Source organism: Humulus lupulus, chromosome 5 (genome assembly GCF_963169125.1).
Source record: "Humulus lupulus chromosome 5, drHumLupu1.1, whole genome shotgun sequence".
NCBI classification, from domain to species: Eukaryota; Viridiplantae; Streptophyta; class Magnoliopsida; order Rosales; family Cannabaceae; genus Humulus; species Humulus lupulus.
In genome coordinates this window covers 169,933,534-170,005,622 of record NC_084797.1, presented here as the reverse complement: position 1 = coordinate 170,005,622, position 72,089 = coordinate 169,933,534, and the positions used below count along the sequence as shown (strand labels likewise).

The 72,089-nt window shown below is 40.1% G+C and overlaps 1 protein-coding gene and 1 long non-coding RNA gene across 4 annotated transcripts; both read left to right on the top strand.

Annotated features, from left to right (window-relative positions):
- The first annotated feature begins 32,522 nt into the window (after positions 1-32,522).
- On the top strand, positions 32,523-43,393 carry LOC133777846 (uncharacterized). 3 transcript variants are annotated; one of them, XR_009868866.1, is made up of 17 exons: positions 32,523-34,754; positions 34,881-35,110; positions 35,359-35,435; positions 35,553-35,632; positions 36,142-36,470; positions 37,034-37,156; positions 37,264-37,341; positions 37,464-37,622; positions 37,725-37,883; positions 38,005-38,102; positions 38,658-38,733; positions 38,880-38,954; positions 39,182-39,258; positions 39,354-39,418; positions 42,347-42,466; positions 42,785-42,850; positions 43,176-43,393. It is a non-coding gene; the product is annotated as an uncharacterized LOC133777846 (long non-coding RNA). The 3 variants fall into 3 exon arrangements; XR_009868865.1 differs by having other exon boundaries at positions 39,182-39,277; positions 42,334-42,466; XR_009868864.1 differs by having other exon boundaries at positions 32,524-34,754; positions 39,182-39,277.
- A 4,640-nt stretch (positions 43,394-48,033) lies between these two features.
- Positions 48,034-49,320, top strand: LOC133779675 (uncharacterized). Its single transcript, XM_062219606.1, has one exon. The coding sequence runs from the start codon at positions 48,034-48,036 to the stop codon at positions 49,318-49,320; it is 1,287 nt and encodes a 428-aa protein (XP_062075590.1).
- The last annotated feature ends 22,769 nt before the right edge of the window (positions 49,321-72,089 follow it).

The window sequence follows — 72,089 nt, the reverse complement described above, 5'->3', positions numbered from 1 at the left end:
TCCACTTTCTCAAAACCAGAGTTGGAACCTTCACCTAGTCTCCACACGACATACCCGGAATAGACTCCTCCGTCATGAGTCATAGCCTCAATATATCAAATAGCTTCCCACCCGTCAAGCAGAGGCAGAGGAGGTTCACTCCTGAAATCAACCAGGTCATCCAGGAAGAGCTACAACGACTTTTGAGCACAAGAGCAATCGAAGAATGCATGTATCCTAGTTAGCTAGCCAACCCTGTAGTGGTCCCAAAGAAAAACGGGAGAAATAGAGTGTGCATAGACTACACCAACTTAAATAAATCATGTCCTAAGGATAGCTACCCTCTACCAAAGATTGATCAAATGATAGATGCCACGGCATGTTTTGAAAGAATGAGCTTCCTCGATGCCTAATCAGGATACAATCAGATCCCAATGAAATCAGAAGATCAGATCCATACAACTTTCATAATAGGAGGTGGCATGTACTGTTACAAAGTTATGCCCTTCGAGCTAAAGAATGCAGGGGCAACGTACTAGAGGCTGATGCACAAGCTGTTTTCCTCATTGCTTGGGAGAAACGTGGAGGTATATATTGATGACATGGTCGTCAAATCTCAACAAATTTCTTCACATGTGGACGATTTAACCGAATGCTTTGACATCCTTGACACATATAAGATGAAACTGAACCCAACTAAGTGTGCCTTCGGAGTGTCCTCTGGATAGTTCTTAGGATATGTGGTTAGCCAGAGAGGCATCGAGGCCAACCCAACCCAGATTGCATCACTATCAGAGGTCAAAGAACCCAGAGCCATCGAGGACATCCAGGCTCTGACAGGCAAAATTGTAGCATTAAGCCGGTTCATATCACGCATGTTCGATCGTTGCCAGTCTTTCCTGTAATGCATAAAGAAGTCTACCAACACCACCTGGGGAACAGAAAAAAACAAAGCACTAGAAGAGTTGAAAGCTTATCTGAGCTCTCCTCCTATACTGAGTTCTCCCGTTGCCAACGAAGATCTGTTCTTGTACCTATCTGTCTCACACTTTGCCGTGAGTTCTGTGCTTTTTCGAGAAGAAGCTAGTCGACAGAGGCCAGTGTTCTACTGCAGTAAGATGCTACTAGAAGCTAAAACACGCTACAACATGATGGAAAAATTGGCACTCGCACTCATCACAGCGAAGAAGAAGCTATGGCAATATTTTGAAAGCCACACCATCATTGTATATACGGATTATCCACTGAAGTAAGTGTTGAATAAACCCGATCTTTCTTGTAGATTATCCAAGTGGGCAATTGAACTCGGGACATATGATATACAGTTCTTGCCACGAAAAGCAAAAAAGGTCAAGTACTTGCTGACATCCTGGTCGAAATACAATCCTTTACCATAGATACCTTGCCTAAACTGCTGGAATCAGAAGCTGAATGGCTATGGACAATGCATACGGACGGGGCATCCAATTCCCAAGGAGTCGTTATCGGCGTCATATTAGAAGCTCCCTCCAGGCTAAAAATAGAGGAAGCCATTCGTTTAGAACATTTTGCAACAAATAACAAAGCTGAGTATGAGGCTTTGATTTATGGCTTAGAGCTAGCACGAGACATAGGCATTAGACGATTGACCATCAGAGGGGATTCAAAGCTCATGATAGAAAAAGTGGCCGGGAATTTTGACACCAAGGCACCCCATCTGGCTAGCCTATTACAAAAAGTAACTGACTTATAGTCATTTTTCCACCAGTTTGAACTCGTACAAGTACCGTGGGAACAAAATTAGAAGGCTGATGCCCTCGCCAAATTAGCCTTTGCAGGGGAATGCTCTCGACGATCCACCATATACACAAGCCAATCACCCAAAGTTCTGGAAGTTTTCTCAACCTCATCAGAGCCTGAGTGCTGAATGGATCCAATCATTCAATATTTGTCTAACTCTGAACTGCCATCTCATCTGAAACACGTTAAATTTATGCTCCTTCGAGCACAACGCTATTCCATAATCCGTGGAACGTTATACCATAAATCCTTCGATGGCCCCTATCTTCGGTGTATGCATCCATCAGAAGCCAATTTTTTTTTGGAAGAGATACACGAGGGAGCATGTGGAAACCACACTGGGGGTCGAAGTTTGGCACACAAAGCACTTACAGCAGGGTACTATTGGCCATACATGATGACAGAAGCACGTGACTATGCCAAAAAATGTGACAAATGCCAGCGATTCGCACCCAACCATCCGTCAACTCGCTCAAACTTTACACTCAACCATTGCACCTTGGCCTTTTGCAAAGCGGGGCATGGACGAGGTAGGTGAATTGCCTAAAGCTGCTGGAGGAAACGATATGCTCTGGTAGCCACCGATTACTTCACTAAGTGGGTTGTGGCGGAAGTATATTTCACGGTCAGCAAAACAGACACCACGAACTTCGTGTGGAAGCAAATCATCTGTCAATTTGGGATACCATGGGAGATAGTCGTTGACAACGGAACCCCGTTCCAAAATGCCAAAGTATAGGAGTTGTGTGGCACATACAAGATAAAACTGAGTTTTTGCCTCTGTCACCTACCCGCAAGGCAATGGCCAAGCAGAAGCTTCCAACAAAGTCATTTTTGCCAACATCAAGAAAAACTTGGAAGATAAAAAATGAGCATGGGCAGAAGAGCTACCAAAGGTATTGTGGGCCTATAGGACAACAAAAAGGTCATCTACGAGCGAATCTCCCTAAGCCATGGTATATGGAACAGAAGCTATCATCCCGATATAGGTGGGTCTACCTATACTTCGAACAGAGATCGCTTCTGATCAGACCATAAACAACATTCAGTTGACACACAACCTTGACCTCCTGGAAGAGTTGCGAACAATAGCACAATTAAGACGAGAAAATTATCAAAAGGCTGCAGAATGCTACTACAACAAAAGAGTCCACTCACGTACTTTTTAGAAGGGCGACTGGGTTCTACGCAAGGTCACTGGCAACACAAAGAAGCTAGAACCAAACTGGGATGGGCCTTTTGAAATCATGGAAGTATTAGGCAGAGGGTCTTATACTCTTAAAAATGTACGTAGTGGGAAAATTGTTCCTCGTACTTGGAATTCCATGTCTTTGAAACAATATTATCGTTAATAGTTGTACTGTGTAATTCAAAAGTAATACAACAACTTTCCTTTTTCACAATATTTTGATTATATTTTACACACTCAATTTTTGCTGACACGATTTTTCATAAGGATTCCTTACTATAACAACATAACAATGACAATCATGTGAAAATTGTCAGTTTACTCACTCCACACCGAAAGATACTAGCAAACATATATTTTAATATATCCTTACCTACCCATATGAGAAGCAACATTATTCACGTGCACTTAAAACCACCTACCACTCTTACTATAAATAAGTGACTATCTGAACACTTGTGGTTATCAATTTACCATTCGTTTAAACATCCTACCACAATACAACATGAACCTTTAATTCCAATACAGCCATTCTCCACACCTAAAGGTTTCCTTAGAACAAAGAGAATGCTTACCAGCATACGAAAAATAGGGAAAGGTAAAATACAACATCTCGCTTCACACACAAACCCGACCGGCACAGGGCTGAACCTCAGTGGATCGCGACAGCAAGGCCACTACACACAATCTGCATACACAGTCCTGTTGCCTCTGCCATTACACTCGATATTATGCCCGAAAGCATTCTAATCTGACTTGACTAAGCTTACGGGGAGCTAAGACCAGCCATTTCGCAGTCTAATCTACCTGACTATGCGGATTTGGCTGTCCACCCAGGGTACACTACATCAACTACCCTGTCCTCTTACCATGATAAGAGGGGCTCCCCCTGCAGTTTAATCTGCCCTGACTACTAGAGAAGAACCATCAGCTGCCACACCTTGGGTTCGACTCTAGTATACACTGACTGGTTTAGCAATCCAAGGCTGGGAGGAACTTTTCTCGCAGTCGCACCCACATCCTGTGCAACGGTTGTCTTTTTCAGAGTAAGAGCCTACCCAAGCAAGCCTTCACACATACTCCTCGGTATGGGTGCACTGGAAAGAAGGCTGCTTCTTGGTTCTACCTTTCTCAGCTCTGCCTCGACGCCCAGCCTTGCATGCTATCTTCTGTGTCCGAGCTAAACCTCATCGTCCCCTCTGGCATATGGTAGAGCATCAACCATGCTTTTTCATACACCCAAGGGGCCGATTCCGTTCCAATGAGATACCGACACGTCTAGCTAAATGCAAGTAAGTTTAACGCAAAACAATAAGGTGGGCTTTACAAAGTACAAAACTCTCAGTGCTACGATTCAGTTCGACAGATCTTAAGCACGGGCCTACCTATGCACTTGACTCTCTTAATGATAAACGCACGAAAACGATGTAAACTTTGTAGATCATGCAATCAAAAGCCTGCAGATAATCAAAAATGGCAATTAATTAGAAGCTATTATTTATAAATTATGCTACATTAATAACATATCAGTTATATATAACATATTGCTTTATCTACTATATACAAGTGTTCTCTTGGGAATATCTAATCCCATTCAATACAACGCGTATACTCTGCCATCACACTCTCTAGCTTCGGATGGCCTAATCCATAGCGCTCACACGATATGTAATACGGAATACCACTTCTTATTAATTCCTCCAACGCCCAAGTTGAGTATAACCACTGTGGGTTATCAAAAATCTGCCTAAAGAAAGGCACCTTTATCCACTCATGATGTTCACCTGCAACAACAATATCATCAGCACCAACCAATCACCACAACACTAAGCTAAATCGCTCACACAACACTTAACTGGGCATTCTCTCCCACCATCTGTACAAGCTTTTACTGTATCTCACACGCAATGGCCTAAAGGGTCTATGAAGCCTCTTATCCGAATACACCATCTGATTCTCACCTGCTACAATATCTTAAATTAAATACAGTATAGAGAAGAACACATCCACTAACAAACCAACGTGAAGAAAACACAAGTTGTATTGATAATTTGCACAATTACATTTATAATCGTCCAAACATTAACGACCAAAAAAGACCAAAGAATGCACATACAAGTATCAACAAAAAAAAGAGTGTGTCGTTCATTCTATGGCACCTCTTTCGCCAGTTGGTCTGACCTCTGCAACTGGAGCAGGCTCTGTCACCGTCTGTTCAGAAGTCTCAGCCACATCACCTTCTTCCACTGTTTTACCACTGGATTTGTAAATCGATCCCAAAGAGTCACCTTTTAGCTTCAGTTTTTCAAGATGATGTGCAGGGTAGATGATCTGTAGATCCCCAAGTTCATTCAGATGCTTATCAACGTTATACTCTCCCACTTTCATGTCGATGCTTTTACTGTACGTCTAGAGTTTAGCCCATTTCTCCTCTGGGGTCTGCTTCTTACTATGCAGTGCCAGATCCAAGTATTTCGCAGTGTCCACCTCAGCCATCCTCACAAACTTCCGTTCGGTGATCACACGATCTCAGATACGCTGCCTTTTGGCTTCCACTGCCGCCTCTTCTGCCTTCTACAAAGTAAATCCATCATTTCATCAACACTTGCAACACATTAATCCACCATAATGCCAATACACCAATGAATACAGAAAGAACACATACCTCAGCCATTTCCTTTAATTGTCTCTCGGTTTTTATGACAACTTCCTCTTTTTCCTTCAACCTCTTCTCTAACTGGAGTTCCACCTCTAGCTTCTGCTTCTGCGTGTCTGCAACGCCCATTTCCAGCATCTACAACTTCCGTTGCAGCTCTTTCTTTTCTTTCTCCAAAATCTCTTTTTCTGTCTCCAATGACACTACATCCTCCTGCAAGTCATTTATTGGTCATCGCCAACAGGTCAGCTTTCAGTTTGTCCCATTCCACCTCGAGTCCAACAGAACTTACTAGCTTCTCCTTTGTGGCGACAACCTTCTATTTCGCCTCTGCCAACTGCATTTGTAACTTCTTGATGGCCTCCACAAGCACATTTTGGTTTGCTTCAGCCATCTTTCTCCCTGCTCACTCCTTTTCCAGGTTGACCGCCTGCTCCGCCAGCTTCGAGCTATTCTGCACAGCCGCTGCATATTCCCGTCTCGCAATAGAAGCACATACGTTGCTCTGCAAAACATTAAATATACTTATCACCAATCACACAAGATACGTATCACACGATACTCACTCTATTCCATAACTAAAAACCATGCTAGTTTTCAACCAACTTACCATCCATATATGGTCCGACACTTGTTGCAGCAAGTCCCCTAGCCCACTCAGTGACCTGGTAGCTTCTGCAGGAAGATGAGGTCTACTTATGCGCAACATCTCCTCCATCACCTCTGTAGACGCAGAAGGTACATATTTGGGTACATCTCTCGCTTTGTCATTTGGTTCTCTCCATGCTAACATAGCAACAGAAGCAATGGGGGCAACCGGCTCCCCACTTTCTGCTAGCGTTGACACCATAACAATATCATATGTTAACGCGATTGTTCCCACTCCAGAGAGATATGGCATGGTAGGGCGTACAAGTAACCCATCTCCAACATCTTCGCCCAAGTCACTCAGTAGATACACTAGGGTCTACACTGCAGAGGACGTTAGTTGCTCCAGAAAAACACTAGGAGACTCAAAATTACTTGTACCCTTCGGAGATACGATGATGACCTCTCCTGGGTGAGAATCAGAAGCTGCAGTTGATGTTGCATGAACGTCAACACTTAAAGTATGAGCACCTGCGACTTCGGTAGTCCCCGATTTTTGACATATGGAGAGAGTCTCAGAAGTGACGGTCAGGCCTGCGTCAACTAGCTGAGAAGGACTGTACATGGATTCAAAACCACCTCCGAAAGCATCCTCCAAAAGACGGTTCTTACGGGAGGCAGAAGTAGGCCGAATCCTCTCTGATACATGCCTATGGCCAACGTCAGAGCCCCCAGCCAAAGCAGAGGCAGAGGGTAATGACTCTGACGACTTTACACAGGCGCTAGGAGATCTCGCCTCAACTGGTGGATCACCTTGCACACCATCTACAGTCGCCGTTGGCCAATGTAAGAGATATAGCCGCAACATGCGTAGCTACTTGTGGCCCTGCTTCCAAGGAGGATCCAAGTGCAGGCGAAGAAGAAGATGATGTAGGTAAAGAGCCAACGGGGGCAGACCCTCGAGGCTTCTTGGACAATGACAGAGCTTGCCCGGTTAGTAACTTCCCTGGAGTAAGCCTGGGGATCGCTAGAGGAGAACCTCTAGCAGCAGAAGCAGGCCCCCTTGAGATCTAAAGCTTGGATGAAATGCATTTACCATCGTCTGAGTCTTCATCAGAGGACTCGTCTTGCGCCTTTCTCTTCCCTAAGGCATCCTTTGGCAGAGGCACCTGTTGGAGAGGTTGGATCTACAGAGCATCAGAAGGTGTAGAGAATCGCCCATGTATACGAGAAGACCTGCGTGCCAAAGCAGACTAATCAGGAGATAATTCTGCAGTAGGAGTTGAACCAAAGCCTTATCTCTTTTTATTTTCAGGGATCCCTTGGCACTTGGCACACGTGGCAAAGGTATAAGAGCATGCCCTTTCGTACTCAGTCTTCGATAGCGACAGAGTCAAAGAAGCAGGGGGAGATTTCTTCAAATATGCTCCCAGCTACCTTGCGCATGTAGCTGTAATTTTACCTAAGGACATGTCGCCCTTCTGTGACCTGACCCGCATGGTGCCAAGATCGGTTCGATCCATGAAGCATAGCCGGGTCATGATTTGCATACAGTAGGGGTTCATCACACCTCTAATGCTAATGGCATTATCCTTGGACTCGTGCAGAAGCCCCTTCTCTATCAGCAGGCTCTGTTGCTCGGGACTCATGCTGACCTGAGGCCATGAGAAATCTGATACGGAGAAATAAAACAATGACACGCAAAGTCAGATTGATGGACAATCATCTAGACATGATTTACTCACGCGAAAAGCAAAAAAAGAACAAAATAAAAACATGACTCACCTTTTATGAACACCCTGGCCAAAGGAAAATTTTCCTGAAGAAATTCACGATACCACGCTCCTCCAATTGTGAAGAAGTATTTATCCCAATTTCTGTGGGAGCTGTCAAAATCAGTAAAGATCGTTCGGTCCTTTTTGGGGGAAAAATAGAAAGTCTTCTAGGGTTTACCCTCTATTGCCTTGTTAGTCGACTTAGTAAATCATGCGTAGATGTCATCTAATTCAATGTCGACATTCCTAAGAGTTCCTATCATCTGAGCACCAACTATTGATTGGATAGTGTTCGGAAGAAATTGAGAAATGTGAGCTCTAGAGTTTGAAATTATTTGCACCAACAGAGCAGGGAGAGGGAAACGAAGCCACTCAATGTGTCTCAGACTCATAACAATATCACTAGGCTTGACCACATCCTTGAATCGCCATTCCCGTAGTTCAACGTCCGATAGCATCCGGATCGTGACGTTATTTGGAATGTCAAACGACTTGCGTATGCGTTCGTACGCAATCTTGTATCCATCGCGATCCATAGGTTCGAGAGATGAACATGGAGACATGATTGAGAAGATTGAGATGTTTGCTGTGAGAATATAAGGGTGATTAACCTTAGGGTTTCTTCCCTCTGAGTTCTTCTCTGAAAAGCTAGAGTAAAGTTTGAGAAGTTTGAAATATGAATTATTTGAATTTAACCAATTAAATGGGAAATGAAATTCCTTAATCAGTGCTTCACTCGATAATCGTATTTGCATTAAATTCTAAGTGGGGAGTGTCAGGGGATTATGCGATCGTGTACGTGCGGACCGCCTCGATCTACGGGGAATGACGGCTTTAGGCGAAATCCTTGGCATTGAAGAGTCGACCCAAGGTTCGAGTGAATAAGCATGCCTCATCCGTTTGAAGATTGGGTCGGGGGGCATCTGTTGGGCCCAAGATATTCGGCCCAAAGTCCTTTCCTCATTTGCGATATGATCAAAACAGATCGTTTTGATCTACCGAAGCCCCGAAGACAGAAAGTACGGGTCAGAGGCGGTCTGCGCCTCTAACCTCCGTGTATTTAATTTAAAATATTCACATCTTGGGGGGAAATTCAGTAATTTTTCCCCGCCAATCAAGGGTTCAGTTGAACCAACTAACCACTTCACATTTCTGTTATATAAATATTAGATTCTAATTCAAACAGGGGGATGGGAAAAAATTCTAACTTAGGCATCGGAGTGTCTTTCTTGCAGGTACTCCCGACGGATCAATAACTGTAAACACGTTCATCATCATCATCGGAACAGGATCAAAAAACCAGTTATTGTCGGCTAATACCTCAAATTATAGAAATGCAGATTTGTTGCATCAACAATTAATATATAATCAGTAAAATTTACTTAATCAATTTGACACTAAACAACAATTTCTGATAAGTTTCCCTTTGAGAGCTAATTTCTAACCTCCCTGGCAAGAAGGTAAAAGTGAACCAAAACTCTCTCAAAGACATGCACTCTTATAATCTCCTACGGCTGTCTAACATTTTCATTCACATCATCTGGGTTGTGTTATCTAACAAAGATGCAGTTTTTGAACCATTACAATACACGTTACACGACAATTTATTGATGATATATACGTTGTATGAACTTTATTGAACCAATACACTACACGTTACACGAAGAAGAGAATACGATAGTACATTAATATCATTTTTTTAAATGTACACCTTTTTTTCGGGATTAAAACTGGAAAAAAATGATTAAAAAAATGGGAAAAGGGAAAAAATAGAATGAAAAAAATTAGGAAGCCACCTCATCTCCACTAAGCCTAGCTTTATAAATATATCGGATGGGATGAGATGAGAATAAAACTGAAAAAATGAATAAAAAATTTGAAAAAAGGGAAAAAAAAATATAAAATGGAGAATAATAAAAAAATTAGGATGCCACCTCATCTCCACTTTGCCCAACTTTTTTTATATATATAGATATAGATATATGGGTGCACTCTTAATGGTTACTACCCATTTATAGTTACTTTAACATTAATCATTGGATTAAGATTAATGGTCCATATTTATATTTATTAATTAATATTTCTAAAAATAAATTTTGATTTTTTCAAATTTTTAGAAAGGTTACCTAATGAAAAAAATGTATTTATTATGAAAATATAATATTGTAAATTTTTCAAATGCATGTCAATTTCTAAATATAACTAGTGTCTCCCATTGGTTCAAAACAACAATAATTATGGCAAAAAAAAACTAAATTTGAAATTTATGTAGAAAAAAAATATTTACCTGTTGGTGACTTATTATACCAAGTCACTATGTTGGCACATCATCATAATTGTTAGTACTCATCTATAGGTAGTAACCATTGGCAAGTCTTCCATTTATATATGTATATAATATTTTATAACATTTTGATTTATATTAATATAATTATTAAATATCTAGTCTTGTATTATATATTATTATAATAATGATATTTTATAACATTTGAATTTATATTAATATAATTAATAAATATTTATTTTTTAATTAGTAATAAAATAAATTGTTAAAACCAAGAATTTATGTTATCTACACACTGTTTATATAGAAGAGATAATGGCAGAGTACAATCAAATAGTTGTAATTTAATTTTGGGCTATTTGCAGCATAAATACCTAAAATTTTCAAGTTTATACACTTACATACCCAATTGTTTACCCAGTTTTTCGGAAACTAGAATTATAAAAGATACGAGAGCTTAAGAAGAAAGGATTAGAGATAATTACACAAGGGATTTTACGTGGTTGGGGTGTTAAAGAGTCTTAGTCCACGAGTCAATTGTATTTGAACTTAAGGAGCTTTGGTAATGGAGTTTTTCTCTGAATTTGAGCAGAGTGTATGCTTACAAGAGAAAAATTGGATCCTTTCCACAGTGCACAACTATTCATATTTATAGGCAATTGAGTGCTCTGGGTGTGGACCGGACTAATCCGAGCTCAATAAGGGTATAACTATTATTTTCTCACTAATGGATGTTTTATACAAAGGATTTTAATAAATAAAATGCACTAATCAGGGCCCATTGGGCTGACCTGAGTGTAACCACGCTATAAGACTGACAGCGGGACGCAGCTTCAGTGTGATTCGTGTGGGCTTCTAAGGAGATTCAGGGGAAAGGATCTGTCAGAGTGGTGGCAGTAAAGTTCTAAAATAACGGCGTACATTCCGTATGTAACCTCTTCTACAGGTTAGTTATGGGGACAAAACTCCGTGTTTCTTCGGGTGATGTCAGCATCGGGGACAACTTATCATGCCCAACCTGGTCGCCCGGTTCAAGTTCATTTACTAACATCCCTCTTCATTTACCAAGGCCCTGGTTTGTTTAGCAGAGCCTGGGTTCATCTGCTACCGTCCCGGTCCATTTTTAGATTTGGAGGAAACAATATACTTATCGCACCCCGGACAACACCATACGAGGGGTTCGGGAAGATGAATCATGCCAACTTCATGGTCCCGACTTTCATTTCGGGATAACGTTTGGGCTTTACTGATATTTGGGTCGTCGGGACTCACTCCTTCCTCGTCTATTGGGCCTGATTTGGACCTTAAGTCCCTTCAGGGTGGCCCATAGACTCAATGTGCGGAGCTACGAATGGAGGAAGGAAATGGGGATAACATTTACCCTAAGCCTTTATCTGTTCTTGTGCAGTGAAGGCTTACTTCCTTTCCCAAATCAATTCTCCATATCCCGGTTCGTTTCCCAGGAGACGAGTTTGTTTTTGTGCGGGATTGATTGCTTGAAACTTGTATACAAATCCTTTGTGTCAGCATCACTGATCAAATCCCAAAGGCCCGGTCCATTTACCAGGACCCTGGTTCATTTACCAGAGCCCAGATTCATTTACTAACAGTCTGGTCCATTTACCTCGACCTTTCAACTTCATCATGGCATATGCACGTGTTTCCCCATAATTTGTGCGTCAATGGTACTCGCGTCTAACAGGTTTGGAGACATTCTCTTGGTTATCGTGTCGGCAACCAAATGTCAGCGTAAATTCTGAAGCGTCCCATCTGTGTGGATGGATCCTATAATATTTTTGCATTACTGGGGACCATTGGATGGGATAAATTTTGAAAAATCTTTCCTCTAGACTGTTAGATCGAGATGGCGCAGATCGCGACTTGGGGAACCCGCGATTTGATACTCGAGTGGGCTAATTAAAGCCCTTGCGTAATCCGGGACCATCAAATGTGGGAAATCATCCTGAACCATTGGATCAAAACACATGCTCTTGATTCTTATAAATACCCCCCAAATTTTCATTTGCAAGTTTTATGCATTCTGAACAATCAAACCCAAAAATAGACCATTTTATGTCCGAGCTCGCCAATGAAATTCTCCGTTGACTTCTCTGTTTCTGCCACCGTCTCTTTCTGTCACATCTCATTTCTGTGCCCTCACCTGAAAGTGTGACCCTGGCTCAAACAGTAGATGAACTTCTGTGTCATCTTCTCCTATTGAAGATTGTGATTTTTCCGTCCCTGTCACCGGAAACACTACACCCTCCATGGTCAGCACTTTACAGTAAGTTTCCCAAACCTTTTATTTATGTTTTCCCGTGCTTATCATTTGGTTGTATCACATTTGTGGCTATAGTAGAGTCGGGCCACCATTTAGGGTGGATCTAGACGTATTAGGTTAGTAGAACAAACTGTCTGGGTAGTTCCAGATCATCTCACGTTCGGGTTGTCCCTGAAGAAACAGTAATAGGCTGACTAGGGAAAACTTAGAAAAAATTCTTCCTCTTATTTGTTCCAGATCAAGGTTCTGAGGATCTGATCCGGAGGGGACTCCTCCAAGTAATTTGTAGGAGAGCCCCCGTACCTTAACCAACCTTTTTGGGTTTTGGTGTTAACTGCTTGGTTATTTGCTTCTTTTTCTTTTGTTCCCAAATCACCAGTCATGAGTCTCGGCGTTACTCTCCCCCCAGAAGAATACGTCCAAATGGCCCCCTTCGTCCTGGAAGGACGCAAACCCCCCAGTGGCAACACATGGGAGATGGATGGGGAGAACAATTTATTCTGGAACTATTGGATGCTGGACATTTTGGCGAGGCATTTGGGAGTGGAGTCGACTCCCGGACTATTTTATAACCGCCTAGCCAGGAAGGAGGAAAATGCTCACACCAGCGTGGGCGAATTCGGGGCCTGGAGCATGGGCCACATTAGAGCGGGAGCCACTCTCCCACTCCACAACTATTTCGCGCAGTTCCTGAAGTTTGTGGGGATCGCACCCTTTCAGCTCCTACCCCAAGCTTACAGACTTCTTGCGGGATGGCGTATCTTTTGCGTCGCGAAGGAGATACCAGAGTCGACCCCAGTGAAGGAGTTGTATTTCTATAAGCTGGAGCCACAGCTTAATACCAAGGATAAGACCCGAGACAACTTCTACAGATTGAAGCTTCGCGATAATTATCCTGCTCCTACCAGCTCCTGGAAGCACCCCCTGGATGTCAGACTTTATTGGTTAATGACATCCGGGTTCCTTGTGGCTAAGAACCCCACGTTGGTGCTGGACTTCTTGCTAGTGGGTAAGTAGTCTTTTCTCTTAACCCTGTTCGTTCTTTTAGTTCTTTTTGTTGTCCACCTTTGACTTACAGTCCTGGATGACCGGACCATATGCCCAGACCTCTCTCACCCAGTCAATCCTTGACTAGAAGAAGTACTACGCCACTTTAAGCGCAGAAGATCTGAACGTAGGAGACTACGTAAACACCACGAACCTGCGAACAATTGGGATGTTGGCGGCCAACCAGACAATTGTGGCCCCTAGACTCTAGGGGCTGCAATGCAAGAAGGACCTGGCCTTGAGGGAGGAGCTAGCTCTCATCCATATCAAGGTCGTGGAGGTCGTGGCCCGGGCAGACGCGGTGAAGAAGAAAAGGGAGCAGGCCCAACAAACGGAGAAGGCCGCCTCTGAGGAGCTGAATGCCCTCTTTGAAGAGGTCCAGCCGAACATGGGGGCTCCCGGGGCCAGTACATCGGGGCAAGGTAATTCACCTTTCCTACTGACTTATGCTCCTCATTTTGGGGACTTAGTTAGGGATAGGAAATTTTACCGAGGCCACTTGTTCAGGGCAATCAGAGAAATGGCACCTTCATCTCCCATTATCTTAGACCTAGAGACCCTCATGTACTTGTCCGGGTTCCTTCAATATGGTAACTTCCTGGACCTACACGACATGGGGGACCGAATCTATTCCTTCACTTTAAGAGAGTTGAGTCTAGCCTGAGTTCTAGATAAGGGTTCATCCTGGAGGACCTTAGACTTAATTACCTCTTATCCTTACTTGAATATTGTGCTAACTTTCTTTTTTTTTTTGTCTTTTTCAGACGATTCTGACATGTCTAATCACGTGGCCAAGATGAAGTAGGACATGGAGGCCTAGGCGGCCAAGGCCAGGGCGTCGGCGATGTAGCCACCAAAGGTGTGCCCAAGAACAAGGTGTTGGACTTGATTCTTGGGGGCTCGATGCCAGAGGTGGATGTTGTTGGGGAGACTCCAGCCGCGATCCCTCCCCCGACAGTACATGTTGAAGCCGCCTTGTCTCAGCCTGCTCATCCTCCGGTCATCAACCTGGAGCAGGAGCCTCTGGCGAGTCGGGAGTTAGAGAAAAGAGTTGCGGACCTGGCTGCTAATTAGACCGCGAACTGGGCCAAGAGGGCTAAAACCAAGGACTCTTCCTTGGTCGAGAATTCTTCCGGGGAAAGCCAGCTCACAGTCCGGGAATTCCTGGAGGCTCCCATTTCTCCCGATTAATCCGGCTTTCCTCAAGGAAGGGGACCTAGTCCTTGTTGGGGTTTTATGCCCTAATTAAAACCCAAATTCTTTGTAATCTCATTTTATTATCAATAAAAGAATAGAAATCATTTTTTGACTTGGTCAATCATTTTGCTCATATATTTATTTTCATGTATATCTAATATTAAACAAATTAATACGAGATTGCCTAAAACATGTTTCTAAAATTGAATTCAAGATAAACAAAGAATAGAATACTTACAGTATACGCAGCGGAATTAAAGAGTCCTTCCTTCAGTTTCTCTAACTCTTGTATCTTCTCAGTCACAGAGTATTATCAAGAAATTGAACCGATCTTCTATTTTCTTCACAATCTTCCAATGTATCCTTAGAACCACCTAGACTAGTGTGGGCAATTCTCAACACATGAGATAGATATAGAAAGAAGAAGAGAAAATAACAAAGTGGCTTAGAAAAGGACTTATGTTTAGAGAGAATATAAAACTATCAGAAAATCTGACTTGTGACTTATCAAACTTTCTTTTTTTTGACTTCTCTCTAAGCACTCCTTTTATAGACTGAAGGAAGTCAAAAAAAAGAAAGTTTGATAAGTCACAAGTCAGATTTTCTGATAGTTTTATATTCTCTCTAAACACAAGTCCTTTTCTAAGCCACTTTGTTATTTTCTCTTCTTCTTTCTATATCTATCTCGTGTGTTGAGAATTTCCCACACTAGTCTAGGTGGTTCTAAGGATACATTGGAATATTGTGAAGAAAATAGAAGATCGGTTCAGTTTCTTGACAATACTCTACGACAGAGAGGATACAAGAGTTAGAGAAACACAAGGAAGGACTCTTTAATTCCGCTGCGTATACTGTAAGTATTCTATTCTTTGTTTATCTTGAATTCAATTTTAGAAACATGTTTTATGCTATCTCGTATTAATTTGTTTAATATTAGATATACATGAAAATAAATAAAGATCCTGTATAAGCTAATCCAACAGTCCTCTGGGAGGAGCGGTAGAAGATGGTATCCCGGGCTTGGGAAGATGGTTGAGGCAGGCTGGAGGAGGTCTACAGGGCCTTGATGACTCAGCGTAAGGTTGAATTCTTTGAGCACCCTACTGCTTTCAATGCCCCTCAGCTGATCGTGGACCGGCTCGTCGCTGAGATCAGTTTTCGCCCCAAACTGTGGCGGGACACGACCCCGCTTGCTGCAGATCTGCTGGACTAGGTCGGGACTACCATGTCCAACTTCCAATTGAAATGGTATGCCACCGTGGACAACTGGGACGCCCTGTTCATCTCCCAGGCCATCCGTCACCAGATCACCATTGTAAGTTACATGTCCATATTTTCCTTTGCTTCTTATATTTTTAACCCGTATGTTTTCTCACTTTGATTTGTTCTTGGATGCCTTGCTAGCCCATCGGGATGTTGATTTAGTGGCGGAGATGGCTATGACGCTGGAGACGGGCTAACTGGAGTTGGAGGGGGCTATGAACTAGCGGGAAGCCGCCAGAGAAGCCCTGACCAAAGAGGTCGCTCGGGCAGAGGCCCTGTCTAAGGAGGTTGCACAAGCCAAAATGAACCCCGATGAGGCCACCCGGGCTCGGTTCCAACTTGAAGAGACTTTGTCCTGGAAGGTAGAACTTCTTCGAGTTCAGGGCTATGAAGCATCATCTAAGATCTTCCTAGAGGTAGCCGAAGCCCAGTCTCGCCAGGATCGGGAGAAGATCACCACTCTTGAATCTCGGGTTCAGGTCCTTGACAATATGCTTCAGCAAGAGGTGAAAATGCACGAGGAGGCTCGCCAAGGGAAAGAGCATGAGGATGCCTTGTTGGAGGCCACCTTCGATGAGGCTATCTACATGGCCTGGCTCCAAGATAAGAACATGAACCTCCTGCTTTACCCTGATCCCACCACGAAGAGAGCTGAATTTGAGGCTCAGGAGAAGGCTGACGCGGAGCCCTTGGCCGAGGAGGAGACAAATGGAGCTAACCCGGAGGCATCAGGGTACGGCGAAGCCTAGGCCCGGGTCTTTTACTTGTTTTTCTTTATTTTTTTTAACAGTTTTATGGACGCGGGTGCGTCGAAGACAATTTTTATGTGTATCAATTTTATCTCTTGCACAAGTTTTTCCCATTCCATCCATTAGAATTTCACTAAGTGTTTTACCACCTTGCACGAATGAATCGAATGTTCGGTCCTGGTTCCAATGACCGGGACCATTGGGGAAAAGTTAAAGAAAACGTTTATCTCGTCTAGGGACCCATGTTCGGTTCTTTATGGACTAGAGTGAGTCATCCCGACTTTATAATATGGGCTCCAACGACCTAGACCATCAAAGATCTCTTTTTAAGTTTTAACTTATTAACTCTCTTTAACCATGCTATTCAGGTTCCAACGGCTTGGGCCACTAGGGAGCTAATAATTGTCACCAAATTTATTTGTCCTAATTCTGGAGCTCAGGTTCAACCACCCTGGGCCATCGGAGATTAGTTGATTAGCTTATTTCAGACCTATGGGTCAGGTTCCCACGGCCTGGGCCATTTATAAGACTAATTTTAAATAACTTATACCTAGGACTCACGTTCCAATGGTTATGGGCCATTATAGAGAAGACATGGATGGGTATTTGGTTATTTGGGATCATGCTTGGTCAACTAACTTTCAGGTTTTTTATACCCCAGACCATGCATTTTCGAGTTAGGATTAGGGTTGGCCCACATGTCCTACTGGGTATTATACCTCTAGACCATGTATGTCCGGGCCAAGACTAGGCCTGAGCCTTAAGTCCTATTTGGTTTGTACCTCCCGGGCCATGTATGTCCGGGTTAGGGACTAGGCCTGAGCCATGCATCCTATCGGGTTTGTACCCCTCGGACCATGTATGTCCGGGGTTAGGGACTAGGCCTGAGCCTTTTGTCTATCGGGTTTGTACCCCCCGGACCTTGTATGTCTGGGTTGGGACTAGGCCTGAGCCTTGCGTCCTATTGAGTTTGTACTCCCCGGACCATGTATTACAAGGTTGGGACTAGGCCCGAGCCTTGCGTCCTTTTGTTGGGGGTTGGGTTTCTGCTACCCTCAGTCTGTACGGTCCGGACTAGGACTAAACTTTGTGTTTTGCATCATTTTTTTTTGTTCCTGGACTTGTTCGTACGGATGGTTATACCCCCACCCCCCCCCCCCCCCCCCCCCGAAGTCAGCGAAGACTGCAGTCTTGGGTCACTTGTTTGTGAAGACGGACACGAACTTTCATTTGTGTACAATATTTTTTTATCATGTTTTATACACATCATTTTCATTAAATAAGAAACTGGCCTGGGGCGTACATTGTTTAAAAGAAAAATTAAAAACAGGAACATGTCCTCCTGACTATTGATAGTACTTACGGAGGTGTTCTACGTTCTAAGCCCTTGGTACCTCTGTTTCATCAAGTCGCCTTAAGTGATACATTCCCGGACATACTTCATGTTGGATTTTGTACGGTCCTTCCCAATTTGGGCCCAGAGCCGCCACTCCCGGATCTTGGGTTGCAGGGAAGACTCTTCTCAGGACCAGATCATCGGTTTCAAACCTTCAGCTCTTAACTTTATAGTTGAAGTTCCGGGAAATATTTCCTTGATACATCTTCAACTGAACCTGGGACTCTTCCCAGATCTCTTCAATGAGGTTTAAAGATTCTTGGAGTAAGGCGTGGTTCTGGACGGGATCTTGCGTGTCCCGTCGGTGGGACGGGATAGTTGTTTCAACTGGGATGACTGCTTCGCATCCGTACACCATGGAGTAGGGAGTATTCCCGGTAGATGTTCTTTTTGTGGTTCGGTATGCCCATAGTACGTTGGGCAACTCTTCCAGCCACTTGGTTTTGCAGGGTTAAAGCTTTTTCTTCAATGTTCCCTTCAAAATCTTGTTCACGACCTCTGTTTCCCCGTTTGCTTGAGGCCTTGCGACTGCGGAAAAGCTTTTGATGATTCCATGTCTTTCATAGAAGTTAGTGAAGTGGATGCTGTTAAATTGCTTCTGTTAAATTGCTTCCCGTTGTCGGTCACGATCTTGTGAGGGAGGCCATATCAGCACACAATGTTGTTGATAAAGAAGTCCAGGGCCTTTTTTGAGGTGATGGTGTTCATGGGTTCTGCCTCGACCCACTTGGTGTAATAATCTACGACCATGATGGCGTACTTTACACCACACTTCCTGGTCGGGAGCGACCCTACTAGGTCGATACCCCACAGTGCGAAAGGTCAGGGACTGGTCATCAGGATTATTTTCGTTGGAGGGCTCACGGGATTTTCACGTACCTTTGGCATTGTTCGCACTTCCAGATGTAATTGACACAATCCTTCTTCATTGTTGGCCAGAAATATCCTTACCTTAGGATTTTCTTGGACAAGCTGAGTTCGGCTGTGTGATCTCTGCAGAAACCTTCATCCACCTAATGCATGATTGTACTCATTTCGGTCCCGGATACGCATCAGAGGTATGGCATGGACAAGCCTCTGCGATAGAGTTTACCTTCCATCCTGACGTATCCGGTGGCCTGGTACTGAAGCTTTCTGGCTGCTGCCCTGTCCGCAGGCAACCCCTCAGTTGTTAAGTAGTGGATAATAGGTCCCATCTAGGATGTGGAATAGTCTATGGCGTTGATCTTGGGGGCTGATAAACGAGTTTTAGGCTCGTTTATGGTCTAGTTTTTAGATTGGTTTTCGTTATTTTAGGGTTATTTTATTGCAGAATTATGCTCGTTTGTTCACGTTTCAGGTTTTCCATGCTAAGTTGGTGAAAAGAGTGAAATGAAGTGAAAGTGGAAGAAAATATAGTTAATTTGGAGAAAATCATGTTTTTCAGGGTCAATATGTACGAGCTTTGATACTGTCAATAGCGCTATAGCGCTATCAAAGTGGCGCCACAGCGCTAGGAAGGATATAACGAAGCCTGTTGAATCTGTAAGTAGTGCCCCAGCGCTACAACGCTATCAAGACCAGCACAGCAGCGCCCCAGCACTACATCAAAGGCGCTACAATGCTAGTGAAACAGTTTTTAGTGCATTTTTTGTTCTAACTATAGTGCTACAGCGCTCAATACATAGCGCCACAGCGCTATCAATGAGTTTTTCAGATTTTAAACCACTTTTTGATGGGCAAAACGATCTTTTCACTTGGGAACCTTGGAAAACTATTTAAGCAACATTATTCTGCGATTTTTAAAAGCACTCCTAATTTTGAAAACCCTAGATATAGAAAAGATTGTTGCTTTAGATTGTTATTTTTGTTTTTGTTTTAACTTTCTAGATTTTTCTTTTTCATCTGAATTCCTTAGATTATTTTCTATGAGTAATTATTTGAATGTTATTTTAATCATGTTATCTATGAACTAATTTCATTTATCTAGGGATTAATGTAGTCACTGAGATTTCTATTTAATTTTATTATGATATTCTATTGATACTTCTTCTCTATTCTAATCTATATGATGTTGGTTTAATGCTGGTTAATATTTAATCACTATTTACTTGATTTAATGGTTTTGATTCAAAATTCGAAAGATGAGAATTGAATATGCTATCATTATATAGACAAAGGTTGCATATTGGACGAAAGTACTTGTATGACTTGTGTAGTAATTAGGTTTCTTTGCTTAATGCCTTCTATATGTTCAAGTTTATAACAGAAATGTAGAAAACCTGCATATAGATTGAGATCTTATATCTTGAAAAAGAATGGGAATCGATTATATTAACCTGCAATTAGAATAGGAAGAAGAGATTTAGAATTGATTAGTAAAATTAATAGAATGAAAACTTGATGAAATCAATTCCTAGGCTTTTTATTATTGATTTTTAATTAGTTGATTCATTGTTTTGTTTATAGTTATTTAAATTCTGTTCATAATTTAGAATTTTAATTTTAATTATTCATTTAAGTTTAAATTCACCAAATAGAAAGTTAAAGAACAATTAGTGGTATTTGGAAAGCAGTCTCCGTGGGATCAACACTCTACTTATTATATATACTTGATTCGACCATTTATACTTGCGTATATATATTTTCCCGATCAAGTTTTGGCATCGTTGCCGGGGACTTAAATTCCAATATCACTGTTAATTGCTATTTGTTCTAATTTGGTTATTTTATTTTATTTTAATTCTGTTTAACATTTATTTGGATTAAGGTTCTATTGTGTTTCAGGAATAGTTGGTATATGCGAAGCAATAGATAAAAGGAGATTATACCAATAGATTTGGAAATTGAAAGAACGTGCAGACAGAACCGGAAAACAAAGAGGAGATTGGAGTTTACCATGGCTGACAATTTGGGAAACGATGCTAATAATGGTTGTTGACGGTAAGAACTCGTCAACGAAGTTAAGTTGGAAAAATTATCAAATTGAAATTGCTAATTCGGAAGCTATGAAAACTTGAACAATGACTCAAGAACAATGGAATAACAGCAATGGAGAATTCAGTATCTCATTCACACTAATGTCTCTGCTACAGTAAAATTTCCAACCCCCTCTCAGGTGGCCTTCGAATTCAATTTATAGTAGGCTCTAACGGCCTTAGGTACATAGTGGTCCAGGGGACCAAGAGGTACAAACGTACTGTACTAGGGAAGTGGCTTCAGAGGTTGTGGCTGTACATCCCGTACAGGGGCAGGTGTCAGGAGGATGTCTCCACTACTTGTCTGTACCCCTTCCTGAGGCGTGGTAGCAGGCGTGTTGGCGCAGGAGGTAGTGGTGTCGGCTCTGACCTATGACCGTAGACGTACGGACCACGATCCTCACTGGTACTGGCATCCGTACCTGGTACCTGGTCGTACAAACATGTCTCCTTTGACTCACACTAAGCATAGGGACTTTGAAGTGTGAAAAAGGGGATCTTCGGTGTCCGTATTGGCCGTGGCGTTGAATAGGGGTCTTGGGCCCATACACGTTAAGTCATGGGGCGTCGGCCTCCTGAGAAGATTATGGGCTGATGGACCTCCCGGGGCGTGCGCGCGCGAGACCTTGCACGGCCTTGCGCATGGGGCGCCGTAGACGGCCCCGTGGCCCCCCCATGGCCTTGCGCATGGGGCGCCTTAGACGGCCTCGCGACCCCCTTATGGCCTCGCGCATGGGGCGCCTTAGATGGCCTCGCGACCCCCTCTTGGCCTCGCGCACGGGGCGCCTTAGACGGCCTCGCGACCCCCTTATGGCCTCGCGCACGGGGCGCCTTAGACGGCCTCGCGACCCCCTCTTGGCCTCGCGCATGGGGCGCCTTAGACGGCCTCGCGACCCCCTTATGGCCTCGCGCATGGGGCGCCTTAGACGGCCTCGCGACCCCCTCTTGGCCTCGCGCACGGGGCGCTTTAGACGGCGTCGCGAGCCCCTCTTGGCCTCGCGCATGGGACGCCTTAGACGGCCTCGCGACCCCCTTATGGCCTCGCGCATGGGGCGCCGTAGACGGCCTCGCGGCCCCTCATGGCCCCGCGCATGGGACGCCTTAGACGGCCTCGCGACCCCCTCATGGCCTCGCGCATGGGGCGCCGTAGACGGCCTCGCGGCCCCTCATGGCCCCGCGCATGGGACGCTTTAGACGGCCTCGCGACTCCTTCCTTGGCCTTGCGCATGGGATGCCGTAGACGGCCTCGCGGCCCCTCTTGGCCTCGCGCATGGGGTGCCGTAGACGGCCTCGCGGCCCCTCTTGGCCTCGCGCATGGGATGCCGTAGACGGCCTCGCGGCCCCTCTTGGCCTCGCGCATGGGGCGCCGTAGACGGCCTCGCGGCCCCTCTTGGCCTCGCGCATGGGGCGCCGTAGTCGGCCTCGCGGCCCCTCTTGGCCTCGCGCATGGGACGCCTTAGACGGCCTTATATTTTCTCTTGATGAGATTATGAGCATCAACACTTGCCCCCCCTAGTCTAGGAGAGGGCCTTTAGGTGCTCTTGTAGACTATTCATCTTGGTTCCTATAAATAGGCCGTCATGCATGGCTTAATATTTTACATCTTACCTCCTTGGCTTAGTGGTAGTTAGACCCTTGCTCCTCCCAAAAGGTAAAGGGTTCAACCCCCCACAACTACACTTTCTCTACAATTTCATCACTTTTCCATTTTTCCATCATCATCATTCATCATTTTTTTTTTTTTTTAATTTTTTTTTTTTTAGCTAATTTCTTGGTGTGTACATTTTTGGGCTAACACACTTTTCTGATTAACTCTTGCAGACGCGCATTTTCAACGCTTTGGTGCTTTTCGCCTCCCAACCTTCCTTGGACTCCGACTTCGTTCTTTCAATTGCTCGAGGTATATTTTCTTTTCTTCTCCCGTTTATTTACTTATTTTATCGGATTCAGACCAACAACACTTGGGATGGGGTACGTTAGCCCGAGCTTGTTTTGACCACACGCGCGCCCCTCCTCTTTCTTTTTATACATGTACCTTGTAGTAATCCATTTAGGGCGTTTGCACCTAGGGGTATTAAGCCTGTTCCTTTGTGTTTTGTAGTCTTCCCCTTGTTTAAACGTGACCCCCTTTTTGCTGTTGGGACGCGGTTTCATGGCCAGTGAGGGCCCGTCCGACATACCCTCGAGGGCTGAGTTTATCGACCTGTCTTCAGATCCTGAGTCCCCTGAGGGCAGCCCTTACCAGGACTATGAGTCTTTGAGGCAGGCCCGCATTCGCCACCTCGAGTGCATGGCTGATTTTAGGCATAAAATTTGGGTGGTAGAGAGCGAAATTGACTCGGTGTCGAGGGGAGACGGAGGACCTTCACCCCCGGGCCTTAGCGACCATATAGCGCGTCTTAGGACGGCTCTTTTTGAATTGCGGTGGGAGTTAGAGTTTATGGAGGGACACATTCCGCCAGAACCTCCCACTCCCCCTTCGCCTGATGACGATCACGGGGCTATCAACTCCTCTCCTCAGCCCCTAGTCTCCGTTGATCCTGGCTTAGCGCTTCCGCCATCGCTCCCTCGATGGAAAACCCTTGCTAGGAAGAGAAAATGGAGGGTTAAGTGCTCTGCCTCTTCCTCACATGTTTCTTTTGATTTTGCAGATATGTCGAAGGTACGCAGACAGGTGTCCGTCCAGGAAGAAGACGACGCCCCCCTACTGGCGTCCAGCCTAGTGTCCCATATGTCTTCGAACAAACTGAAGACCATCGTGAAGCGCTACCGAACTCCTCCAGAATACGCCTTGCATGTTCCTCAGGAGACCTGCCGGGCCGACCGCCCTGAGAAGGGCTTTGTGGCTTTGAGTGAGCAGATTATGAAGGCGGGTGGCACCGTTCCTCTACACCCGTTCTTTGTGGCGGTTCTCAACTATTTTGATTTGGCCCCTCTCCAACTGTCGCCCAACAGTTGGTTGACTTTAAGTTGCCTCTTTCTTTGGTTCAAGAATAATGAGCAACGCGCCCCGACGGCGCAAGAGGTGCATTCCTTGTACAACCTTATTGGGGTGCACAATTCCAAGGGCTTCTATTACTTGCAGAAGGCCAATAGTGAGCTACCCTTGATAGATGGCTCAGTGTCTAACCCAGGGTCCTGGAAACAGGATTTTTTCTGGGTACAGGGGCCTCTTTCAGTTCGTGAAGGCTTTCGCGCTGAACCTAGTAAGTATCCAGTCTTTTTCTTTTTCTTATTAGAACTCACCATTTTGCACTCTCGCTTGTACTGATATTGGTGCGGTTCTTGCAGGGCAATTTGCTGATCCCTCGGTCATCGGGTCGGAGGCGGAGGCGATAAACAGACTCATTGCAGCAGACCCCGCCCTGAAGAAAGCAGCAGTCCTATTTACCATGACGAATCTCAATCGCCACCAATTGTCTCCGGTCTCTAACCCCAAGTTCCTATGGTCAATCACCGGGTCTAAGAAGGTTGTGGCTACGCCGGCTGGGCCATCACTGCACGAAGATGAGGCTGAGGTGGAGATGGAGGATGCCCCCCTGTCCCCCAGGGGACATCCTCCTCATGACTCCCATGACCAGGACACGGCCTTTCACCCTCTAGGTCCGTAGGCCGCGGCAGGATGCTACGCCTCTCCTGGTTGCGGTGGTGGCGATGCCTTCCCTCCAATTCATCATGATCTCGGCATACCGGCTGCTGATTTCGTCGGGCTCGCGGAGCCCCCTGCCGATGCACCAGAGTCTCAATTTTTCTCTTCTGCTGCGCCTCCTCCTGCCTCGGCGAGTGGGTCGTCTGTCCCAGTCCAACCAGATGCTCCTAGCGTGGGGGCAGAGGCTTGGGTGACCAGGATGGCCTCAGTTTATGGGCAGCGTTTCGTTCCAATAGCTGAGAGTCTCCCTGTCTCCGACTGGAGGGGCCTAGGGAACGTGACTCAATCAGACCTCGGGGAGATGCTAAGGCGTGCTGCGGCCTGGGTGAGGCTTTTCACTTTGCGTTGATTAGTATTATGCATAGATGCACCTGTGTTCTTCTTTTTGTTACTTATTGCTGATGCCATTGGTTTTCTTGTGCAGGTCTATATCGTGTCTCTTCGACATGCTGACTCAACTGGCATCCTTTCCGCATCTACCACTGAGAGGGACGGCCTCATAGTCCAGGTCCAGGAGCTCGAAAATGAGCTTAGCGCAACCAAGGTCCAATTGTCAAAAGCCCGGACTAAGTACACCAAGTCGGACTCGAAGAATGAGCAGCTGAAAGCTAAGATCAAGGTGCTGAAGGGCAAGGCTAAGTGTTTGGAGCGCGAGCTCAAGGAGGCCAAGATCGCTGCATCCGGGTCGCATGAGATGGTTGTTCGACAGGGGACTGAAGTTGAGGCCCTTAGGACTGAACTACAGTCGGCTCAGGAGAAAGTCGCTTCCTTGGAGGCGGAGAAGGCTGTAATCGAGCGCAAGTCTATAGACCGGGCTCTTTACAATGTGTGGAAGCAGGATCCCAACTTCGACTTCTCCTCTTTTGGCGAGCAAGCTGTTGCCCGAGCGGCCTGGTGGAGTGCCCACTACAGGAGGCCTTGAACTAGTTTCGCTCCTTTTTTTTTTTGTTTTGTTTTATTTTGTAACGTCATTACTAGTGCTACTTTTCTGTTAGTAACCCTTGTATTGTCTTGAGAACTCCTTTCTTTTTTATGTATGAATACATGTGATGTTGTTGTTTATTTCTTGTTCTACTGCACTTGAGGCCCTTTTATGCCTGTATGACGCGGTTTGGTTGGTTCCCTTCTTTTATTTGTCAGGCTGGAGGTCCTTTGGATCCCATGTGAGAGGGTTCACTGGGACCTCTTTTGGTGCCCCTTGGCGGTTTTTGTAAGGATATTTTGACCCCTTGGGTCTTAGCTATCCTTTTGGGTTTTTCTTGCGCGCGCTTATTATTTCTTTGCGAGAGGCGTCCCTCTCGTCCTTTTGCATAGTACTATTTCGGCAAGGGTCTTTTTTGGGACCCTTTTTGGCTGGGCGGCTTGGCGGCCGCTCCAGACTTATTAGTGTTGTCACTATATATATATTTTTCTTTCGTAAGGCCTTTTGGCCTCCTTGATGTTCACGAGGGTAGCTAATCCTTGTAAACTCAGGGGAGGCCTTGCAAGGTCTTTTTACTACTTTCTATGTTTAGGAACTTCGTCTAGGGCCCCGATATAAGGGGTCCTTCTAGGAACTCCCATTGAACGGTCCTTTTTAGGGCTACGGTCCTTCTCGGGTCCTCCTGATGCATAGGGGGTCGCTTTTGGGCTACTCCTAATCGAGGGCCCTTTTCAAGATCCCTTATCAGAGGGTCTTTTTTAGGAGCCTCTTTTTTATGAGGGCGAGGGGTCCTTTTCAAGACCCTCCGTTAGAGGGTCCTTTTCAGGCCTCCCTTGCTAGCTGCGTTATCGCCCCCTGTCCTGCCCCCCAAGTGTTTGGTGAAATTAATTTCGGCGGACACTTTGGCTGATGCCCTGGTATTGAAGAAAAAATAACACACGAAGAGGCTAACAGTCTTACTTATAATACGTGGTTTCATTCATTATATTCGTAACATAATGGTTTCATACACGTAGTTGCAACGGTACATAGGTGATTTTCACATAAAACGAAATAAAATGGCTCACGCCTACTTAGGAGGTTATCTAGGTAACCTCTTTGATTTCTTCCTACCATATCAAGGCAGCGTGCCACACTTGTGCTTTTATCCGTGGGCACGGGCGTCTTACTGGTAGTACTTCCTCAGGTGTTCCGCGTTCCATGCCCGGGGTACGATGGTGTCGTCCATGCGCGCTAGCTTGTAAGTGTTTGGGGGGATGCACTGAGCGACTTGGTAGGATCCCTCCCAATTTGCCCCCAGCACTCCTGCACCTGGGTCTCGTGTGTTCGGGAGCACCTTCCTCAGCACCAGGTCGCCGACTCTGAAAGGTCTCTCTCGCACCCTCGAATTGTAGTACCTTGCGGCGCGTTGCTGGTATACGGCCACCCTCATCTGGGCTTTTTCTCTCTTTTCCTCCAGGAGGTCTAAGCTTTCGGTCAGGGCTGTGTGGTTGCCTTCGTCTTCATACGCCTGCACCCTGTGGGATATGACTCGCATTTCGACTGGGAGCACAGCCTCGCATCCATAGGCCAAGGAGAATGGGGACTCCCCAGTCGTCGTGCGTGGGGTGGTTCTGTAAGCCCACAGCACATTTGGTAGCTCATCTGCCCAGGCTCCTTTCATCTTCTCCAGCTTTGTCTTTAGGTTCTTCTTTAGGACCCTGTTGATGGCCTCCACTTGCCCATTGGCCTGGGGGTGTACCACTGCGGAGAAGCTCCTCCTTATACTTCTTTTCTTACAATATTCATCGAAGGCTCCTCCTTCAAATTGGGTACCATTGTCGGAAATAATTTTGTAGGGTACCCCATACCGGCACACAATGAATTTGTTGACAAAAGAGGTGATGTGCTTAGCGGTTATTTTCACAAGGGGTTCCGCTTCTACCCACTTGGTGAAATAATCTACTGCCACCACCGCGTACTTTGCTCCACCTCTACCTGTAGGAAGAGCGCCGATTAGGTCTATCCCCCAGATGGCGAAGGGCCAGGGGCTGGGCATGCTGGTCAGTTCGCTCGGGGGTCTTCGAGAGTAATTAGAGTGCCTCTGGCACTTGTCACATTTCGTGGCAAAGTCCTGCGCGTCTTTCTCCATGGAAGGCCAGTAGTATCCTTGTCTTACGGCCTTCCTAGCCGTGGAGGGTCCACTTTCGTGGTTGCCGCACTCTCCCTCATGGATCTCTTGTAACACCTTCAACGCCTCCTCTCCTTCTACACACCGCAGGAGAGGCATGGAGAATCCTCTTTTGTAAAGGACCCCGTCTACCAAGGCGTACCTCGCGGCCTTGTACACCAACCTCCGAGATTCGTTTTTATCCGCAGGCAAGACTCCTTCCTCCAGGTACTTCTTGATTGGCTCGGTCCATGATTTCTTTGGGACGCTGATCATGTGCACATCTACGCCTCCGATGCTGGGCTTTGGCAAGTACTCCACGGGTATTGATTCCAAGACGTCACCATCCTTGGTGGATGCCAGCTTTGCAAGTGCATCGGCATGGGTGTTCTTTTCTCTGGGGATTTGCTCTATAGTATATGCCACCATTCGCCCCAAGTAGCCCTTCACCTTCTCTAAATATGCTGCCATCTTGGGCCCCCTTGCCTGGTACTCCCCCTTTATTTGGCATACCACCAATTGCGAGTCACTGAAAATATGGAGGCGCGTTACTTTCAATTCCTGGGCTAGGCGCAGGCCAGCTAAGAGCGCCTCGTACTCCGCCTCATTATTGGAGGCCTCGAACCCAAACCGGATTGCGCAGTACATTCTGTGTCCCTCGGGCCCAGTCATCATGATGCCCGCTCCTGATCCTCCTTCATTTGACGCCCCATCAACATGCAAACTCCACTTCTCTACATTTCCCAGTTCATCCTCCACAACAGGCTGTGCCCGTCCTTCACTCTGTCCTTCATTCGGCTGATGGGTGAATTCTACTATGAAATCTGCCAGCACCTGCCCATTGATGGAGGCCCTTGGGGTGTAGACAATATCAAACTGACTTAGCTCAATCAACCATTTCATTAGCCTCCCTGAGGTCTCTGGCTTATGTAAGACTTGTCTCAAAGGACTATCCGTTAAGACATCAATCGTATGCGCATGGAAGTAAGGCTTCAACTTCCTCGACGCCACTACTAGCGCATAGGCCAGTTTTTCGATCTCTGGATACCGGCTCTCTGCGTCCACCAGACGCTTGCTGATATAGTATACGGGCTGTTGTTGCTTCTTCTCTCCCTTAACTAAGGCTGCGCTGATGGCATGCTCCGACACCGCCAAGTATAGGTACAGCTTCTCGCCCTTCTCTGGCTTTGCTAACAGGGGCGGCTTCCCCAGGTGCTCTTTCAACCTGACAAAGGCTTCCTCACATCTTTCATCCCAAGCGAACTTTTTGCTCCCTTTGAGGATGTCAAAGAATGGGAGGCACTTGTCGGTGGACCTTGAGATGAACCTGTTAAGGGCCGCCACCCTTCCTGTTAGGCATTGTACCTCCTTCTTATTCTTCGGCGGGCTCATTTCTATGAGCGCCTTTATCTTGTCGGGGTTGGCCTCGATTCCTCTGGAGTTGACCATGAAGCCCAAGAATTTTCCCGAGGATACCCCGAAGGTGCATTTGGCTGGGTTCAGTTTCATCCGATATTTCCTGAGCGTGTCAAACATCTCACCAAGGTCTTTGTTGAGTTCTGCAGCTACTTTGGTCTTCACCAGCATGTCATCCACATACACTTCCATATTCCTCCCTATCTGATTTGCGAACATTTTATTCACCAGCCTTTGATAGGTGGCTCCCGCGTTTTTGAGCCCGAAGGGCATCACCTTATAACAGTAGAGCCCTTTGTCTGTAATGAATGACGTGTGTTCCTCATCTGCAGGGTTCATTGGGATTTGGTTGTATCCCGAGTAGGCGTCCATAAAACTTAGTAACTCATGCCCCGCTGTTGCGTCTACTAACTGATCTATCCTGGGGAGTGGGAAGCTGTCCTTAGGACAAGCTTTATTCAAATTCGTGAAATCGACGCAAGTCCTCCACTTCCCGTTTGGCTTCGGCACGAGTACTGGGTTTGATACCCACACAGGATAGAAAGACTCACGGATGAACCCGTTGGCCTTCAATTTGTCAACCTCTTCCTTTAACGCTGCGTACCTTGTTGGATCGAGCGCCCGCCTCTTCTGCCTGACGGGCCTTGCTCCTGGGGAGATGTTCAGGTGGTGGCACATTACGCTGGGGTCTATGCCCACCATGTCCTCATGACTCCATGCAAACACGTCCAGATTATCCTTCAAAAATCTTATCAATTCTTCCTTCACGCCACCTTGTAGGCTTCTCCCTATCTTCAATTTCCTTAAAGGCTCCTCCGTCACCGTAGCCTCCTCTACTTCTTCTTCCGGTTCTGCTCTTGCCTCATCCACGACCCGAGGGTCCAGCTCCTGCGGACCCCCTGTGGGCATGCTTATCGCCTCGTGTACCACCATGGCCATCGGCTCGCGTGGCTTTGCAGGCGTGCGGAGTGAGGTGTTGTAACACTCCCTTGCTTCCTTCTGTTCTCCTTTCATACTCGCGATCCCTCCTGGGGTCGGGAACTTGACAACTAAGTGATATATTGAAGTTATGGCTTTCAATTCTCTCAGGGATGGCCTCCCTAATACCGCGTTGAAAGCTGATGCGCAATCTACCACAACAAAGTTAGACATAATTGTGGTTTGGCGGGGCTGCTCCCCCATGGTAAGTGTCAACTCAATCATTCCAAGGGGTTGCACTGAATCCCCTGTGAATCCGTATAGTGACGACTGGCAAGGCTTTAGGTGACGAATGCCCAGTCCCATTTTTTCCAAAGCTGGGCGATATAGGATGTCCACTGAGCTCCCGTTGTCCACCAGGACTCGATGCACACGCATATTTGCCAACTGAACTGTCAGCACCAGCGGATCATTGTGGGGGAAGTGTACCCCCCGTGCATCTTCCTCAGTGAACGTTATTGAGTCGTTTTCCCCCTTGAAACTCTTCGGGGGTCGCTGTTCTAAACTCATGACACAGGGGGGCGGACTTCGTCGAGCCTCCCTTGCATATTTATCTCGTCCCTTCCGAGAATCTCCTCCAAATCCTGGGCCTCCAAAAATGGTGCGGACCTCCCCTTGTATTTCTGGGGCTCGCTCCTGTGCCTGGGGTGCTCTGGGCTCGTTTTCTGGCCTTTGCCTTTCTTTCTTGACATAACGGCCTAAGTGCCCCCGGCGGATGAGCTCCTCAATTTCCTCTTTCAAGTGGATGCACTCTGCCGTGGTGTGTCCAATGTCTTTGTGGTATTGGCAGTATTTACTGGGGTCCCTCTTGGACCGATCCTTTCTCATTGGTGGGGGCTTCTTGAAGGGCACTCGATCTTCGTTGGTGACGTAAATATGCTCCCTGGTGTCAGTGAGGTTCGTATAGTAAGTATAGGTCGCTGGCCTATGATCACCCCCTCGCTTGGTTTTTCTCTGCTGGTCATCTCTCGACCCCTCATACGTCCTCTTCTTCTTAGCTATATTCGGCCCGTCGTTAATTGGGGGCTTTGCATGGGACTCCTCCTTTCCGGCCTTCAGGTTTGCGTGGCCATCCTCCACACGGATGTACTTCTGTGCTCTTTCATAGAAGTCGTCCAAGTCGGTGACTTCCCTCTTCAGCATGTTATCCCACAACTTGCTCCCTGGGAGTACCCCAGCAGTAATGGCCATTTTTAACTCCCGGCGCGTCAGGCTCCCCACTTTCGCGGCCTCCATATTGAACCGGTGAATGTAGCTTTTTAGGCTCTCCTTTTCCCCTTGCTTCACGTTGGCTAAGCTGGTGCCTGGCATCGTGTAGTCCCGCACGGCATGGTGCTGCTGGAGGAACTCATCAGAGAACTGCTGCCAGGACCTGATGGACCCCGGCCTTAGCCTTTTGAACCATTTGTAGGCGGGTCCTTTCAGAGTAACAGCGAAGCAATGGCACCTGGCACCACTTCCAATCCCCCTCAATTTCATGAGATCGTTAAACGCATCCAGGTGGTACTTTGGATCCGTGCTCCCTTCGTAAGGGGTCATGTTGGGCTCCTTAAAATTGGCAGGGAGCCGGATTGCCTGAATTTCTCGCACGAAGGGTGACTCGTGGTCGAATTCTTCCTCAAAGGCCTGGCCACCCGACGCGGTGACAATCTTGCTCCGCAAACTCCGCATCTCTGTGTCTAAGTCTTGCCTCCTTTTGCTGAGGGAGTCTCTTAGAGTGGACGGGCTAAGACCCGCCTTTCCCTTGCCTTCTCGAGGCGCCTCAGGGGGTGTGGTCCCTTTGCCTGCCCTTTTCCTATTGATCTCCTCCCGCAAGTCTGGGGGCGTTCTTTTGGAGGTGACCTCATCCTCGCGTCGAGGGGCAGCCGTGGTTCTCGGCGTTGGCTTTTGGGCCTGCTTAGGTGGTTCGGGGTGATCACGTTGCTTCGTGCGGGGGGTGTTGCTAGTCGAGTGTCGGGTTCTTCCATCATCTACTGGCACAGTGGTCTCCACCCCACCCTTGCCCTTCTCCTTTCCCTTGGGCAAGGTTATGCTGGATTTACCCTGCAGTAGGCCGTTAAGGACCTTTTGCATGTTCTCCAAGGTAGTTTCTAACCTTTGGTTTTTACGGTGGAGCTCACGTATCTCCTCTTCGTAAAATCGGGACTTTGAACTCGAGCTCACGGAGTGGACCCGGGGGTGTTTGTCTGGCCTATGAGTAGAAGGGCCCGGGTCTTGCCGGCCGGAGTTCGGTGCCCGCGGTGGTTTCGGAGGAGGGAACTCATCAGCGTGCACCGGTGGTGCTCTGGGGGGACTCCCCCCAGGTGGAGCAGCCGGTGACGAGGCCACCCTGTCTCCTCCTTGAACCTCAGGGTCTTTCGGGGGCTCCACGTCCCTGGGTGGAGGAGCGTCCTTCATGGAGGCCTTCAGCTGGACTCCGTTTAAGTGAACTTCGACCTCCTGCGTCTCCCTTAGTCGCTTCGAGCGTCTCGGCATCTTCTTCTTGTCGGAAATAATGGTGGAACAGTAGCTTAAAACTAACGTTCCCACAGACGGCGCCAAACTGTTGACGGTAAGAACTCGTCAACGAAGTTAAGTTGGAAAAATTATCAAATTGAAATTGCTAATTCGGAAGCTATGAAAACTTGAACAATGACTCAAGAACAATGGAATAACAGCAATGGAGAATTCAGTATCTCATTCACACTAATGTCTCTGCTACAGTAAAATTTCCAACCCCCTCTCAGGTGGCCTTCGAATTCAATTTATAGTAGGCTCTAACGGCCTTAGGTACATAGTGGTCCAGGGGACCAAGAGGTACAAACGTACTGTACTAGGGAAGTGGCTTCAGAGGTTGTGGCTGTACATCCCGTACAGGGGCAGGTGTCAGGAGGATGTCTCCACTACTTGTCTGTACCCCTTCCTGAGGCGTGGTAGCAGGCGTGTTGGCGCAGGAGGTAGTGGTGTCGGCTCTGACCTATGACCGTAGACGTACGGACCACGATCCTCACTGGTACTGGCATCCGTACCTGGTACCTGGTCGTACAAACATGTCTCCTTTGACTCACACTAAGCATAGGGACTTTGAAGTGTGAAAAAGGGGATCTTCGGTGTCCGTATTGGCCGTGGCGTTGAATAGGGGTCTTGGGCCCATACACGTTAAGTCATGGGGCGTCGGCCTCCTGAGAAGATTATGGGCTGATGGACCTCCCGGGGCGTGCGCGCGCGAGACCTTGCACGGCCTTGCGCATGGGGCGCCGTAGACGGCCCCGTGGCCCCCCCATGGCCTTGCGCATGGGGCGCCTTAGACGGCCTCGCGACCCCCTTATGGCCTCGCGCATGGGGCGCCTTAGATGGCCTCGCGACCCCCTCTTGGCCTCGCGCACGGGGCGCCTTAGACGGCCTCGCGACCCCCTTATGGCCTCGCGCATGGGGCGCCGTAGACGGCCTCGCGGCCCCTCTTGGCCTCGCGCATGGGGCGCCGTAGTCGGCCTCGCGGCCCCTCTTGGCCTCGCGCATGGGACGCCTTAGACGGCCTTATATTTTCTCTTGATGAGATTATGAGCATCAACAATGGTCAAGGGGTTGCAAAGGTTCCAAGGGAGCAAGGACCAAGAACATTAACAGACTATGTACTTCTTACTGTTATAGGAGTGCATTAATGCATCAAACCTCCAACCATTGCTACAAACAATTTTGAGATTAAGCCAGCAATCCTTCAAATGGTCCAATCAACAGTTCAGTTTGGAGGTATGCCAACGGAGGACCCCAATTTACACATAGCTAATTTTCTGGAGTTATGTGCTACGTTCGAGATGAATGGGATGAGCGATGATGCTATAACATTGAGGCGAATTCTATGACTACATGGGAGGAGTTAGCTCAAAAGTTCCTTGCCAAGTTCTTTCCTCCATCGAAGGCTGCAAAACTAAGGGGAGAGATCAATAATTTTTACTAGATGGAAGGAGAGTCCACTACACCAAATACTCATTTCCATAACACATGAATATAATACTAATAAAAAAGTATTATGCTAGAGTACTTATATTAGAGCACTTTATGAAAAAACTGGTGGTAATAATAAAACCATCCCGCCACTTAGCTTTTTTTTTCATTTCATTTGGGGCCAATTCATTTCCTTCAATTCCTTCTCCTTTTTCCTCATCATTCTCTCTCCTCTCTCTCGGATCTCTTTCTTCCACCAGACCTCTCTCCTTCACTCTTTCTCTCCAACCTTTGTCTTTGTGGAGACCGACCGCTACCTTCCCCTAAACGCGCGAGCTAGGGATCTTCAAAGGCCGTCGAAGCTTCGACCATGTGGGCCCAAGCCCTCACACGACACCAGCGGCGAATGACGTCACCAGAGGCCAGCTCTTCTCCTCTTCCTTGTGTGCGGCCAAGCCTTCTTCTTCCCTGCGTGAGACACTTGATTTTTCTCATGATAGGTTAGAACAGGATGCTGTGCTTCTTGAAGATGCTAGACAAGCTACCAAGTCAGGAGAAAAGATGAATAGAGAACAGGTATAACACACATAATGATATCATCATATATGGTTTTAGTTTCCAACTTTCTTTGATTCTGTGTTTGGTCCTTTTGACATTTTTTTTCTTGACAAAGTTGGTTTGTCTTGTTTTGTTTTGTTTCAGTATGGAGCTCTCAGAAGGAAAATTGGATTCCAGTGTGGCGGACCTCGAGAGAGAAGCTTACCCTGTTTTGGACGAACTGGGTAGAAATAGAGGACGCTAACATCTATTCTCTTGACAGATTAGTGGGCAGTTAAAATCCTTGCAAATTGTTGCACGCTTGACAGCATAAAGAAATGGTGAAATTAGAAAAGCTGCTTTGAATACTCTTGCCACTGGATATAAGATTCTTGGTATGTCATGATTTCAAGATTTTAAAGTATTTTCTAAGTTGTATAAGATTTTGAATTTTTATTTATTGTTCCTTTGAGACATCCCATTTTCTTTCTGCCTGTTTTGTGGGGCTAAGTTTTCTTAGTTTGTAATTTATTTTGTAAGTTGCGTTGTATTAGTTGTTGTTTACAGTGAATGCAATTAGATTTTATCTGTTTAATTTTAATATTTTATAGTTAACTGTTAATGAACTTTTTTTCCCCATTAGGTGAGGATATATGGAGGTATGTTGGGAAGCTAATAGATGCTCAAAAAAGCATGTTGGATGATAGGTTTAAATGGAAGGTTAGTATATATTTGAGCTTAGAATTTAAAGTACGGTAAACTTTTAAATTTTTTTTGGGATTAAATGATCTGTTTCTATTATCCATTCCATCCTTCTAATGATATTGCATCTTTTAGGTTCGAGAGATGGAAAAAAGGAAGGAAGGGAAGCCTGGCGAAGCCAGAGCTGCTTTGAGACGTTCTGTGAGGGAAATTGGGTATGTTTTTTAGCTTGTCTTTTTTATCTTTAGTAGTGTCTCTGTTACTTTTATTATTTCTAATGATGATTATCAACATTTTAATAAAGTATAATATTTTATTTTCTGTCAATTTTTTGTGTTGTTTTTTGTTTCTTTCTCAACTGTCTTTTCTTTGAATTGTTTGTCTCATTGTAAAGCTTTCTCAATCTTGTTTCTTTTGGTACTCGTGCATATCAAATAAAAAAACATGCTGATTGCTGACGCGTTTAAAAGGTCTCTTTATAGTTAGCTGTGACATAAATAGAGGTCACGTTGGTGCTTCTTCGTTCCTGCTGTTGGGCTGCACTTATTTGGTTTTCAAATTGTTGCATTGCATTGCATTGCGTCCAATATTTTTGAACTTGTTTGAGGACATTTACTTTATTTTTATAGCTAAAAAGATCTGTCACCAGGATCTAGAGAGTCCTTTTGATACAAGCCTATTAGACTACTAACTTTGAACTTTTATTTATTTTGATTTATTGTAGATTGGATGTAGCAGAGAAAAGTGGAGAGGTTACACGATCTGTCTCTGGCCCAGTACTTCCAAGGTATTAGAGGCTCCGCATAGTGATCATTTAATTGTTTGTTTTTAATTTTTTAACAAGTTATACAAATTTTACTCAGACATTTCCATCACATCTGTTGGCTTCATTGCTAATTTCTTTTATTCTATGATGTTGGTATCATGAAAAACTATGGGAATGCTGACATACATGTGGAGAGACAACTTATGCCCCGTGTTCTTGCTGGTACCAATGGCCCCACTGATTGGAATGAAGCTTTGGATATTATTTCTTTTGGTTCTCCTGAGCAGGTACTTGTGGTTTATATGTACTTTTATATTAGAAGAAATATTAGTTATGAGAAAACTCTAGCTTGTCTCTTACAGTTAATAAGCCTTGTGTTTTGTAAGGGTAAGCTTTAGGTTTTTATTTTTGATTTATCGTAAAGCCAATGGGAGAATTTTCAGTTATTATGTGGAAAAACTAAGTGATAAGTAAATATAATATATGTATGTATAAAAAAAAATATTATGGTTAGCGGGTCTTGTGGCTAATTGCTAAGGCTATTAGCAATTATTCTGGTTAAAAAAAGAGTAATTCTTGCAGCTATTACTCCCCTTCCCCTTATATTCTCCTCGCAGCTATTATTCTGGTTAAAAAAGAATAATTCTTACATTTTGGTCTGATTTAATAATTCAAATGTTTGGCCTCATTGCTATACATTTTATTTGTTATGAAAGCTTTTGTTTGGGTTTCTAGGGTAGAGCAACTTTGTTTATTGTTTATTGTTCCTTTTTCTCTTTTTCTCTTCTTCTTTGTTATTTTTATTTTTCCAAAATTAAAAAAGTTTTAATATTTGTGTGCCTTTTTGCAGTCTATTGAAGGAATGAAAGTCGTGTGTCATGAGCTGACACAAGCCACTAATGATCCAGAAGGCAATGCAATGGATGAACTTATTAAAGATGCAGACAGACTTGTTTCATGCCTTGCAAACAAGGTAGCGCTTTACTCTGTCCTTCCCTGTACTTTAGTTTTTGTTTCTGGGTTTTGTTTTTTTTTTGGCATTATTTAGGCTTTGATTATGAACTTTTTCCCATAAAATAGGTTGCCAAGACCTTTGATTTCAGCTTGACAGGAGCATCATCTAGATCTTGTAAATCTGTTCTCAACACCCTCATGCAGGTAAGTTTGGTTTATGTTGTTGTTGAATGTCTTAATGCTAACATTGTACTCTATTTTTCCATTTTTTTATATACCTTACTATAAACCTAACTAGTTGATGTAAAATTCTAATTGATTTTTAGACATTTCAAAACAAGAGACTGGCTTATGCTGTCAAGGAAAGCACTATTGATAGTCTAATTACTGAGCTCAATCTATGACTGTTGGATGAGAGAGTTCCACATATGGATGATGGCAGCCATCTTTTAAAAGCTTTGAGTGTTCTGATGCTAAATTTTCTGGTTAAGACTTGCCATTTCATTTCTTCCCTCTTCTTTTTTTCATTTATTCTTATCCTGACTCGCATGTCTTATTTTAGTCTGATTTGTTATTCAACTTTACAGGATAATGCAGATCGAACTTCATCCTTTGTTGTTCTCATCAATCTCTTACGTCCATTAGATCCTTCAAGGTGGCCCTCACCTGCATCAAATGAGACATTTGCTGTCAGAAATCAGAAGTTCTCTAATATGGTTGTTAAATGTTTGATAAAACTTACAAAGGTAACTTCTTGTTTTAGCTATTTTGTTTACCTTTTTTCTAAAGTTTTTTTTTTTTTTGTTATCTTCTGTTTCAATGGGTAATCTGACATATTTTACAACTTGGCTTGCCTGCTTCTCATAGGTTCTTCAAAGCACTATTTATGAAGTCGACCTTGATCGCATCCTTCAAAGCATCCATTTGTATCTGCAAGACTTGGGGATGGAAGAAATTAGAAGACGGTATGCTTTTTTCTTTTATTTTATTTGGAATAACATGCAATCTACTACTATGACTGATAGTTACAATTTGTGATTGCATAATAATTGGTTTCTTCTCTCTTGCAATGTATAAAAACTATTCAGTGCTCGTGCTGATGACAAGCCATTGCGCATGGTGAAAACTGTTCTACATGAACTAGTGAAGCTTCGAGGAGCTGCTATTAAATTTATACATCATAATGACATAATATGATGGAAATGCTAACTGAAGCCGACCAATCAAAAAAAGCTTGGATCTTTACAAAATTTCATACTAACATTAACTTCTTTAATTTTTCCCCTGCTGTATGTGTTGTTTCATTGGTTCACATTCTCTCTGCACTTGTTGTTTCTCCTAATCTTGCTTGCGGTTTTGAACTTGTGTATATTCTTAGTTTTTTAATTTTTACTATCTTTATAAGAAATTTAACCAAAAGATCTTAGTTAAACTAGATTTTTTTTATTTAGATTTGATTTATACATGTTCTATTATCTGATTTGGCCATTTGATAATTGAAAATTTGCTTCCATATGCAGGCAATTTATGAAATTATTGAAACCTGTCGTTCTCATTTGATAATGCCCAAGTGCTTATCTCCAATTACTCAACATGGTATGTACTCAACTCAGTTTTTTTTTGAGTTTTTTATTTTGTTTCTTAGCCATTGAGTTGATATAATATATGGCTTTAGTGTATTCTAGTTTCTTGCTTGACCTTTTATTTCCTTCTTTCATTATTGTCTCTAATGTTTTTTGCAGCCACATGTTGACTTTGGATTAAAAGTACTTGGTGCAAATGCTATGTCCATTCCTGGCCTATATGGGTTTGTCCAGGTAGAGTACTCGTTTAAGTTTCGTTGATTGAGGCTTAGTTGAATAAACACATAAATACATGCATCCATCTTATAGACAAACATAATTTTCTGAGAGTACATATTAATCCTAATATAGTAACTAAATGAATTTTGCTTGCAGCTTTTACTTATCTTTTTTTTTATTATTTAGAGATGTTTCATTCTGTTCCTTAATACTATTTCTTATATTATTATTTTCTGCCTCAGGAAATGATTAAAGATCAAGTTGCAAACATGTATTTATGGCTCAAATAACTAGAAGTACAAAGTATGGATCCAACAAAGTAACGATCTGAGCCCAAGGTCGGTATACATTTTCTTTTTCAGTCATGCTTTTTGTAGTTGTGAAGTTTAGGTATCTCTGTTTCCATTATTTCAGGTAAGGCATCTAGGACACTTAGCTGGTGGTGCTTTAACCAATGCATTGGGTGCTGGAAGAAAATGGTAAGCAATATAAATCAATTAGTGAAGGGTTCAACTCTATTTATTTTAGTCTAAACAATTATTGTTCCAATGTTGAAGAGTCATGCCAATTCAACAACATTATGGGAAAGAATCTGCAGGCATAAGAAACCTGTTGTAGAACCTAGACAATCTTCTTTGTTTTCTGAGTCAATTGATGTTACTTATATTAGTACTAGCTATATAGACATTATAAGCAAATAGGATTGGCGATTTAAAGTGCTCACTTGTATGTCTAGTGCTTTTGTATATGAACTTCAAGATGGTTAAGTTCTTGGATTAGTTTTTCTGCCTTTGCCCTAGTGAATTCTGATTCTGTTTCGATTTTGAATTATTTTAAATAAAATAAATAGGAAAGAGTGAGTTAGGGTGGGGAGCAGCAAGGATATGTTTGACAATGCAAGGAACAAGTCCTTCAGATAAAAAAATAAAAAAACTCAGAAGTCAGTCCCTTAAATTCTTGTATGTTTCTTTGAAAAATTCAGTTCAATCACATAACATTCACATATATAGTGATATAGGAAAAGAAATAAAATATGTAATTGTAATAACTATTTACAAGTTAGAGCAAATGATCTCCAACTTATAGTTGTCCCTATGATAAAGTCAAGTGATCCTCCAAGAACAATCATGAGCTGAAGAACAAACAAGCAAACATATATAAGAATTTAACTTAGATCATTGTGTTTGATTTAAATTAGGTTATATTTTTGTTGTTGTTTGTCTTCTTTGAGTCTCGTTAATGAAGATGTAGATAGATTTTTTTTCTTTCAAATCATAACTGAATTGATATGTTGCTCCTTTTAAACATAAAACTTTCTTTCTATAGTTTTGTTGCTGAGAGATGTGTTTAAAATGAAAGGAAAATTTTATTCACTGTTGTTGTGATATTTTAGGGAATCACATATTTTGGATACCCTTTTGGTTATAGTTGGAGATTTGGGTTGAGCATTTTTTTTTTATAGTAAACACTGAATTTGATCACCAACACTCTTGATATTTGAGTCTCATAACTTAAATCATACCAATGTATAATTTGACTCTGATTCTAGTAGTGTCATCATGCCAATGCATGATTTGATTTTGATTATAGCTTTATAGAACTAGTAGTAGAAATTTTCATTGCTCATATTCTGAGGGATATTTTTTAAGAGCTTTGCTTTCCTTTTAGTCATTACAGAGATAGCAAAACTAGGAAAGTTTAAAGATTGTTTGTTATAACATTGTTCCTGTGTATAATTTTCTATCAAAAGGAAGAGTCAAGAAATCAGTTTGATTAAAATATTGGTATACTGTTACAAAAATAGCATTACTATTTTTGAGTTTTTTTAGCCTTGGGATGGTACAGTTTACAATGTCATAAAGTTGAGGCAAATTACTAAGGAGTTGTTTTTAGACTTATTTATTTTGGCAAATCAATTTGGATGATGATTTATTTTGGATGATGATTTATTGGTATACTTGTATTTTCTTTAACACATTGCTTCATCCTTCCTAGTAGTACACATTGCTGCTTTGTTAAGTCCAGACCTCATCTGATGCACTTGCTGTTTTTTTTAATGTTACATTTGAAGTCTGTTAAAATAGTTAAGATAAAAGTGTGTTGGCTTGATGTGATTATGTGTAAATTTCCCTGTCAATTTACTTCAGGAACTTTCATATCTTATAAAAATTATCTATACATATGCATACACACTTTAAAATCTTGCAAGCCTACTGGTACACATTATGCATAATTCAAAATCTCAGATATGTATAACTTCCTTGTTGTATAGTATGCAAGTAATGATCAAGAGGACAAGTATTCCTTTGTTATGTTTGTATCATGTATCATGTATTAGGGTCTTAGTTTTGAAGGTCAGTATAGGCAGGTTATTTATTTAGAATATTTGAAAATGTCTAATTTTAAAATCCCTAACCACTTTTTGTGATTTAAATATTCCTTTCAGACTCTGTTTGGGGACTTGTCTTGAGGTATCATTTATTTTCAATTTTTGCTTTCACTTTTCACCCATGTTTGGATCTAATAAAACCTTGTACTTTTTCTTATTCACGTGTTATTTGATTGAACTGAAACTTGGTTGTGCATTTTGTTTTTATTGATGGGTTAGCTGACCTATGTTTAAAGCTTTGGCCATCAACATAACATGGTGATATTACTTGTTTAAACCTATGTTTAAAGCTTTGGCCATCAACATAACATGGTGGTATTACTTGTTCTGGTTCATCAACTTGGCTAATGGCATATTCACTAATTAAATATCTATGAGTTGAGTACTTAAGTCTTAGAGCATCTTATTAATTTAAGTATTACTAGTAAATAATTGTTTAAATCTTATTTCAATTTGGTTGGTGCCTTGTTACTTAATGAAATTCTTTGATGATATTTCTTATGAAGAGTCTAAACATGTGCTCTAACTATCTTTGATAGACAATGCTCTGTTGAGGTTAGGTTTCTTCATTCATGTTTTATCTAGTGCAACTTAAGTAGTTTATTCATTTTAGGCTTGTTGTTCAGAAACTTTAACCCAAGGATCATGCACTAGCAATTAAAATAATTGAAGAGAAACCATTCGTTTGAGCAGCTTTTATTTACACTTTAATTGTAAACATGTTTAATTTATTAAGTATGTTTGACAGTGGTTATTGTAATCCTAGTGATGACTAAGTGATTATAATGCATTTATATAGTAAATACAAGAGGTGCACAAGAAAGTAAAGTAATCCTAGTGATGACTAAGCTTCGACTCTGCTGTATGAACTTACTTATGTCAATATGATCTTCTACTTTAGTGGCAGCTATGATTATGGCAGTGAAAACATTTGATAACTACTGAATTTAAATTGGATTTTTTTTGTTGATAATAGATACTTGTGACAGACTTTGAATTCTTTAGTTTGGACTATTAGGTACTGGTGTAGTGCTATGAATGTATGCCCTGCCCTTATTGTTGAGACAAGCAATGCTTCTGATCTCCATGGATATACTGTTAGGGCTTTATACAGGGAATTCTAACATCATCTGAACAGGTGGGCTTTTTATTTCCCTTGTGCACACTATAAATGATTAATGGAAAGATTGTAGTACTTTTATTACTACAAATTTTATCTATTAAGTGGAAGCTGCTAGATCTGTTATGGTTTTCTATGAATCTGTTAGTCTTACTCTAATTTTTAGCTCATTATAAGTGATGTATTCTCATTTTCTATTTAACACTTCTATATATTTCAATAAAGTTTAGTTCATTCATTCTCTATCCTCTCTGATTTTCTCATTCACTTTCATTTCTGAATTTAACTGTTTGTTTTGTGGAAAATTCATATGCTTAGATTTTTCTTTCTTAATAGGCTGATATGACCATGTTAGAAGACGAACTACCAACAAAAAGATGACTTTCATCAGCTCTTGTCAAGGTATAAAGAAGAAAGTCTTCTTTTGTGCTTTAGAATTATGCTGCTGAATGTTTCTTTCATTTTCATTAAGTTTTAGGTATAGATAGAGTACTCTGTTTGGCAGTGGAATTTTCTCTTCGTTCATCTCTTAGCTTATTGTTTTAAGTTGCATGTTTTGTTGCTTCAGTCGTTGTTTTGCATGGTAGTACATCTTGCTATACCCTGTTGTTTCGTCAAGTTTTGGAGTTATTACAAATTTAATTTAAAATTTATATGCTTACAGGTGTAAACTAGCTTAAGTCTTATGTTCTTAATAATAAAATGACTTTTTTTTTACAATGTGCAGGTGTATTGAGATGATTTCTTTGGAGCAATTCTTGACAACATCTGTAGTTGAGGCCTTTAGAATGAAAGAATGTATTTCACTAATTTTTGTATACATTTCTTGTTTTGTATTTAGTGATAAAAGAATCTGAATTGGGCATAAATTATGTTGTAATATGATTTCTTAAGCCTAGACTAGTAGACTAAATATTGTAATTACATTTGAGTAATTAATAAAAATCTATTTATGTTACCTTATTTGGCTTCAACTTTCATATTTGTTTTCCTAGTTTTGTGTAAGTAAAAAAAGATTATGTTTCTCTAGGCTAATATAACACATGTGTTATAATAAAGTGTAGTATAACACAAATAATGTGTTATACTAAAGTGTAGTATAACACAAAAAAGGTGTTATACTAAACTATAGTATAACATAAAAAATGTGTTATACTAAAGTGTAGTATAACACAAAAAAAGTGTCATACTAAAGTGTAGTATAACACAAATTTATAAGTATTGAAATGTGTTATATAATCGACTATAAATAACATAATTAAACACTTATCTGTTTATTAAAATAACACAGAAATTGTGTTATCATTGACAGTATAATAACACATCTGTACAACAATGATAAAGTGTTATGTAAAGTACCCTGACCTACGATAACATAGTCGGTCTTAACACATCAAAAAGTGTTATGCTATGTTTTGATAACACATTTTCGGTGTTATTAAAAGCATTTTTTCTTGTAGTGGTCACTGTATGATTCTTGGGAGAGATTTAAGGAATTGTTAAGGAAGTGTCCACATCATGGTATAGAAAAGTGGGTTGGTGCATAATTTTTACAAAGGGTTGAATGGAACAACTAGAACATTTATAGATGCTGCGGCGGGAGGTGCTTTTATGAGTAAGAGTGCTAATGAGGCGTATGAGCTATTATAAGAGATGGCGATGAATAATTATCAATGGCCAACTGAAAGGGGATAACCAATGAATGTGGCTGGAGTGATGGAATTGGACGCTATGTCAATGCTTAAAGCTCAAATAGCAGCCTTGACAAAGAAACTACAAAAGAATACACTCCCATCTCAAGCTATGCAAGTTCAAAACCTGTGTGAATTGTGTGGTACAACCCATCCACCTAACTAATGCCCTGCTCTAGATATGAATTACATGCCTATGGAAGAAGTATAAGCTATAGGGAATTACCCGAGACAACCCAATAATTCAATTCCATGACCTACAACCCAAGCTGGAAGAACCATCCCAATTTTTTTGGGTCCAATACTCAAAACACTCAACAACCTTACCCTCCACCTCAGCCACATTATCAACCTTCCCAAAATAAACCACCATATCAACAACAACACTCATACCAACAACCTCCACCTGGATATTATCAACCACAAAATAGACCACCACACCCAATGCCAATGAAACCAGCTGAACCCCAACCTGATGTACTTAACTAATTCATGACTGAAACCAGGGCGTCCATAAGTAGTTTGGACACTCAAATAGGGCAGTTGGCTACTTTAATGTCTAATAGAGCTCAAAAAAATTTGTCTAGCACTACAGAAGTTAATCGTAAAGAATAGTGTCAAGCTATTACTTTGAGGAGTGGAACAAGGTATGAAGGACCAAAGAAGAATCAGTCAGAAGAAGAAGGTCTGAAGGGAAATACACAAGGCAAAGAAGAAGAGAAGTCTAATGAAGAAAAGGTTATTGAAGACCTTAGCTAGGAATAAGAGGTACCACCTGTGAGTATTGAGCATCATGTTAGAATTCCATATCCACAAAGGCTTCGCAAGCATAATTTGGATAAGCAGTTTGCAAAGATTTTAGAGTTGTTCAAGAAGCTACATATTAATATACCGTTCGTAGAAGCATTGGAACAGATGCCCAGCTACGTGAAGTTCATAAAGGAGATTCTGTCTAACAAGAGAAAGATGGTTGAACATGAAACAATAGCGTTAACAGAAGAGTGTAATGCGATTTTGCAAAGGAAACTTCCTCAAAAGTTATGAGATCCTGGTAGTTTTACTATTCCATGCATGATTGGGGAGTTTGAAGGTAAGCATGCACTTTGTGATTTTGGGGGCAAGTATTAATTTAATGCCTTTGTCAGTATTTCGTAGACTTGGTTTGGGTGAAGCTAGGCAAACCACAGTAACATTGCAGCTGGCTGATAGATCTGTGAAGCATCCACGTGGAATTAGAGAAGATGTGTTGGAGAAGGTGGATAAGTTTATATTTCCAGCTTATTTTACAGTTCTTGATATGGAGGAGGATGAGAATGTTCCTATTATCTTAGGGAGGCCATTTTTAGCAACTGGGTAAGCATTGATAGATGTGCAAAAGGGAGAGTTAAGGCTAAGAGTACGAGGGGAAGAAGTAGTATTTAATGTGTTCAAGGCTATGACTTATCCTAAAGCAAGGGATAATTGTTTTTCAGTGGATGTGGTAGAAGAGGTAGTAGGGAGAAGAAAGTCAATTGAAGATCCTCTTGAAATTAGTCTTACAGTTGATGATGTAGATGGTGAGGATAGTGAAGAGGCATTGAGTTATTTGAAGTGGATACAATCATATGAGCTGTGGAAGCATAAAAAGTTTGAAGAATTGGGCAAGGGGCCGTAAAGACCATTACCATCAATTTTGAAGCCACCTGTCTTAGAACTGAAGGCTTTACCGAAACATTTACGCTATGCTTATCTTGGAGAGAAAGAGACTCTTCTGGTCATAGTTTCATCATTTCTTTCAGAAGTAGAGGAGGAGAAGTTGTTGAGGGTGTTAAGGGCTCATAAAACTGCTATAGGGTGGACTCTTGCTGATATAAGACGAATAAGCCCATAGACAGTTATGCACAGAATTCTTATGGAAGATGATGCTCAACGAAGACTTAATCCGACAATGAAAGAATTGGTGAGGACAGAGATATTGATATGGTTAGCTGCGAGAGTGATTTACCCTATTTCTGATAGTGCTTGGGTAAGTCCAGTACAATTAGAACCTAAAAAGAGTGGCATGACTGTGGTGAAGAATGAGAGTAATGAACTGATTCCAACAAGGACTGTGACAGGTTGGAGGATATGTATAGATTACCGGAAGTTGAATAAGGAAACTAGGAAAGATCATTTTCCTTTGCCTTTATTGATCAAATGTTGGATAGGTTGGTGGGGCATAACTACTATTGTTTTCTAGACGGGTACTCAGGTTATCATCAGACTGTAATTACACTGGAGGATCAAGAGAAGACAACGTTTACATGTCCTTATGGTACTTTTGCTTTTAGAAGGATGCAATTCGGCCTATGTAATGCACCAGCCACATTTCAATGGTGTATGATGGTGATATTCTTTGACATGGTTGAGAAAGGGGTTGAGATTTTTATGGATGATTTTTTGGTTTATGGGTCTCCTTTTGACAAGTGTTTGACTAATTTATAAACTTTTTTCCCTCTCTTTTTCTTCTCTTCTTCTCTCTCGATGATTTCGCCGAAGCTATGGCTAAGGGAGCTCGGAAGGGGGGAAAAGCTAAGGGAAAGAGTAATGGCAAGAAGCGAGAACCATCTTCTTCGGATAGAATCATCAAAACGAGGTCCATGGATGAAATCTTAGGAGTACAGGAGTTGGAAATTACAGATGATGTTGAGCTGGAAAATATGCAATCGCAAATGGATACATCTCGAGTAATGCCGGAATCCATGCCTGAATCCACACCAAAGCAAATTGTAATCCGCACGGATCTTGGAAACTGGTTGAATGCATCTGAACAAGCTATGCAGGATGTGTTGTTAGGTAAGCATGCCTCTACCCCGATATTGAAATCTCCTATTATAGAACCATCTGTCTGGTCTACTGGGGAATCGTCAAAAGGAATTCAATCTACTCAAACTCAGGGGAGGAAAATTGGAGTCAAAATTGAACCCGAAGATATTGAGGATGAGATTAATTTCTGGCAGCCTTCCATTGTGTGTTATGTTGTGGGAGCTAATCCCCCGGTGGGTGTCTTAGATGGATTTGTTCAATGGATCTGGAAGGAAAATGTAGATAAAGTAGGAGTGCTTTCACGAGGAATATTCATTATCCGTTTCTGCAACTTGGAATTTCGAGATCGAGTGTTAAATGGAGGCTACTTATTCCTGGGTAAGAAACCGCTGGTGATGAAGCCTTGGAATTCAGTGGATGATTTCACAAAGGAAGATATTACTGTGGTTCCCACTTGGATTCAACTGGGAGGACTGGATATCAAGTATTGGGGTGAGAAATCTCTTTTCAAGATTGTGGGGCAAATTCGGAAGCCAATTCAAGTAGATAATATCACCAAGTATAGAGATAGGCTTCATTATCCATGCATTCTTATTGAGATCAATATGGATCAACAATTTCCAGCCACAATCAGCTTTGTTAATGAGTTTGATCAGGAAATTGATATTCAAGTTGAGTATGAATGGGTTCCAGTTATTTGTAAAAACTGTTCTGGGATTGGGCATGATGCTCAAGTCTGTAGGAAAAAGACTCAAGGGACACAAGTTTGGGTACCTAAAAAGTTGGAAACTGAGAAGAATTCAGAGCCAGTAGTAGATGAGGATGGGTTTCAAAGATCCAACAAAGGAGTCAGGAGGATAGTGGTTTCTGCTCCAACAACAGTTATGGCAAACAAATTTGATATCTTGACTGAGGAGGCAGAGGAAGGAGGAACAAGCAGGTTGAATACAGAAGAGGGGGGAGCTCCCTCTCCAAAGCATGGATAAGATCCTATGTTGGAATGTGAGAGGGATTAACAGCCAACTTAAACATAGAGAGATCAAGAACTTAATCATTTCTAAAAGAGTTGGTCTGGTTAGTCTCTTAGAAACAAAGGTCAAGAATAAGAACATGGGCAACTTATACTCGAGTTTATTTTCTGGTTGGTGTTTCACTACTAATAATCCTTGGATAGACAAAGGAAGAATAATAGTAGCTTGGAATCCGAATATGTATACTGTTGATAGTAGAAGCTGCTCTAGTCAATTCATTCATTGTTTTGCTCGAGCCACTCACATGACAGGAAGTTTTTTCATTACCTTTGTATATGGATTTAATGATGGAAAATTGAGGGAGCAATTGTGGTTGGATATTCAGGCATTAGCTATGAAGATTAATGAGGCTTGGATTATCTTGGGGGACTATAATGAGATCTTGCATCAGAATGAGAGAGCTGGAAAGAAGACTGTTATAAAGCCTTCCTTGAGCCTCAGAGATTGCATGAACCACTGTCAAATGGAAGATTTGAAGTTTTCTGGGTGTTTTTATACATGGGCAAACAAACAAAGGCCTGAGGATCGTGTATACTCCAAAATTGATAGATCTATGGTTAACATCAAATGGACTGAACAATACACAAATTCTGAAGCTGTTTTTCTCCCTGAAGGTATTTTTGATCATAGTCCCATTCTTATTTCTTTCTATTTGGATGTGGAAATTGGGAAACAACCATTTAGGTATTTTAGAATGTGGAAGGAGGCTCCTTCATATGCAACTAAGCTGTGCAATCTCTGGAAACAACCAGTTTCGGGTACTGAAATGTATAAAATTTTCCTGAAGTTAAAAAGGCTTAAACAGGTATTCAGAGATATCAATAGAGAAGGATACCATGATATTCACAAGGCTGAAGTACATGCTAAGCTCCACATGCTAGAAATACAACAAAGTTTGCATCAAGATCCTCTCAATGAATCTTTAATTCAACAGGAGACCTTGGCTAGGGAAGAGTATACCCGGTTTAACAGAGCATATCTGTTATTCTTAGCACAGAAAGCAAAAGCACCTTGGGTGATGAATGGGGATGAAAACACTTCTATTTTCCATGCTTCGTTGAAAATTAGAAGGATTCAAAATCGCATATACTCTATACAATCTGAGCAAGGTAACTGGGTGGATACAGCAGATGGGGTACAGAGAGCTTTTCTAGATTATTATCAGAACTTATTGGGAACTCAAATGCTGAGTAGAAGGAAGGTTTCACAGACCATTGTTGATTTAGGTCCTGGAATTTCTGAGGAACACTCTAGGTTGCTGTCTATTCCGTTTACTGCACAGGAAGTTAAAGAGGCATTATTCTCCATTTCAGGTCTAAAGGCTCCTGGTCCTGATGGATATTGTAGTTTTTTTTTATCAAGATAATTGGGAATTAGTAGGTCCGGAGGTGTGTGCAGCTGTTCTAGATTTCCTAACCACAGGGAAATTACTTAAAGAAATTAATGCTACAACCATCACCCTCATTCCAAAAACCAAATGCCCTGCCAAAGTGAGTGATTTCAGACCAATTTCCTGTTGTAATGTGCTGTATAAAATTGCTTCGAAAATGATATGTGCAAGGTTGAGAAGGGTATTACCAGATTTGATTGAAGAAAACCAAGGAGGATTTGTTCATGGGAGGTACATAGGCCACAACATCATGATCTGTCAAGACCTTGTGCAACACTATGGAAGGAAAGTCAGTAAGCCAAGTTGTTTGCTTAAAGTTGATCTGCAGAAGGCATATGATACAATAAAGTGGGATTTCATAGAGGAAATGCTTGCTGCTTTCAAGTTTCCAAAGAAGCTTATCAACATTATCATGATATGTATTCGAACTCCTAAATTTTCCTTATTGATCAATGGTTCTTTATGTGGTTTTTTTGTAACAAAAAGAGGAATAAGGTAAGGAGATCCATTGTCTCCATTACTGTTTGTATTAGGTATGGAGTACCTCTCTCGAATCATGATTAAAGTAGGTTCTATCTCAGATTATAAATATCATGCTAAGTGCAAATCTTTGAGACTGAACCATTTATGCTTTGCGGATGACCTACTATTGTTTTGCCATGGAGATTTTGTTTCGATTCTATGGATGCTAAGAGGACTCAAACTATTTTCGGGGACTTCTGGCCTAGTACCAAATCAAAGCAAATCTGCATTATACTGTAGTGGTATGGCAGAGTCTGAGGTTAATCGAGTCATAGTAGCTTCAGGATTTGCTAGGAGTCAGTTACCATTCAGATATCTTGGTATTCCAATCTGCTCTAAGAGAATTTCATCAGTGGAGTGTGGCCTTATTTTAGAGAAAATGGTTCATCGAATTAGGCAATGGAGCTCAAGAAACTTATCTTATATGGGCAGAGTCACTCTAATAAATTCAGTTCTCATGTCAATACATTCTTATTGGGCCCAAATCCTGATATTGCCGAAGAAAGTATTGAAGGGCATTGATGCCATTTGTAGAGCATTCCTTTGGAGAGGAATGAGTGACAATGCAGGGCCTGGACTTGTGGCTTGGCATAATATATGTAATGCTAAAACAGGTGGAGGGCTGGGGTTTAAGAGAGTTGTGGATTGGAATATTGCAGCTATAGGGAAATACATATGGGCAATTGCTTCAAAAAAAGATAACCTGTGGGTTAAATGGATACATAACATCTATTTGAAGCGAATGGACTGGTGGGATTACAAAGCTCCCTTGGCTAGCAGCTGGTATTGGAGGAAAATGGTGGCTGTTAAGGATATGTTTAAAGCTAAAATTGATAAGGCATCTTTTGCAGCACTGAAGTTCAGTATCAAAGTAAGTCATGATTTGTTGTTTGATTCTCCTCTCAAAGTGCACTGGGCAAAGTATGTTTGGGAGAGGTTTTCTGTACCAAAACACAGATTTGTCTTCTGGTTAGCCATGATGCAGAGATTGCGCACCAGAATATTCATTCAAAAGTATGATTCCTCCATTGATCCATCATGCTTATTCTGTGGAGATTATAGTGAAGGTGTGCATCACCTATTTTTTGAATGCAAATATTGTAGACAATGTCTAGTACAGGTGAAAGAATGGTTGGGTTGGAAAGTTAAAACAGAGGAATATGGACGCCTACTGCATTGAATTGGGAAAACTAGGAGATGGAGCAGGTTTTGGAAAAGCACTTTGACAACAGTTATTGCTTCTTTGATTTATCATATTTGGAGAGTGAGAAATGACATTCTGTGGTCACAAAAGGTTTGGTCCATAGATCATACAGTCCAAACAGTACAAAGAGATATAAGATTGAGGATATACACTTTAATTTCAAGCAAAGCAAAGTCCTTAGATAAAGATTGGTTTCAGGGAATTTGTCAAAGTAGTTAAATGAGAACATACAAAGGTACTGATGTATAAAAGATAGTTAGTGGGGAGATATATTGGGGAATTGTAGATTGGGAATATATAGACATATATCATACATGGTAGCTTGTACATGAATTGGAGTTTGTACATGAGTTTCTTTTTGAGCAATACAATGATCTTATTTACCAAAAAAAAAAAAGTGTTTGACTAATTTGGAGTTGGTTTTGAGGAGATGTGAAGAATCGCATTTAGTACTTAATTGGGAGAAGTGCCACTTTATGGTGAATGAATGAATTATATTAGGGCACAAGATTTCTAAGAAAGGCATTGAAGTGGATCGGGGCAAGATTTATACGATAGACAATTTGCCACCTCTAGTTTCAGTTATAGGAGCGAGGAGTTTCTTGCGCCATGCAGGATTTTATCGGAGATTTATCAAAGATTTCTCCAAGGTCTCGAAGCTGTTGTCCACCTAGCTAATGAATGGGGTTTCATTTGATTTTGAAGAGAAGTGTCACCAAGCTTTTAAGATACTTAAGGAGAAATTGATTTCGGCACCTATTGTTGTAGCACCTCAATGGGATTTTCCATTTGAATTGATGTGTGATGCCAATGATTTTGCAGTTGGGGCAGTGTTGGGACAAAGAGTTGACAAGGTATTTAGAACGATTTATTATGCAATTCGTACCTTGGATGATGCTCAAATTAATTATGAAACTACGGAGAGGGAGCTGTTGGCCATAGTGTTTGCCTTTGATAAGTTTAGGCCATACTTGATTGGGAATAAGATGGTTGTTTACACAGATCATTTAGCGATAAAATATCTTATGACCAAGAAAGATTCCAAGCCTCGTCTTATTCGGTAGATTTTTTTGTTACAAGAATTTGATGTGGAAATTAAGGATAAGAAGGGTACAGAGAATTTGGTGGTGGATCACTTGTCTAGATTGGAGGTTGATGAGGAGTCTCTTGATAAAGAATTTTAGATTAATGATCCCTACAAGAAAAAATGCTTTTAATAACACCGAAAATGTGTTATCAAAACATACCATAACACTTTTTGATGTGTTAAGACCGACTATGTTATCATAGGTCAGGGTACTTTACATAACACTTTATCATTGTTATACAGATGTGTTATTATACTGTCAACGATAACACACTTTCTGTGTTATTTTAATAAATAGATAATTGTTTAATTATATTATTTATAGTCAATTATATAACACATTTCAATACTTATAAATTTTTGTTATACTACATTTTAGTATAACACATTTTTTGTGTTATACTACACTTTAGTATAACACATTATTTGTGTTATATAATGAAGCTTGCATAACAAAATTCTTTACATAAAAAGTGTTATTGTAATAGATATTATAACACATTTTTCGTATTATTTTAATATTTAGATAAGTTTAAATTCTCATTATATATTCATTTATATAACACTAATTTATTCTATTATATATATATTTTTTTATATAATTAAAATTCGCTTTCTAATATATACTAACATCATCAAATGAACTTGATTTTCCAATAACAAAAAGTAAAAACATTCAACATTGTATTAACAATCCACAAATTAGTTTAAAGCATTTAACACTATCATCAACAACAAAATGTTCTTTAAGTATTCAAGTAGTCTTAAATATTCAACATATTGAAAAGTTACTACTTTCAGCACAAAATATTGAAGAGTTTAATTTTTTACATAATAACACGTCAAAATTTGAGTAGTTGCACACTCATACAGTACTATTTGATAGGGAAAAAACATGCAATTGAAGTTGCTTCATTGTACCAGCCACAATGATCTGATCTGATCTTCCAATTCTAGAAAAACCAACACACTCCGTATCTTCATTGCAGACTGAAACGCAACATAATACAACAACATTCAATGTTAAATTGATAAACTAAGTCTGATTTAGTTCTTTGAAATTCAAAGTTAAGACATGAGTGAGTCATAGAGTAATAGTAGTAGTTATCATTACCAGATTCTACTTTTTCTTGCACAACTTCCAGGAGCTGCTCAACTTTCAAGAAAACTTTAATATTATTATGGTTGTGGCCCTTTGGAGTGGCAGATCAGTGGCCTTAAGTTCAGCATCCTTTCTTTCAAACATATCCTTGCTGCTCCCCACCCTAACTCACTATTTCCTATTTATTTTATTCAAAAAAATTCAAAATTGAATCAGAATTAGAAAAGTGCCAGAATCAGAATTCAAAAGAGCAAAGGCAGAAAAACTAATCCAAGAACTTAACCATCTTGAAGTTCAGATTACAAAAACACTAAACATACAAGTGAGCACTTTAAATCGCCAATCCTATTTGCTTATAATGTCTATATAGCTAGTACTTTTGGTCTAATTTTCTTTTCTTCATCTTCTTTTTATTTTTATGTACAGTCAAAACAAATAAGGGAACTTGATCTTGTTAATATACATCTGCAACTTGAGACACATAACCATATTCAATCCATACTGCTTTAGAGGTGAGAGAAGTTGAATTAAAAAGTCTACAAGAAGTCCTAGATAGGCTTAGTTTAGAAAAAGTTCAAGCAAGTTTATTTATTCTCTAGAGCCACAAACAGAGAAAAACTAGGTGTTTTATATAGGAGCATTAATTTAAAAATCCAATCCTAGGAAGCCACAAACAAAGAAAAACTCAGAACCTGCATGCATAGGAAGATCATGAAATTTCTAGGAAGTACGAAGCATAAATGTAGAAAGATAGCTCTGACGTACTGAATTGTTCAGAAAATAAAAGTGTTACTCAATTATCAACACATAAAAAGTATAGAACAAAAAGATTCAATTGCTACTGCAAAAGCAGAAAACATAGAAACAAATGACCAAAACTCCAGACAAGAGAACTGCATGTACCATTAAACACCATTCTATATATAAAGAGCAGGTTAATTGCTAAGGCAATTGCTGAACCAGCTGTAACATACACAGCACAAAGTTCGTACACACAAAGAAGAGCAACAGCTAAAAGTAAAAGAACAACAACAGCTCTTGTAGATCAGTTTCAAGCAACTTGTTGATCACAAATCACCCTAAGATTCAATTCTATTATCTATAAAGTCAACATTTCGAATTGGAAAAAATAATAAAATGGTGTCTATAATTATGCCAAAGAAGCAGAAAAATCATGTATTAACTTTAGTTTGTCAAATGAGGTTCAGATCATCTTGTGTCTGATTTCAGCCTCTAATAAAGTTCTTCCATTATATTATAAATCGAAGTTCATTGAAGCATAACACAACCAAAAAATCTTACGTCTTGATCATTCACCTTGTGACAGACAACAAAGAAATTAGTTACACTTCCTTCAAGAAGCCGATTGCCGTCATTTGACAACAAAAGGTCAGTTGCCGAGGGAGGTTTTAGTTTCTCCAAAGACTTTCTCACCCTGTAAAGGGAACAACACAATTCCCATATGACAATAAATTATGAAGCAATATAAAGGCCTTAATTACAAATTAGACTACTATTCCATTAGTAATGGGAATTCTCTTTGTATTTCAAACCCTTTTACCTTCAACGGAACAATAACATGCCCCAAAATATAACATAAAACATGTCACTTTTGCCAACAAAAAAAAAAAAAGTTCAGCTATTAAAGATGAGAATCCTGAAATCTAGTGAACTAACCTTACCCAATTGAGTGAACTAGCGAAGACTTTTTTTTTCCTACAAAAATTGAAAATGATAACTCAAAACGGGTCTATTTCATAAGTCGATTATATTTTAATATTAAAAAAAATTGGCAGTAAGAATAGCCAATTAAAAATATATAGCTTCCCTAGAGTATTTTAGTGGCAAACTTAAATGTAGTCAAAGCTCAAAGGCCTCCAAACATAAGCAATATCACCACAAATAGAATATAGATTAATATGAGGAAAGCATCAAAGGATTTAAACAAAATTTGGGTCACGACTTGATTATCACAATTTCCAAGTCCGAGAGCTAAATTAGAAACCAGACCAGAATTTCATTCAAAATCACGAATTAATTATTTGATCATACAGTGTGTTAAAAATCGGAATAACCTTGAAATGGTCTCTTCGTTCTTCTTCTGGCCATCCTTATGAGCTTTCTCTCTGATTTGTTGAAGCGCAGAAATGATGCCTTTGATATCGCTAAGTACAAACAATCAAAGCACCATTAAGGGGAGGTAAGCCTGGGCTTGTGGAATCTAGGCCCTCGCTTGGTGCACACTCGGGGCTCTACAACAGAACAGGTGCAGAATCGCGCATGGTGGTGGCCTGCGAATGGAAAATCGCACTAGGTCGAAGGCACGCAGAGGTGGGCTCGCACCTGGGGTCACTTGGTTCGGGGGTTGGGTTCACAGGTGCCTGAGATTTGGAGCTTGGCTCGAAGAAAAAGGGTTGTGAGGATGGTGGTTAGGTGGTTGGAGCTAAGGGTGATGGTGGTTACGGGAGTGGCAGCTAGGGCGAAGGGAAGAGAAAAAGATGAGAAGGAGAAGGATAATGAGAAGGAGAAAGAGATGGTGGTTATGGGAGTAGGTTTGTTTTTTTTTATATATTTTATTTCTATTACTTTAAAACTTTTTTTTAAATAGTATATATTATAATACATTTTCAAAAGACTTATAATTATGTGTTGTGGAATGTAGTTTTTGGTGTAGTGGATGCTTTTCCTGATGAGCAGTTGTTTGAAGTAAGTGTTTGTAAAGATGTTCCATGGTTTGTAGACTATGTTAATTTTTTGGCTGCAAAGGTTATACCTCCTGAGATGACAAGGCAACAATTGAAGAAATTCTATTCGGAGGTGAAGCACTATTACTGGGAGGAGCCTATTATGTATAAACATTGTCCTGATCAAGTTATTAGAAGATGTGTGCCCGAGGAGGAGATGTTGTCAAGCTTGACTCATTGTCATAAGTTGCATTGTGGCGGTCATTTTGGAGGAACAAGAACAACCGCGAAAGTTTTGCAGAGTGGGTTTTACTAGCCTACATTATTTAAAGATGCTAATGCCTTTGTCAAAAGTTGTGATCATTGTCAACGAACTGGGAATATATCAAGAAGAGATCAAATGCCAATGACTGGTATTTTGGAAGTCAAGTTGTTTGACGTATGGGGAATAGACTTTATGGGACCTTTCCCATCATCGTATAATAACAAGTACATTTTACTTGTGGTGGACTATGTTTCTAAATGGGTAGAAGGTGAAGAAACTCCTACTTGTGATGGGAAAGAGGTACTTAGATTCCTTCACAAAAATATCTTCACTCGGTTCGGCACCCCAGAGCAATTATTAGTGATCGGGGAAGTTATTTTTGCAACAAGTCGTTCACTGCTCTTTGTGCTCGCTACGGTGTTCATCATCAGAAGGCGTTGTTTTATCATCCAATTGCAAATGGTCAAGCCGAGGTGTCAAATAGGGAGATTAAAGGTATCTTGGAAAAGATTGTAAATACATTAAGGAAAGATTGGTTAAACAAGCTCGATGATTCACTTTGGGCTTATCTCACTGCATTCAAAACTCTGATTGGTATGTCACCATATTGATTGGTGTTTGGTAAGGCATGCCACTTACCAGTGGAACTTGAGCACAGAGCTTACTGGGCTGTGAAAAAGTTAAACATTGATCTCTTTATGGCGGGACAAAATAGGCTTATGGAGTTAAACGAGCTTGATGAATTCCAAAATGAAGCTTATGAGAATGCGAGGATTTATAAAGAGAAGTCAAAGGCCTTTCATGATAAGCGGATATTGAGGAAGGATTTTCAACCAGGAGATAAAGTTCTACTATTTAATTCAAGACTTAAGCTTTTTCCTGGTAAATTGAACTCAAGATGGTTAGGACCGTACACGGTAGTTGCTTCACTTCCTTATGGAGCAGTGCAAGTTCATAGTGAGATGACGGGACACTTGGTGAATGGTCAGAGATTGAAGCATTATTTGAAAGGCCCGGTGGAAAAATGCAAATCCATGGTCATTTTGGAACCAATCTGAATTGAATACAAACAAGAGTCTGGCTAAAAGACGTTAAAGACAGCGCTCTTAGGAGGCATTCCTAAGTTTATTTTTATTTCTTTTGTATTTTCAGTTTATGCTATTTGTTTTTGTTTGGTTTGGAACAATGTTTAGGGAATTTGTTTTAGTGATTATTTTTAGTTTTAATTAGAAACATTTTGATGTATTGTATGAACCGTGAAAAATGTGAAAAAACACAAGAGTTTACAAGACAAAGGTTAGAAAAATGTTATTTTCTGAGGCAATAGCGCTACAGCGCTGAGAAGGTTGCGCTACGACGCTATTTACAGAGAAGATGAATTTTTTTGTCAAGGTAGTAGCGCTACAGCACTAAGCAGGAGGCGCTACAGCACTATTCTCGGATTGAAAAAGGCATGTTGAAACGACAAGTACCACTACGGCGCTGCTTAAATAGCGCTATACCCAGAACCCAAATATGCCCAGAAAACCCTAGTAGCGCTACAACGTTCTATCCAAGTTTTTTTTAAAAGAGTTGAATTTCGAGACTTCTTCTTCCAAACCCTCATTTTCTCTTCTCCCTTTCTTATTCTATCTATCCCAACACCCCAAAACCTCCATAGATCTTCCATTATAGCTTCTTTCCATAAAATATCATCTCTTCCACTTATTTTTTCATTTTCTCTTCTATCTCAGCCTTTTTGTCCATTAGTCAAATTCTTACCTCTAAAATCCATTTCAATGTTCAAATTCCATTTGGAACCCTAAAAATTCAGAGTTTTAATTTCTTGAAGAAGATTAAAATTTTAAAGGGGCTTTACTCAATCAAGCACAAGGAAGACCATTTCAAGGGTTAGTAAGTGTTTTCATTCCCATTTATTTCAAGATTTTTGCTGCATTTGGGGGTTGGGTGCATGTGTTGCTTGCTTTTGGTGGAATTTAGTTTTTGCTGCTGAGATTTGGAGAATTTGGGAGTTGTGTTCGGTGAAATTGAATTTATAAGGTGGTTGTGAAGAAGGAAAGTGTTTATTTTAAGGGAAGGTGCTGTAAAAAAAATTCTAGGTTTTGGTGTTGTTGAGAGTGTAGACAATGGCTCCTAAAAGTAGAGTGGGAAGGTCTAAGGTTAAGGGAAAAGGCCAAGCTTCTGCTTCCCAACAAAGGGATGATAGCTCGAAGCAAGAGTATGATGAAACTAGGTTTATAAAATTTTCAAACTCAAGAGCGGTATGAAAAGTTTGTGTGAAAAACCTTGATCCCAGAAAGAGAAGTAGAATATCAATCTGACCCTTTTGATCATCAGATTTTTGAGTTAGTTAGATCTAATCTCGCGGCTCGGAAGTGGGACAATTTTGTTACAAAATTGGCGCAGGCAAATGTATCATTGGTTTATGAGTTCTATGCGAATTTAAGAGCTAAAAACAATGATAAAGTTTTTGTTAGAGGTAAGCGAGTCCATTTCACTGCCGAATCCATTAATAAGGTTTTCAATGTGCTGCATATAAAAGAGCAAGAGGAGGAATATACAAGATTTTTGAAGGGATATATAGATTATAATGTTGTGGCTGAAAAGTTATGTTTTGAAGGTGCTCCTTGGAATTTATCTGGCTCTTTACCTAAGAGTATCATGTCATGTAAATTGAATATTGAAGCCATATTTTAGGCTTTCTTTGCTTGTGCTCGGTTCATGCCAATAAGTCATGTGTCTGACATGACTAAGGATCAAGTACTCCTGATGTATGCATTGATGATAGGGATGACTATTAATATGGGTTCATGGATTAAAGAAAATATAGAGTTCATTGAAAAGGGTCATACCAACGGAGGTTTGGGCCATGGATCTGTCATCACAATGTTATGCTATAAGGCTGGAGTTCCTAAGTTAGTTACTGATATTTATAAGTCGTTGCAGCAACCTTTGTCGATTACTTTGAAGAAGGATTATCCCGAACCTACACTATATGTGCCACAGGCTAGGAAATATGGTAAACATTGTGTGGAAACGAAGGTGGAAGAAGAAGCTGATCCGGTGTTGCTGGGGGGTAGTAGTGACCATAGCATGAAGAACACCAGTGATAAGTTGGATTATCTTATCCAATAGAATCAGTATATGGTTCAGCAGCAGCACATGATGAATCAATACATGGGCCAACGTTACGAATACGAGGTGAACCATGTGGCTCGCTTAAACAACTTGGTGAGACAGTGGTCTTTAAATGAGGCGGGCCAAACTTATTTTGCTCTACCACCACCGTATCCACCGTATTCTCCGTTTTACTCTTCGCCTCCGCCTCAGTCATTTGCTGGATTTCCAGAACCATAGCCGCCGCCGTCTCAACCTTTCGAGGGACCTTCGTCCCAGCCGCGACGACCGCCGTACTAATGTGGCTAGTCAGGTAAGTCTCTATTCTCATTCTATCTGTACTTTAACATTGAGGATAATGTTCGGTTTTAAGTATGGGGGTGAGATTTATTTCTGGTGTTCTTTGATGCGTTTGCGTTTTACGGTTTGTTTATTTTAATTTTCGTAAGTTGTTTGTTTTGAGTCATGTTTTAGAGTGTAAATTAAGTTGATAATTATTACCATTTTAATATGATTGACTATTTTGTAGTATAATGCAAAGGAAAAATTGATGTGCTTTTAAAAACAAGTTGTGTGCTTGGTTAGATTACTTTGTTTTTGCACTATGATCTGTTGACATTAGAGATATATCATAAATTGCAAATGTTATAATTGAGTTATTTTATGCATGTCAAATTTGGATTGTGGATTGAAAAGATTGAAATAAATTCTAGAACCTGCTCGCTTACTATTTGAGATGAAATTTGAAACAATGCACATTTTGGGGAAATGATATAGGCATTTTTTTTGGACTAGTTATGCATTTCAAGTTAACCCTATTAAATTTTATCCTTAGTCAACCCTTTGGAGCCTTACAACTATTTTCTTGTTAACACATTATTTTGGGCCTACCTGTGAATTGGATTACCATTTACTCTTTTTGACCCATACCATGAGCATGGAAATTATTATATGAGGGGAATGAATGTGTAATGGGATGTTTATATTATGTGTTATTCAGAAAATTACTTGTGATTGAGAAAAAATTAAAGAAAGAAAAGGAAAAGAAAGTGAAAAATGATTATACTCCCAAACAATTATCTATAGAAAAAGCAAAGTTTGGGGGAGTGTATTGGAAAAAAATATATATTCTCAATCATTGTGAAGAAAAAGGGGTAACAAGGGACGAGTGGTGTGAAATTTCAGAGAAAGTTTGTTTAGTTAGGATGCTTGTGGTATGATTAAGCCTAAAAATGCCTCTTTATCTACCTATACCTAAGCCTTTTATTACAACCCTTATAAAGTCTTATTGATTATTGTTTGTGTATTTGTTTATATTAATGGAGAATAGTAAGTAATGCACGCATATGGAAATATTTGGTTATATGTTTAGTTGGTGAGAATTTGATGTGCATAATGTGGTTCAATTATTTTATTTGCGAGTTATGAGTAAATGAGCTTTGATGTTGATAGATTGTAGTGAAAGGGTGAAGTAATTTTGACTGAAAATCTAGATTAATGTTTTAAATAGCATGATTGTTTTTCCTGAGCATTATATGTGCATAGCAGTCTTAAGTGTTGGAATTGGTTAGTTATGTCAATTTGGTTCGTATAGGTCTGAGTCTACTTAGATTCTTTACTCGAGGGCGAGTAAAGGTTTAGTTTGGGGGAGTTTGATAAACGAGTTTTAGGCTCGTTTATGGTCTAGTTTTTAGATTGGTTTTCGTTAGTTTAGGGTTATTTTATTGCAGAATTATGCTCGTTTGTTCGTGTTTCGGGTTTTCCATGCTAAGTTGGTGAATAGAGTGAAATGAAGTGAAAGTGTAAGAAAATATAGTTAATTTGGAGAAAATCGTGTTTTTCGGGGTCGATATGTACGAGCTTTGATACCATCAATAACGCTACAACGCTATCAAAGTGGCGCCACAGCGCTAGGAAGGATATGATGGAGCCTGTTGAATATGTAAGTAGCGCCCCAATGCTACAAAGCAAGCGCTACATCGCTATCAAGACCAGCAGAGCAGTGCCCCAGAGCTACATCAAGGGCGCTACAGCGCTAGTGAAACAATTTTTAGTGCATTTTTGGTTTTGACTATAGCGCTACAACACTCAATACATAACGCCACAACACTATCAATGCGTTTTCATATTTTAAACCACTTTTTGAAGGGCAAAACGGTCTTTTCACTTGGGAACCTTGGAAAACTATTTAAGCAACATTATTCTACGATTTTAATACGGATTTCTGATTTTGAAAACCCTAGATCTAGAAAAGACTGCTGCTTTAGATTGTTTTTTTTCTTTCTAGTTTTAACTTTCTAGATTTTTCTTTTTCATCTGAATTCCTTAGGTTATTTTCTATTAGTAATTATTTGAATGTTATTTTCATCATGTTATCTATGAACTAATTTCATTTATCTAGGGATTAATGTAGTCACTAGGATTTCTATTTAATTTTATTATGATATTCTAGTGATACTTCTATTGGGTTTTATGCCCTTATAAAACCATGTCGGACATGTAGCACGATTTCATATTATCAATAAAAGTAGTAGAAATCATTTAGTTTGACAACTGTGTTGCTTGCTTGTTTTATTACATGATTATTGAAATAATACAAATGTTTATAAAATCCTGAACATATGGATAGTTACAATTATAGTGACTAGGTCACAGTGGATTATAGTTGTAATTATATGTTCAAAAGAATGAGTCCTAAGATTAGATCAGTGCATTGGATTTTCACTAATTAGGCAATCTATGATATGATCTACTTACACATTCAGGGTGTGATGTCTTGTCCAAGGCATCGACCAAGTAGATAAGATCGGATGTATTTAGTTACATCGGACTAGGACCGATATTGGTTATTGTTTGATAAATAAGTATCATTGTTATCGAATCTAATCAATGCCACAACGTTGACCATAGGTTAAGTCGATCTTAATTCTGAGTGATAATATTCTGCTAATTATATTATTTAAATCTTTTGACTTGTTCGTTGCCAGCTTACCCTACGGTCTAGCCCATACTTACATCTTGGAGATTTAGTAATGTAATTGAGTGGGAGTATTATTCATAGATATGAAATCTATAACTTCTGTATGAGAAGTGAAAAGATGATTTCCTTAATTGCTTTGTTCAAAAGGTTAAATGATTGAGATCTCATTTCTGTGATAAGTTCACGGAAATATCATTTATAAGGAACTTAGTGGGAGTTAAGGATAAAATACTGATGAGGGGTAAAACGGTAATTTGCACCCAACTCGTTAGTAAGTCATCGATAGAGGATTGACTGATTGTAATGGTTATAACAATGGATAACGTATTTATGGTTTTTAAAATACGTTATATGAATTCAAGAGTTCAATTCCGAGTCTATAGTGGAGTCACGAGGAATTAATAAGGTAGTGAAATTATTCGTAAATAAATTCATAGTAACTTGTTGGAGCTTGATTTCATGGATCCATGGTCCCCGCATCACCTTTAAGAAAATCATCTAAAATGTCTCAATTAATTGATTTAATTATCAATTAGGATTTTTAAAGTTGACTAAGTCAATTTTGGAAAATTTACAGAGATATGAGATTTAGAGAATAAAAGAGAATCTTTTGGTAAATTTATTAATATTGATAAATTGGTATCAATATAAATAAATAATATTAAATCAAGTTTCAAATTATAATTAGTTAATTTGAATAAGGATTTAATTAATTAATTAAAAAAATAAATAAAAGGTTTTCAATTTAGGTCCAGTTGGGATTTAAATTCAAAACAAAGAGATTGAGCCCAAGTCCATTTATGGCAGCCCAAGGCTTTTATTTTTGTTTATTATTTTTAATTAATTTAAATTTAAATAAATCCCATTATGTTGCCTATATAAGGAATATGATATCTAGGGTTTTTATAAGCAAGTGAGTTTCAGTTGATTGGTAAGTGAAAACCTAGACAGTCTAACCTTTCTTGGCCACTCTCTCTTCTTCTTCTCTTCTCATGCGTTGAGAACCAGCCCACACTAGTTCTAGGTTGATCAAAGGCTTGGTAAGGAAGACTGTGTTGCTGATCTTGTTCAATCTCTTGATAATACTCTGCTACAGAAAGGAATCAAGGGTTAGAGAGATTGAAGGATGGAGTTGTTCCAATTCCGCTGTGTAATGTAAGTTTTTACTTTACTCTGTATTTGTATCAATTTCATAGGAGCATGTTCTAGGAATTTGCATGTTTGTTTGATAATATGTAAATTGTATGTAAATAAATAAAGATCCTGCAATGAGTTTTTCCAACAATTGGCCTCAGAGCCATAGGTTGCTAGTTTATTTTCATGAATGAACATGTATGAAATTGATTGATATGTTAAGTGTTAATTGGATGGTACATGTTATTGGTGCATGTGTTATGTTTTCTTATGTAAATTTAGCAATAACTTGGTTGTTTTTGGTTTGTTTTGGATTTAAAAACTGCACAGTTTTTTTTTTAAAAAAAATTTTGGACTGTTTTTTGCAATGTGTGTGTTGGGCACGCATGGAGCCGCCACTGGGACCCGGGCTTACGGATGCCGTACAAATCCGTACGAACATCCGTACGACGTCGGTGCCGGAACCCGCGCACTGCATTTATTCGCAAAAAAAAAAAAAAATTAAATTAGATATTTTGTACAGTTAAGTTTAAAATATTTATAATTGAATATCTATTAATTTTATAGATATTTTTGCTTTTTAAAATATTTTGAATTTGTTATCTGAGAATCAGAACATTTTAAGATATTTTTTTATTTTGTTATAAATAAAATATTAAAATTAGTTATGTGATTATTCAAGATATTTTTATTATTTAAAATATTTATAATTAGTTATCAGATAATACTAGATATTTTAAATTTGGTTAAAAGATATTTTGATATTTTAAAATTTGTTAAAATATTTAAAAATAAAATATCTTGTCATTCCTAACAACTTAACAACCTTTGTTAAATTAATTATTTGAAATTGAATTTTGTTTGATAAATTATTTTTTAATTAATTTAATATTTTGTAACTTGTTTAATTAATTATATTGAATTTTGTCTGATGAATTCTATGTTAATTAATTATGATATTTTGCAAAATAGAATATTATTGTGGTATATTTGCATAATTTAATAATACATGCTTATAGAGTAACATGTTAGGCCCATCCAATTATTAACATATCAAGCATCATTATTAAGTTATTTTTTTTTGCATTTGGGCTTTAAATATAAGTATATGATGACACAATTTTTGCGTTTAAAAAATGTGGGAAAACTCAAATAAAACTTTCATAAAATGTTAGGTTTTATTTGGGCACAATTGAACATGTAAAGTTTAAATTCCTCTCTTGTGGGTGGTTCCACTTGTGAAGGAACATTTGATTTGCATTACTAGATTAGGCCTAATCAATTGAATAACAATTAATAAAACAAATGTTCAAATTCCTGTCTTTTGGGCTTTGTGTGGAAGTTAGGGAGCCTTAGTAGTGGGTCCGACATACTGATCCCAGCTCTCCTCCATGCAAGCTCGAATTGTTAAGGCCCATTTACCTAAGTTGGACTTAATTGTATTAGGTTATTCCTTTTAGTTGGACCTAATAATTGATTAGAAACATATTAATTTTAATTTTTGGATTAATTTTCAATGGTAATTTTAGAATTAATGGAAAAAATATAAACTATGGTTTGTTGATTATTTTTATAATTTGGCGAACCTTAGTTGGTTTATTGATTATTTTGATAATTTGGAAAACCTAAGTTGATATTTTTACAAAAAGAATAAAATACTAAAATATTTAATAATGAGTTTTAAAAAATTTCAATTCGATCTCCACCGTTGATTTAACAAGGTTAGAGTTCAGTGGGGCCTCATGGCACTTTGATTTCGTCTCCCTACGGAAGGTGTTCACTGGACTTCTTAACATGGTTAAATTTCTTAGGATAGATGGTTATAGATGGACCTTCTATAGACTCATACCTACGGTGACTATAGGAATTAAGTCTATAATAATCGAAACCGTGGGTCAAACTCCTAAAGTAAGAAATATTTGTGACTCTCGCCTACCGGGACACATGAGTTTCCGTTACTTTGATCAGATGGAATAGGTAGTTAATAAAAGTATATGACGTTTTATTAATTGAGATGTTTCTCTATTTAACTACATGAATATTTGTGACTCTCGTCTACCGGGACACATGGGTTCATGGCTAGCTAAAGTACCTAAGAAATAGAAGATAAGTGTTTTAGTATTTTGCTTATCTCAAAACATTTTGTATGTTATGCTATTTCTAAAAAAAATTAATGGATAAATGTTTGTCAAGAAATGCGTTGATTTCTACTTAGTTGATAATAGAAGCTCTAGGCTTCCCACCTCATACACTCTCTGATCTCTAAAATGTTACTCTATGGTGAGAATCTCATGAAATGTTTGTCCAACATCAACATGGTGTTGATTTTAGACAACATCGAGTTCGTGATAATCAAAGATATTCTTATTTTTCCCATGTAACGATCACCAAATCCTTCAAAGAGGATTGTTGATGGTAATTCGAACAAATGAAAGAATGTTAATACTACTAAGCAAGCTCAAGGAGAAGCTGCTTTGAGCTTCTTCTTCGAAGAGCAAAGAGGAAGAAATTCATACAAAAAGATTAAGAAGTCAACTAGCAAGGCACCAAATGCTGCAAAGCATCTTGGAGCAAGGCCTGATTATAAGTACACAAAAAAAGGGAGTGTTTCCAACTGCAAGGAAACTGGAAATTGGAACTAGATTGCCCAAAACTCAAGGCATATGGAACCCAAAATAATGAAATTTGTCTTGGATGCATGTGATTTTAGAGGATGATACTTCGATTTTGGATCGCTGAATCACAATCTACTAAACATGCATGTACCTTTTTACACTTTTAGCATTGGGAAAGCCATGAAGGGTAAAAAGCCACGACTTGGTATCCATCAAGGGTTGTTCGTATCAAACAAGGCAAAAGGATAAGCTTGAATGAATTTTGGAAATACATATATTGTTTTAAGAAAATGTTTATTTTATTCTGATTTTCAATGGAAATTTTAATTAAGTTTTTTTTATTACATCAACAACAATTTGTAGTTACTTTCACAAGTAATAAAATCATATTTCTTTAAATGAATGTGAATCGTGGGGTGGATGTATGAAAAACAGGCTATACCTATTGAAACTAAACGAACCCTATGTTATAAATAATGAGTTATTTAAGACAGCTAATTCTAGGACCGTTAAACGACAAAAGGTCAATAACGTTAGAAATGATGTACCTTTGGCATTTTCGCTTTGGTCATATTTGTTATGATAGGATTCAAAGACTAACAAAGACTGGGCCTTTGAGGGAACTCACCTAGGGTGACCTACCTGTTTGTGAATCTAGTCTCAAGGGCAGAATGACAAAGCGTCCATTCTCTGTGATAGGAGAAAGGGCCAAAGAACTACTAGGGCTAGTATGTTCAAATGTCTGGGGACATATGAATGTTCAAGTGAGGGGTGGTTATGAGTATTTCGTCACCTTCATCGACGATTGCTCTAGAGACTCATGTAAGTACCTAAAGCATAGGAATTCTATGAATTTGTTAAGAAGTTCAAAGAATTCATTGTTATGGCTTTAAAACCAAATTAGGTAAAACATTAAAGATCTTGCGATCTGGTAGGGGTGGAGGATATTTGGATAATCAGAACCAAGATCATTTAATTGAACTTGAAGAATTGTCTAAAACAACTGCTCAAGGACTCCGCAATAGAACAGTATTACTGAGCGGTGTGCATCACACGTTTATGAAAATGTGTGTTCTATGATAAGCTATTCAACTCTACCAACTTCTTACCCAGATTTTTTCTGGAGACATACTACCTAGACTGCATGTGATATTTTTTTAAATGTTGTGTCGTCTCAAAAGTTGTCTCCAAGACACCACTAGAATTATGAAATGGTCGTGAACCTGTTTTACGTCATTATGGAATTTGGTGGTGTCATGTTTTTGTTATGAGGAAAAAGGTAGAAAGCTAGAACAATGAGCTGAGGGTTTGCTTGTTTGATGGGTATTCTAAAGGTACTCAGGGTGGTCTGTTTCATAGTCCAGTAGATAAGAAAGTGTTTGGCTCTACAAATGCTACTTTTCTGGATAACGACTACATAATGAATTTCAGGTTTCATAGAAAAATTGTATTAGATGGAAAAACGATAAACTATTGTTCCATCCTTACCGACGCAAGTCGAAGAAAACAAGGTACATTTAGAAACCACTAATCCAAGTCAGAAAGTTACGATGCCTCATCATAGTGGGAGGATTTCTTGGAACTCAGTACCTATGATATGGATAGTGAAACCCACAAGTTGGTTGGGGACACAAGTAACAATGATTCGTTGGCCTTTAAATAGGCAATGGGTAAGTCTGAAAGGGATTTTTGACTCGAAGCCAAGTATCAGGTAATAAAGTCTAAGTACTCTTAATTTGTCTGAGATCTTGTAGATGTGCCATTGGACTTTAGGTCCATGGGTTGCAAGAGGATCTATAAGAAGAAGCGAGGAGCTGATAGAAAGGTCGAGACATTAAAGGCTCGACTCGTGGCAGAGAGAGAAATTTGACTTAGAGAGAACTTTTTCTCCAGTAGCCATGTTAAAATTCATTAAGTATACTCTTATCCATAGCAACAACTCTTGATTAAGAGATAAGGCAAATGGACATCAAAGAAGCATTTTTAATGGCTATCTTGATGAGACAATTAACATGCATCAATCAGAAGGATTTAAAGTAGTTGGACAAGAAATTCGGCAAGCTGAGTAAGTCAATCTATGGACTTAAACAAGCTTCGTGCTCCTGGAACTTAATGTTAAATGGAGACATTAAGAGTTGAGTTTTTGAACAAAATGTAGTTGATCCTTGTGTTTGACAACTTAGGGAAAAAGACATTGTGGTGTTTTGAATCCTTTATGTAGATGATATCTTATTCATTGGAAACAATGTCAAGAAATTATCAAACATAAAGAACTGGCTAGAAATGAAATTCCATATTTCGTTGTAGCAAGTCGTGTTCTTGGTATCCAGAACATCAGGGAAATAAATAACTGAACTTTATCTCTAACTCAAGCGACCTACTTTAGTGAGGTTCTTGTTCATTACTCTGTAACAAATTCCGAGAAAGGATGTTTAGTGTCTTGACATGGAATTTATTTTTCTAAGCAGCAGTCTCCACAGACTCCTCAAGAGAAAGAAAAGATGTAACGAATTCCTTATGCATTTGAAATTAGAAGTCTAATGCATGCTATGTTGTGTGTTGTGATCAAAGATCTTCTATGCAGTGGGAGTGGTGAGCAAGTGTCAGTAAAACCTTTGAAATAAACAATAGATGGAAGTCAGTATCTTTGATGGACTAGAGACTATATGTTAGTCTTTCCAGGTGGATCTTTGTACCTGTTAGGCTACACATATTCAGATTTTAAACTGATGTTGATGACAAGAAGTCTACTTCTGAAAAATGTGTTTACTCTTGGGAGTGGAGCTATGATTTGGAGAAGCGTTAAGCTATCTGCCATTTTAGAATCCATTTTGGAGGCTGAGTACATAGTTGCGTCTATGGCAGTTAAGGAAATAGTCTGGCTAAGGAAGTTCTATACCGATCTCGGTGTTATTCCAGAAATGGATAACCCACTCATTTTGTCGAGTGACAGTAATGAGGCAATAGCGAATTCAAAAGAACCTCGAAGCTACAAAAGAGCAAAGCATATAGGAGAAAGTACCACATTATCGAGGATGTGTGGCGAAGGTGTGAAGTGAAGGTGATGAAGATAGCATTGTAAGGCAATCTTTCATATCCCTTTACAAAGATATAAGCAGAAAACATAATTGTGAAGCATGTAGAATGCATGGTTTTGAGAAACATGTCCCATTTGTTTTAAAAGGGCAAGTGGGAGTTTGTTGGGTTTTATGCCCTTTTAAAACCATGTCGGACATGTAGCACGATTTCATATTATCAATAAAATTAATAGAAATCATTTAGTTTGAAAACTGTGTTGCTTGCTTGTTTTATTACATGATTATTGAAATAATACAAACATTTATAAAATCCTGAACATATGGATAGTTACAGTTATAGTGACTAAGTCACAGTGGATTATAGTTGTAATTATATGTTCAAAAGAACGAGTCCTAAGATTAGATCAGTGCATTGGATTTTCTCTGATTAGGCAATCTACGATATGATCTACTTACACATTCAGGGTGTGATGTCTTGTCCAAGGCATCGACCAAGTAGATATGATCGGATGTATTTAGTTACATCGAACTAGGACCGATATTGATTATTGATTGATAAATAAGTATCGTTGTTATCGAATCTAATCATTGTCACAACGTTGACCATAGGTTAATTCGATCTTAATTCTGAGTGATAATATTCTACTAATTATATTATTTAAATCTTTTGACTTGTTCGTTACCAGCTTACCCTACGGTCTAGCCCATACTTACATCTTGGAGATTTAGTAATGTAATTGAGTGGGAGTATTATTCATAGATATGAAATCTATAACTTCTATATGAGAAGTGAATAGATGATTTCCTTAATTTCTATGTTCAAAAGGTTAAATGATTGAGATCTCATTTCTGTGATTAAGTTCACGGAAATATCATTTATAAGAAACTTAGTGGGAGTTAAGGATAAAATACTGATGAGGGGTAAAACAGTAATTTTCACCCAGCTCGTTAGTAAATCATTGATAGAGGAATGATTGATTGTAAAGGTTATAACAATGGATAACATATTTATGGTTTTTAAAATACGTTCTATGAATTCAAGAGTTCAATTCCGAGTCTATAGTGGAGTCACGAGGAATTAATAAGGTAGTGAAATTATTCGTAAATAAATTCATAGTAACTTGTTGGAGCTTGATTTCATGGATCCATGGTCCCCACATCACCTTTGAGAAAATCATCTAAAATGTCTCAATTAATTGATTTAATTATCAATTAGGATTTTTAAAGTTGACTAAGTCAATTTTGGAAAATTTACAGAGATATGAGATTTAGAGAATAAAAGAGAATCTTTTGGTAAATTTATTAATATTGATAAATTGGTATCAATATAAATAAATAATATTAAATCAAGTTTCAAATTACAATTAGTTAATTTGAATAAGGATTTAATTAATTAATTAAAAAAATAAATAAAATGTTTTGAATTTAGGTCCAGTTGGGATTTGAATTCAAAATTAAGAGATTGAGCCCAAGTCCATTTATGGCAGCCCAAGGCTTTTATTTTTGTTTATTATTTTTAATTAATTTAAATTTAAATAAATCCCATTATTTTGCCTATATAAGGAATATGATATCTAGGGTTTTTGTAAGCGAGTTTCAGTTGATTGGTAAGTGAAAACCTAGACAGTCTAACCTTTCTTGGCCACTCTCTCTTCTTCTTCTCTTCTCATGTGTTGACAACCAGCCCACACTAGTTCTAGGTTGATCAAAGGCTTGGTGAGGAAGACTGTGTTGCTGATCTTGTTCAATCTCTTGATAATACTCTACGACAGAAAGGAATCAAGGGTTAGAGAGATTGAAGGATGGAGTTGTTCCAGTTCCGCTGCGTAATGTAAGTTTTTACTTTACTCTGTATTTGTATCAATTTCATAGGAGCATGTTCTAGGAATTTGCATGTTTGTTTGATAATATGTAAATTGCATGTAAATAAATAAAGATCCTGCAATGAGTTTTTCCAAGAACTTCTTCTCTATTCTAATCTATATGATGTTGGTTTAATGCTAGTAAATATTTGATCACTATTTACTTGATATAATGGTTTTGATTCAAAATTCGAAAGATGAGAATTGAATATGCTATCATTATATAGACATAGGTTGCATATTGGATGAAAGTATTTGTATGACTTGTGTAGTAATTAGGTTTCTTTGCTTAATGCCTTCTATAAGTTCAAGTTTATCACAGAAATGTAGAAAACCTGCAAATAGATTGAGATCTTATATCTTGAAAAAGAATAGGAATCAATTATATTAATCTGCTATTAGAATAGGAAGAATAGATTTAGAATTGATTAGTAAAATTAATATAATGAAAAGTTAATGAAATTAATTCCTAGGATTTTTATTATTGATTTTTAATTAGTTGATTCATTGTTCTATTTCCAGTTATTTAAATTATGTTCATAATTTAGAATATTCATTTTAATTTTAATTATTCATTTAAGTTTAAATTCACCAAATAGACAGTTAAAGAACAATTAGTGGTATTTGGAAAGCAATCTTTGTGGGATCGAAACTCTAGTTATTATATATTACTTGATTCGACCACGTATACTTGCGTGTTAATTTTTACAGATCAGGGGCTTGAATACTTGGTGTGGGAAGATGGTTGATCGGGAGGAGCCCAAAAAACTTCGCCTCAGCATCTGTGGCCAGTTATGCCATTGTGTCTGCAAACACATTTTGTTTCCTATGGATCTGGCGGATGAAATACTTCTTAAAAGACTAATGCAGCTCTCGAGCTCGTGTCACATAAGCAGCCATCTTTTCCCCCTTCGTTTGTATTGCCCTGAGATTTGTCTAACAACCAATTGGGAGTCGCTATAGACCTGCAGACTTGTTGCCCCTACCTCCCAGGCCAGACGCAATCCGGCCAGCAAGGCCTCGTTCTCGGCCTTGTTGTTTGATGCATCGAACTGAAAATGTAGGGCACTTTGCAACTGGTGTCCTTGTGGTGACACAAAGATTATCCCCACCCCAACTCCGTTTTTGTTTGAGG

Bases quoted from the DNA above. Each gene is read 5' to 3' on its own strand.
- LOC133779675 (XM_062219606.1), top strand. From the start codon at position 48,034: ATGGGCAACTTATACTCGAGTTTATTTTCTGGTTGGTGTTTCACTACT.